General features: G+C 45.3%; 2 protein-coding genes, 1 long non-coding RNA gene and 2 pseudogenes across 3 annotated transcripts; 4 read left to right on the top strand and 1 right to left on the bottom strand.

Moving 5' to 3' along the window:
* Positions 1 to 400: 400 nt before the first annotated feature.
* LOC136449602 (transcription factor DIVARICATA-like) lies at positions 401 to 1,859 on the bottom strand (annotated as a pseudogene).
* A 2,639-nt stretch (positions 1,860 to 4,498) lies between these two features.
* On the top strand, positions 4,499 to 5,379 carry LOC136449603 (uncharacterized). Its single transcript, XR_010758060.1, has 3 exons — positions 4,499 to 4,784; positions 4,924 to 5,122; positions 5,204 to 5,379. It is a non-coding gene; the product is annotated as an uncharacterized lncRNA (long non-coding RNA).
* Positions 5,380 to 14,931: 9,552 nt separating this feature from the next.
* On the top strand, positions 14,932 to 15,680 carry LOC136455629 (uncharacterized). The gene is made up of 2 exons (XM_066455564.1): positions 14,932 to 15,291; positions 15,372 to 15,680. Exons 1-2 carry the CDS (start codon positions 14,932 to 14,934, stop codon positions 15,678 to 15,680), a joined length of 669 nt encoding a protein of 222 aa, XP_066311661.1.
* Positions 15,681 to 36,846: 21,166 nt separating this feature from the next.
* On the top strand, positions 36,847 to 37,595 carry LOC136455630 (uncharacterized). Its single transcript, XM_066455565.1, has 2 exons — positions 36,847 to 37,206; positions 37,287 to 37,595. The coding sequence occupies exons 1-2, from the start codon at positions 36,847 to 36,849 to the stop codon at positions 37,593 to 37,595; spliced, it is 669 nt and encodes a 222-aa protein (XP_066311662.1).
* Positions 37,596 to 46,255: 8,660 nt separating this feature from the next.
* On the top strand, positions 46,256 to 46,834 carry LOC136455627 (uncharacterized; annotated as a pseudogene).
* Positions 46,835 to 72,089: the final 25,255 nt, after the last annotated feature.

Below are 72,089 nucleotides of genomic sequence, written 5' to 3'. Positions count from 1 at the left end.
TTGAGACGCGAGACAGAGAACGAACGAGCGGCCGTTGGGCACTGGGCACCGGCGCCGTTTGCCAAATGCTAGAACAATGGAGATCGGAAGATGAAACGACGACTACTCAGTCCAGGGCTCCAGGCTGTAGCGGAGGCTGGAGGCAAACTGTTTGTCCTTCTGGGCTGCTGCCTGTACAGTATCTGGTTGCAATTTACATTTACGTAATGTAATCACATTCCAGGTCTAGAAAGCAGAAGATGGACCGAACTGCTGGACTAGGGTCCTAACATATTTTCTACTAGGGTCTAACGTGGTGAAAAATCACTGGCTATAACAGGCCACGGCAAAGTCGTCGGTGTCAGGCGACCCCGATACCTTCACGTAGCTTCGCCCCTGGTTTTCAGCCATACCACTCAAGTAACAGTCTGAAAATACCAAGGCATCGAATTCTTGGCGTTCTTTTTGTTACATTCTCGGTATCACCAACAAATTATGGACCACCATGGAAGGAAGATCCCCTTTCTGTTATGCTCCCAAATTGGCTAATTACTTCAATACAGGCGCTGAAGCTACAGCAAGACCATACGTATTATACACTAGACACCTGATCCATGGTGCAGAGTGGATTTCGCCTAGAACAGAACGCTCTGGTTGGAGACCAATTGATCATGTAGAGGGCCACACTGCAGACCTTGATCTTGCAAATCCATCCGGTAAGTCGCCATCACAGAGGTCCGGGTTGGTGAATTGAAGGGCAGATTTCCAACACCGTGTTGCTTGGCATCGGCTGCCAATGAGAACTGGCCTATCCCCGCAGTCGGAACTGATGCGTTCGACTGGTTGGTGATCAGAGAGGACTGGGATGGCGAGGGAGGCTGCTCGTCCGTCAGGTTAACCGTGGTAATGTCATGAATGCTGGATCTCCTCTTGTCCTTGCCGCCGGAGTTGAGCCTGATGAAGTACTTCTGCGCATGACTGGCCACCTGAGTAGGCGTCCTCGTCTGAACGAAGTTGCGCGATATGTTCCTCCAATCCCCCTTGCCATATTTCTTCAGGCCTAAGAGAAACAACCTGACCGAAGAAGAAAAACATGATCTTGCTCAGTAACCTTTGATCAATTCTTGCTTCAATGGTTGAATTATAGTACTAGCTACGGGCAGGGCCTAAGGCCATCATATGTACATCAAGCTACATGACTGTCCTAGAGAGTCAGATCCTACTCGATAAGGAAAATTCCCCGGATTAAATGCAATTAATTGTTGATAATTGATTAATTGCAAGTTGCAAATCTACTCAGATGATGTAAACCCTATGGGATGATGGTGAAATTCAACTATCCAAGATGGAAACTCTCGCCAGTCTTGTGCATGACGCAGAGCAATCGCTCTCAGAACAGAGCAGAACCCAGAAGTCGTATGCAGTAATATACTCACCTGTGCTCCTCCTCCGTCCATGGCACGCCCTTCTTCCTCTCCTGCTCCGGCGTGCGGCCGTGGTGCCGCTTCCCGCAGCCTACGCCGAAGCGGTACCCGTGCCTGAAGTCCCCGGGGCCGTAGCCGCCATTGCCGTCCCACTGCAGAGTGAACGAGCTGGCCCTGCCGCCGTAGACCGGCAAGGGCACCTGGCCGCTCTCGATCTGCTGGACGTCGAGCTGGAGGTTCTTGAAGTGGCTGACGACCTCGCGGACCGTCCGGCCGGGGATTGCCTGCGCCACCTTCTCCCAGTCCGGGCGGCCAAGGTCGAGCCCGGCGAGCGCAGACTCGAACCGCTTGTTCTCCTCCGCCGTCCAGAGACGCGCCGCGGAAGGGAACCAGTTGCTCCGTGCGGCTATGTGGTCCACCGGCCGGCAGCACGTCCATATACATCTCCCGCATCATCTCTCCCCCCGGCGTTCCTCCTCTTCTCCTCCCCCTGTAGGAATCACAGGACTGAAAGAAAGGTTAGATTTCTTTTTGCCTTTTTCGGCATCTCAGTCGGAACATGATAAAGATTCCTAGAGCACTGTAATAATTATTAAAGGATTTCTCTCTCTGAACAGGAAGAATTCCTGTCGTCGCTGCAAATCAAACAAGATGAACATGGGATTGGAGGAGATATCTCATGGGGGGCGAAAGGTGGAATCTTTGTGAGTGAAAACTGGAATCAATTGCAAACAGGTTGATTCTCGACCTGAAAAGGGATCGACTTTATGAACGAGTTAGATTGGAGTGAAGAACAGCCTCTGAACTGAACCCCGAACACAACCGGAATCGTGAACCATGTGACCCCAAAATCAGTTATCCCTAACCAATTTGACCGCCGCAGCCACAAATTAACGAAACCACCGCACCTAAACTAGCAGAGGACCTAACCACCTTCGAAATCCCACTCAAAATTACATCACCAAACACCACAGAGAACTCGAGACCCCACCCAAAGCAAAGCGAAATTTCACCTGAACAGCACCTCCTCTTGATCTCTCGCGGCGCCGGCAGGTTAGTCCTCGGCAGGAGGGACAAAAGGCGATCCCCCTCGGTTCTTGCTCAACCTCTCTGGGGTTTTTTTTTTCTCGTCGCTCTCCTAGTCTCCTTGCTTTCTTCTCTCAGCTCTGAGCTAGCTTTCCCTGAGCACTAGAAAAGAGAGAGCGATCCAGAGGGAGGCAGGTTCTTGTGAGTGTCAGCCGGCGATTGGGCCGTGGCTTGGTGCTTGCGGCCGACTTTTGCAGTATTTATATACTACCGCTACTCCACTAGGATACCCGTGTTGCTAGGCCGCATGTATGTGCGTGCGCACATCACATACACGCATGCACGCTTGGAGTTGTTCTTGGCTTCCCTTCCCTCCCTCGCTTTTTGCCTCCACTACTGCCTACTTGTTCCCAAATCTCTTCTCTCTAATTGGACATCTTTTTATTTCATACTAGCAGTATTCATTACACTTTAGCTCGGGATAGAAAGCATACTCTATATATAAATATCACTGCACATTGGTGGTTAGCGTCTCTACGCTAACAGCCTGTTCGCTTGTTGGTTTCAGCCAGGGCTTATCAGCCAGCCAATAATGTTTTTCTCTCGTAGCAAACCAGCACCAGCCGAGCTTATCAGCCCAGAAACCAACCAGCGAACAGCCCGTAAAATGATAAATGACAATCTGTCAGTGGCCGCTTCCAAAATGAAATAATAAATGTATCAGTGACTTCTTAAAGCCATTTTATAATCTGAGACTCTGAGTGTAGCCGTGTGCCCAACTAAAAAACAAAGATAATGATATTTTTTCTTCTTCTTTCTGTACCCTTATTAAGTTGCTTGTGAAATTTTGATTAGTTGGGTGTGTGTGGAAGTGGTCGAGTAGTGGCACTAATATATTTGTTTATATGTGCGGAGGAGGGTGATGGGGATGATTGGTCGCCGTTGACAAGTAGCCATGGCTTTCAGTTCAGGGTTTCGTTTCATTCACCTGTTGCCATCGGCCGTTTGGTGCCGCCCACGCATGATTTGCTGGGAAGGGATTGGGCGGTCATTGTCTTATTGCAAAGGGAAAGGGAAACAAAAACTGCAGTAGGTGTCGTCCGTGCCGCTGGCAGCTGGTGTGAGCCTTCTGTTCAGTTCTGCTTGGTTGGTTGGTTCATCTGAATTCTGCCAGGCTCCGCTCGACACATCACACATTACAGAATGATTGGTGCCGCACGCTACACCACAGCCGTCTCACCTGACCGAGCCTCGCCTCGCGCATGACATCTGCTCCATGATGAGACCATATTGCACTGTTCAATGTTTTTTTCATAAATAAAAATACGTACATCAAAAGGCGTTGGACGGTCCTGAATCTGAAATGCACAAAATTAATATAGTTCATTCAACTCAACCGGTGCAGTGCAGGGTTTAGGAAAATTGTGCAGAAAGTTTGAGGCTATGCGGTAGGCGCTGGAGGCTCTGGAGCAGCGTGTTCTGATAGCGCATTAGGCGCTCGATGTGCTTTAGGAATTAGGAATTGTGCTTTTAGATTTTTGGGAGAGAACTTGGGCATCTCCTTTTGCTAAATAACATCAACCTACGTCACCAGATGGGTTAAAATCGGCCCTTTTGCTTTCATGCACGCTTCAACACATGAGGAATGAAATTCCTTTAGCTCTCTTATGGGATCCCTTTAATTTCTTGGAGAGCTAATCTATACCCTTCTTATGTCGGTTTTAGAGGAGTGGTTCTATTATTCTACCCATCCTTTCAAATCCAACATGTTATCAAATAAAGTGCCTTCCTTTGTTCTCTTTATACGGTGTATTACGATTTGAAAAATTCTTTGAAGCTGCTCTTGACCATTAAATTCTCTTAAACCATATTATCAATTGCTACAAAAATAACTATTGTGCTACAGTTATAAACGGTTTTTGAAATACTAATTTGATTATATAATTTTTTTTATAAGCGTACCATGCATACACAGTTTGATCATTACTTTATTTTAAAAAGGTACAAAGTTTGATGTTCAGATCCCAAAACTGAAAACTCCTTGTCAAAAGAAAAGAAGCAAGTGCTGCTTTAAAAACTTTGTATGTACTGGGCGTCTTTCGATGATGATGTTTTCCTTGCTTTCACAAAGTGATTTTCGTAGATGACAAAATGCTGAAAATTACAGCACCCTTCGTGCTGTAGACTTGACTGGAGAATCTCTTCAAGTGGCATCTTTCTTGAAAGAAATAGGTGACCGACAATGAAGTGGAGAAAAGCTGTCCTCTACGCCTCTACCGTTTTGACAAGCTACTATTTCCATTGGATTCTCCAAGAGGGGGCCCAAAAAAAAAAAATCTTGCTTCCATTGACTAGGTACAATTTCCCCTGTAACCTGTTCATATTTGCAGTTCAGTTTGCATCAGAAGAGAAGTTAGCATATACTACTACTATATTTATATGTCCTTGAATTGTTAATCTGTGGCACATGGTTGTTGCTTGACTGCAAAACCAGATGAGATCGCCACAAAAGACTGCCAAAGTACAACTGAAGCAGGGGGAGCTTTCTGCATCTGATGAACAAACCCTCATCAGGCATGTCCAGTCCAGGTCTGCACCCCACGTAGCAAAAGGAGGAGGAACCTGCACATCTTAGCTAAACAAACACACACAGCCTCGCTTGGAATTCAAGCAAGGCTGTCAGGAAGCTACCAGTCAGTAATACGAACCACAAAGTTTACTTTAATTAATACTGGTCACCTGAGACAGCTCTGACCAATCATTCATTCACGCAGCATGGCCAGGAGAGAAATGCCGGGGAAACAGGTTGGAAAGGGACACAAATTTAAATGCCGATTGGAGGATGGCGTATTTTCCCCGTGCTATGTGTCGCCTCCAGTTTTATCGGATGTCAGATAGAGACTAAATGCTCTGTATTGCCGGTTTATAACTACGCCTTGCAATGATTTTAAATGTTTTTTTCCTTTCCAAATATGCGCATCTTTTAGTAAACTATTCTGTGATTTTTTTTTAAAAAAGAAACCATTGCAAGTTGCTACATGAATAATGAGTAGTGGTCTTAGGAATTGTACGGACTAAACTGTTCTATGGTATATATATTAGCGTTGGACTTGTTTAATGAAAAGTTTACTTTTGTTTGACTCATAAATTTATTTAAACGTGAGTCATCAGCTGTACTGGCATATACTATCATCATTTTTCAACTAAAGTACAGGTCACAATTATTATTAGGTCGGAGGACAAGTACAGGTAGTTATGTTGCAATGACTTGAGGTCTGAAGTCTGAACACATGGTTTAAGGGGTCAGAGAAACAATAGGGACGTTTTCTAAAGGAGCTACTAGCTAGCATTGGTGTTGGAGGTACCATCAACAAGGGATATATTGGCCCTTCCATGCACAAGGAGCCACTGTATGTTAGCTATACTTGGCCATATGGCCCAGGCACGGCCCGGCCCGGCTCCCATCATGCCTGTGCCTGGCACGGCCCGGTCGTAGGGCCGTGCCTAGGCCGCCATGTTGGGTCGTAGTGCCGACCCAGACACGGCACGGATAATGGGCCGGCACGACACGGCCCGATCAATTCTAGCCATCGGATGGTTTCAAAGGATTCCATAGCTGTTGGATAAGAGTATATAACACCAAACCCTAACTCCCCCAAGGATTCCTCCAATAGCCGTCATCTCTCGATCTCTCTCGTCCTCCACACGTAGTCGCACCCTCCTCCCCGTGTCCGACTCCTCCCGTCCCTACACCCCTGCCCAGCTCCTCCTCCGGTCCTCCCGAGCTCCCCACTGCGGCTCCCCATGGCGGCTCCTTCGTCCTGTGCTCCCGTCCTTCCCGTCGCTCAACGGCGCGGCGACCTCTGTGCGGTGGCGCGGCTAGGGGTGTGTCTTTGCGACGCCGACGCTCGGGCAGGGCGCAGCGGCACGGTGGCGACGTGCGGCAGGGGCGAGCTCGCGCTGTGGAGACACGTCTGCGATGGTGGCGCATCCGACGCGAGTGCGGCTCGATGGCGGCCAAGGCAACGGGCCGGCACGGCACGGCACGGCTGAGTCGCCATAGGGCTATGCCTGGGCTGGGATGCCGGCGCGGCGGCACTACGCGGCACGGCACGGCACCGCCGTGCCCCATCGTTCCGTGCCGTACCAGTGCCGTGCCGTGCCTAGGCGGCCCGTTTGGCCATGTATAATGTTGTTGTTGAACGCTAGAATTGCCTAGCTGGGTTTCCTCTCATGTTTGTTTCGCACAACTGCACATGTCTACCGCTCGTTCTGGGTCAACCGGCACACCATTTGTTTATTGTTCTGCACTTTGCATCTCCCTTGAGCTCCAAGAATGCGGCAAGGTCTTATTTCTTTAATCTTTTAGCACATTGGTTTCTTAATTACGTACCGTTTGTTGCTTCTTTGCGTTCGTTTCCGATGTGGTCCAGTTACGTGCTCTAGTTTAGTGTGTTGTTGTTGTGTGCTTTGAACAAACCGAAGGTTTCTTCTGAAAGTGCTATTGCTTCTTGATCACCTTTGATTAACACATTTAGGGCGTCCGCAACGGTTCCTGTTGACGACTTCCGTGAGAATTCATTGGTCACAGAGCAGAGAGAACGTAGCGGTAGCGCGTCCCAACTCGCTAGTCTCGTACAAATCCCAGCAGGTTCCCTCTCTTAGTTCTGCTGCTCTATGTAGAAACACTCCATGCTTTTCCATTTTTTATTGTTTCCAACATTCAGGTCAGGTGGTGATTTAACGCGTTGGCACTCCTGTTATCGTTGTCGTTACTACTAAACTGTTAAACTCTGTAATTTCGTTACTCTGGTAATGAAATTCGGTTTTCACCGGTGTGGAAAAAAAAGGTCAAGTGGTGAGGGCAAGCTAAAAATATGAAGTTATGGCTTTGTGTCTTCGAGAAATGGTCAAGTCTCAAAATTAACTTTCATAAAACAAACTCCTTTGGTTTGGTCAAGCTAAGAATTTTCAACATGATTACTCGCAAATTGTTTGGTTGCTAATTGGGCAGATTTCCCTTTAGATACCTTTGCATACCAATGCACTTCAAAAAAAAGATGGGAAATGATCAACGAGAGCTTTAAGAAGAGACTAAGTAGGTGGAAGAAAATCTTTTATCGATGGGGTCATTTAGTTCTCACTAATTAAGTGCTATCTAGGTTTCTCATGGTTATGCTGTCTTTTCGAGATACCAAGAGGTATTCTCCAAAAAATATAGCATTTTAGATCAAGATTTTTTTTAGCAAAATGTTCAACATAAGAAAAGGTACAGGTTGGTAAATTGGAGTACCTTATACCAACCAAATACTGCCTCCGTTTCAAATTGGGAATTGCTGATGCCCGGATGTCCGATGGGATAGGATTCCATCGGACGGTACCAAACGGCCCAACAGAAACACGCCGCACTCCCACCGTATCGCTGCCGTCCTTCCCTGTCCGCCTCGTCCTGCCACGCATGCGTACCCCCGCCCCTGGTCCGTCTCGCCCCGCCTAGCGCCCGCCACTCCTTCCCCCTAACCCCCTTCTCTCTCTCTCTCTCTCCGCGTTGGCGGGACCTAGGAGTCGGGATGAGGAGGAGCATGCCCCGTCCACAGAACCCCATGCGTGTCGCGCCCCCCATCCGCCAGCCCCCGGCTCGCCGCGCCGCTTCCTCCGGTGCCTGGGTTGTGCCCCATGACTCTCTGAACATACCTCTGAAACACAAAAACACTTGAATGCAACATAAGTATGAAGTAGATTAAATATTTTGAACATACACTTACAACATGTATGTGAAACATATGCAACATCTAGATAAAACACTTGCAGCTTGCTACATTAAACACTTATTGCAACATAAGGCTGAAACACCTAAAACATTTTGAACATACTCTTGCAACATATGTGTGACACATATACAACATCAAAATAAGCACACTTGCAACATTCGTCTGAAAAAGCAGATGAAACATTTAGAGCGGACGTTTGCAACATACGTGTACAACCATTGCAACATGTGCAACATCACTATCTATTTTTGCAATATCCATATGAAACACTTACAACATACCTCCGAAACAATTGAAATATACTCTTGCAACATGCGCTTTCAATGTAACATCTCCTTGCTGCTCGACAGAATGGAGGCTTGTTAGTGTGTGGTGTTCACCGGAGGCAGCGGCTCGACGGCGCTTGTAGGCGGTGGACCGGCGACAGTGGCTGCACATTGTGGAAGGGAGACATCGGTCGTACGAGTGGCAGAGAGGTCGCGCCCGCGTGACTTGGAGAAGGCAGCAGCGCGCCATGCCTGGCAGGGACGGCAGCCGAGTGTCTCGACAAGGAGGCAGCCACGCGCCGTGCCTAGCAAGGCTAGCGACCGAGAGCTCGCAGACGACAGGCGAGCGATAGGAAGAGGAACCAGTACATAGGAATAAGTGAATGAATAGTTTTTTAAATGAAGGAGCACTAGCGTTGTGGCCCAGCAACGAAGCGTCTGGGTGGATGGACGCCCGGTTCAGAGTATTACCATTTCAAATTATAAGTTGTTCTGATTTTTTTATATATTTATTTTACTATGTATCTAGGTATAATAGCAAAGGGGTATATTCTTTTGATCTCCAAAAGGCTATTTTCTAGGTGTACGCAGTAAGTACGATTCCCTGGAGGCTGGACGCAGGACCGCTGGAGGTGGATGTCAGGAAGAGCAGGCCACGCCCACGGTCCACCACGCCCAGCGCCTGCGGCTAGGCCAGGTCTCATGTGAGATCGTCGCGCAGGGACCACTAACCAGGAGGCTGGACCGCTGGAGGCGTCGGCTCACGCGCTCACGGTCACGACGCTCGCGAGGTCACGCGGCAACCGCAGGTCGTCCGGTGACCGCGGCCCCGCCGCCCAGGGGAGAGACGACACGACATGACAGGTCACGGGAGAGAGCACAGGACATGGACACGTGACGCATGTAGGCCTGAGCCCTGGCAGGCAGCTCAGCGGCTTGACCCTGAGCGTCTCCGTGACGGACCACCGACTAGAAGAGAGGGTGGCGAGACGTGTCTGCTCGTGCCGTGGGCGGACCAACGCGCTGGCATGGCCAGGGCCAGGGCCCAGGAGCACGCTGCACACGCCTGGCCCGTGTCCGGAGTCCGGGTCCAGGACCAGGGGTCCTCGTGTGCGGCGTGCCTAAAAGGGAAAGAAAAGAGAATCTACAGTCTCTTCTCTTAATTATAAGTGGAGAAAAGTAAATTTATCTCCCTATATTTTCCCGAACATTCCTTAACAGAAGTTGTTATGGAATACGTACAGGTCAAACTTTCTCAATTTAACTAAGTTTATAGAAAATATGTGCAACATTTATATCTTTAAATAAGTTTATTATGAAAGTATATTCAACGATCTATGTAATGATACTAATTATGTATTATAAATATTGACATTATTTTATATATAATTAATCAAAGTTAAAAAAAAAGCTAACCTCCCGAGAAACGAGAACGACTTCTATTTTGGGACAGAGAGTATATTAGAAAATTGGTTTCCACCTCTTTTTGTTCAAATTTGTCCTCATATAGTTTTAAAAGTGATTTTGAATGACGTATCACTATATCAGCCATTTTACATGATGTCCCGTCAGCTATGAGAAAGATAAATCCGACAATGTTAAAAACAAATTTAAAAAAATATATAATGTTTTTGATAAATATGCAATTAAAATTCTAAATCAAACTCTATATTTAAGGAAGCAAGATAATTTGTTTAGCTCCGACCAGTTTTATATTTTTATAAAATCATGCTCCTATTTTATGGTGCCTAGCTTGAAACTATTTGCATTTCATGTGGTCTCTTTTGTTGTTTATTTGTTAGTAGATGCTCTTGTTTTCTATTATAATCAGTCTGCATTGACGACTAAGATCATGTTAAGCTGTTCGGTTGATGGTTTTTGTGGCTGATAAGCCGGCTGATGCTGTTTTGTTGTGAGAGAAAAACATTGTACCATGACTGATAAGTTCAAGCAAACAAGGGGTGGAAACACAAATGTGTCATGTAACAACCTCATGCTTACATGAACACAAAGCAAACACAGATCTTGAGATTGATAAGTTCACCATAACCATCTTATTGTTGACAGTTTGCCATATTTTGTGAACTTATTCAACATCATTCTCTTTATGTGATTGGATCAATTTTGTGCTAATAATTCAAAAGTCATCAAACAAAATTCGGGACCAAATTCTAGAATTTTAATTGCATTACGTCCAAATATTGTTATTTTTATAAAAGTATTTTCTATATTTTTTAATAAATCTAATTGATTTTCCTCTACTATCATCGTAGTTTGATTTATCTTTATTTATAGCTAGCGTGGCACTATGTACGACGATGCCTAAATTAGCGTGGCACTATATCAACCAAAATTGTTTTCATAAGAGTTAAATGCATCATTGGTCCATTAGCTTTTGTCCATGTTTCACTTGGGACTATCATCTGTGAAAGTGGTTTTTCGGGTCCATAAACTTTTTAAGTGATGCATCTCTAGTCCGTACCCCTTCGTTTCTGTTTTTTAATGCGACGTGGCTGTCCATAGTGGCGCTGACATGTCCTTGGATGCAGTTGTGGCTCACGTGAGCAGTAGATGAGGGCTGGTTGATGACCTCGTGGCACTGGTGGTGCTCGCCTGCACCGTCCACGACAGGCTGCCACGCCGGGCGCCGGCGGTGTCGTGCGGCAAGGCGCTGCCACTGCCGCTGCCACCGGAGTCGATGGAGTTGGCGTACCGAAGCAGCTGCGGTGAGCAGTCGTAGCCTGGAGGAGATGCAGAGAAGGGCACGGGAGGTGTGGCCGCGGGACCAACGACCGTGAGGCGGACGGAGGGCGGCGTGGAGCCCCACGGCACACGGGTGAGCGCTACGAGCAGCGTCGTCCATCGGACACCATGCGAGACACCGATGTCCACGTCGTGAACCTGTCGGGGCTCGGTCACCGCACCTTTCGTCAACGCGTCCTGCGTAATCGCGGAGTTGGCGAGCGCGTTCGGAACGGCGAACGATGGGCTGACCTAGATGAACTTTATGGGCGAGGCTCGGAACAGCCGCCGGTCGGGGTAGGAGAACACCAGCGTCGGGCACTCGCAAGCTAGCCGCTTGGCGCACGGCGTGGGAGGCGCGTGAGGGCGCGTAGCCCATGCGCGGCCTGTCGGTGGTTCGGTTCGACGGAGGAGGCCAGCTCGACGAGCACATACAGCAGGTGCTGCGTGCGCGGCATGTTCCCCACTTCGATGGCGGCCACCCACACGTTCAATAGCTGCTCCGCCCACCGCACCTCCCAGTCCGGACTTGCTGCGGTGCCCCTGCCACTCCCCTTCTCACTCGCCTTCGATCTGACGTAGCTCGCTCCCCGCCTCCCCCTTTTGTTGATGTCTACTCTGTCCAGGAGCCGTATTCTATGGAGACTTGTGTTTCATGGGCTTCCCAAACTCCGACTGCGAGGTGCGAGGTCATTGGTGACGACACAATGCTAGTACTAAGGCTCAAGCTTGGCTGGTGCAAGGTTGTGGCATTAGGTGGTAGCGTCTCCACGGCCATGCTGCTCACGTCGTGCTGCTCCTGCGCTTCCGATGTCGACAGCAGCGCCTTGCCGCACGCCCGCACGACCACCCATCGACCCCGGCGGCAGTGGCAGCGGCAGCACCTTGCCGCACGCCCGCACGTCGGTACCAGCTCGGCGGCCCGCCGCTTCCTACCGCAGACGGCGCAGGCGAGCACGACCGGTGCCAGGAGGTCCATCAACCAGCCCCATGGCTATAAAGACATGTCAGCGCCACCGTGGACAGCCACGTCATGTTAAAAACAGAAACAAAGGGTTACAGGACTAGAGATGCATCGCTTAAAAAGTTTAAGGACTTGAAAAAACACTTTTACAGTTGATGGGCCTAAGTCTTAGTGAAACATGGGTAAAAGTTAATGGACCAATGATGCATTTAACTCTTTTCAAAACCACATAGAGAGCAAATTCAGATGGTTTAAAAAGTTGAAGGAGGTCAGAAAACTATCTTTTTCTGTTGGAGGAAGTAAATCATACTTTGAGGAAAGTTGAGAGGTGAAAAGGTATTTTTATTTTTGTTAGTGGGAGGAAGATGATCATGGCCAATTGCCATTTCCTTCACGCGTGTGGTAAACAATTCTGGCTGGGCCGGCATTGCGCAGCTTGGGCTGTTACGTACGGCCGTCTTGGGCTGAAAGATGGACGCTGGGCTGGCGCCACGCGTGGTCGCGTGCATCAGAAGGCATGCCAAAAAGTGTATGTAACATGACGCCAGGGAGATATGTTTGGCTCCTTGAGCGGCCAACCAAAAATATTGCATGTACCTCAGAACATTATGTCTATTAATAAATAGTATGCTGCCTTCCTCTCAAAAAAGAAAGAAAGAAGACGTGCCACGAGGTCAACAATTGACCACACCGTATGTACTTGTGTTTGCAGTTGTACGCGCTCGGCGGCCCATCCATCATGTACGTGTGCATGAGGACTGCCACGAGGCTTAACGCGTCACGCGTTTAGCATTCTCATGATGCATTTGTCTGACTCCATATATACTCCTTCCGTCCTCTGTTAATTCGCGTTGAACACATAGACGGCGCGTTAAAATATCCATATCTGTTAAAATTTTTCACAAAACAAAAAAGACAAAAAAACAAGTGAGATAAGTGTCCAATGGCTCATCTCTGTTAATACTATTTATAGAGAAGGACATGTTAAAATATTCATCTTTATTCATGGTTTCTCGAAGACCAACCCCCCCCCCCCCCCCCCCCCCCCCCAAAAAAAAAGTGCTTTTCAAGATTTAAACCCATGAGCTCAGCTCACACAATACCTACACACTAATTTATGTGTAAATATAGGTTGCTATCATTTGTATTAACATTTGGTACAAAATCTAGTATTGAATATTTTGTCCATTAAATGGTCTCAAATAATAGAAAAAATATTTCAACTACAAAGTTTAAATCTTGTGAAACACAAAAACTTTGGTATAGGGTGTGTCTCCGGCTAAGAATGTTGGTAAATTTAATCTCAAAATATGAGCACCTAAAATAATTATTTAAGACTAAACAACTTCAAACAAAAACTTATCAACTGTAGACTTGTAGACCAGGTCGACCACTACACCTTTGGTATTGATCATGTGACCATTCAAGGTCGTTTGGAAATTCTAAATTTTGAATTTTAAAATTTTAAAAAATAAAACACATACTTAGACCTCTAAACAACTCCAATTAAAAACTTGTCAACTAGCCATCACGAGCTTTACAAAGCAAACTCAATTGAAGCACAGCTTCTAGATCAAGGAAAGCAAGATTTACAAATGGTTCAACAACTACAGTCCTTCTTCCTCAAATTTGATGCCATCCACTGAAGCTCTGCTTCTAGCTCGAGGTCGGCAAACCCCTCCACATGCAGGGACGAAGCCAGCAGGTGGGGCTAGGGGGGCTTCAGCCCCCCCTACCCATCCTGAGCACGTGGAGTTCCCCTAAGTCCTTCCTTTAAAAATTTATGCATACATGTATTAGGTAGGAGGGGCTAAGGTTAAGAGAATATAAAAAAGCCTCTATTCTTTTGTTCAGCCCCTCCTAAATTTTTTTCTGGCTTCGTCACTGTCCACATGCGAACTGACGAAGGTAGATCCAAGCATGTATCATTCTACACAAATGAAGATCATGGTAGAGCTAAGAGATTTGTTTTAGCATCATATTGACTATCAACACAGATAAGGGACACTTTAACAGAGTGACATGTTTATGGGATTATTATTATAAAAAATACACTACTTGCATATGGGATATTGCATTTAAAAAAAATACATGGTATTTAAAGCCACACTTAAATTTTTTATAGACATCTAATTCTATATTTAATTAATTACGTTATCTAGCAGCATCTTTCTTGTAATATATTAATGAAAAAAAAACACGCACTATGATATCGTTCAGCCGCATCCAATTCTACAATGGATTAATGATAGTGCTAGATAGTCATATCACTATGGTAATGAATTAATGAAAAATATATCTGTGACGCATCACATGACGCATCAAATAATATACGAGTTTATAAATAGTATCCGATTTTGTAATAAATTAATGACTATAGCACACATCTGCTTCAAATAATACACGACTTTATAAACCGTATCCGATTTTGTAACAAATTAATGACTATAGCACACACCCGCATCCTTTCTTAATCAATTAATATAAGACATATTGAAAAAACAATCATGAAGGACATCTAGTTCTATAGCGAATTAATGATAGAAACCCATAGCCATATCTCTTCTACAAAGTGATACTAAAAAATGCACATGATAGACAATGTTCTCTGTCTACCTATCCCTATAAATAAGTCTCAATGTCCTCTTCGAATACCATCCACCATGGAACATAATAGTTACCCCACCAAGGATGAGAAATTTAGGCAGAGCGACAATGAAATTTCCCCTTTGCGCGAAGCGCTAACGGGTAAAACAAGCATGCCAGCTCTTTCTAGCAGTGCACCTAATGACCATGCTCACTCCTTCCAGGGCTACTACAATAATAGTAAAGCAATACCACACCAACTCCACTTAGTTTCTACTCCCATACCACCAACTAGCATCATTGCATCGACAAGGCTGGAGCAAAGCCTGAAGAATGAACAAGAGCTTATGCACATGTTTCTGACAACTAACATAAGTGAGGATGCACGGAAGAAGGCTTTGTCCTTGGAGCCCCAGTCAATAGAATCTTTGCTCCAAGGAGACCCTATGGCTATTCTCCAAGCCCACCTTGACATTGCTGGAGTTTCTGATCCTGGTCCGATCTTCCACGACCCTACCTTGCATGTTCCCAAGGTTTGGTCTCTTTTTCTTACCTTTTATCATTGTACTTAAATTATGGAACTCTACAATCTCTCACATCACTCTATCTACAGGATAGGATGCACAAAACTCTTGGATCTTCATCCTCATCCCATGATGACCTTTATGGGAAAACACCATATGTCAAACCAACTTTGTTTAATCAACCCCCCATGCCCTCACTTGTCCAAAGAGAGCAACATGTGCCAAGTGGTTTTCCAAGCGGCAATTCTTATAACGCCATCAAAGAGGTTATGGATTCTACAATTAATTTTCGAAGAGTCAAGAAGCAGAAGTACACATGCAAGCTCTGTAATGCTGTGTTTAGCTCACAACAAATGTATCATGGTCACATGAGCTTGTTGCACACAACAAAGGAATAGGGAACAATTAAAGTGGGCCATCATCCATAATAAATGCTTGTCCATGCTGTAAACCACCACTTATGTTAGGACAAATCTGTCTAAGTGGTTTCTTCTCATCAAGTGGAAGTAATTGAAATTTAATAATAGTATGAGTAAAATAATTGGATATCTTGATTGAACAATTGCATTTATGATGTGATTGTGGCTTGTGAAATGACATGTGATAATTTACCCAAAGCAGTTTGTTATAAAAATTACAAAAACTATTGCATACTTGCAAAAAAAAGTGATTTAGAACACTGAATCTCTGAATTAAATATATGAGAAAAATATAACCGCAAGACAACATCTGTGGCAGAATCACCTGAAATAACATACTTATGGAGGTGCTCGTCTTCCACCAGACACTAAGCACCCCGAAAGCAAGCTACAGCGGGCGGTATCCGTCGGGCACACCCCTAGGGAGAATTCGAAAGATCCACATTTTCCCCCAAGGATCTAATAATAAGAACGAGTTACAATACTTAATACATTTCATACATCCAGAGTTCTTAAAAATTACATTATTACATTTCTAAAGTCAGAGCACGGAATATTAAACAGCGTAATAAAAATAAACATCTAGCGATAAAGAACAAGGATCCGTCTGTGCCCACTAGAAGAATCCTTCACATAATGGTACTCCTCAAGCATTACCTGCAATAGGGGTAAATAAACCCTGAGTACACAATGTACGAGCAAGACTTACCCGACTAGTGGGAATAATTTTCTGACTCCAATGGATATGCAAAGCTTTAAGGTTTGCTGGTTTCCTTTTTGCAGAGAGCAATACTAATAGTGAGTCCTTATTTATGTTATTATTAGCCGCCATGATTAATTCATTATCTAACCATTCTATATAAGCACCTGTTCTACTTTCAAGCAAGAGTTGAGCAATCAGTTTCATTTCATCACCTTCCATCTTTCAGTTCTTACTACGGTGCTAGAGTTTAAACAAGTCATACCGGATTTCCCAGTGATTCACGAATCAATACCCCCAGTTGGGTACCCCAAAAACACATGCCCCACTTGTACCCTAGGCACAAGCAGGACCAACCCATCATCCTTCCTATCATGGGGTCTAGGTCCCCGCCCAAATTTGGACTCTAAGTCCCCTGCTCCTAAGTTCTAGACTTAGTGCAGGTGCAAGGACCTCTACCATCCCCGCCTCCAATCAGTCGGTCTAGAAAGAGCCGAAACCAACGACAAGAGAGCAACAAGCCTTCCCTACGCCTATACCCAAGTATATGCTCGGGATAATAAGTTTGTGACTTGCCTAGCATCCAATGCAACGGCTGGTCCTTAACCGACACAGACAGGGAAAAAGTGTAACCAAGCTATGCCCTGTTGGCCGCAAAACACAACCTCTTACATCCACCAGTACCCAAACCATATCCCTGTCTGGTCACCACTTTTTCTTTCTACCATTTTATCATGAGTGATCATAATTATCACCTATTGTGAGTAACGGCAGGTTACTCACGCTACTGAAATCCTGAGCATAGCAGCTACTCGACCTATACTAGTAGGACTCATAGGTAGATATATTTATGCATGTAGTTTGCATAAAATGCCTGTAATGTAAATGCACATCATATATATATTCAGTGACCATTAAAAATATAGGTTCTGCACCGGGGCTTGCCTTGGGCTGGCGGTGGGTCAACAAAGTCAGCACCAAAAGGCTCCGGGGCTCCCTCCTGCATAAGAATCTCCTCCTCATATTCCTCAATGACCTCCTCAGTAGTCCTGCTCGTCCACGGGCACGAACTCTACCAACTCATGATCCACATGCATGAAATGATGATGCAACACTTACTAATACGGCAATAACAACTCTTAAAATAAAAATACATCTATCAAGCTACGAAGCGAGTTTTACCGACTAAGGCGCTAAGTTACCTACTGTTACCACTAACAAGTATGAAGCATGGCATGTACTATCTTAGCAACTAAAGGTATTCCTACCCTTAATTCCGATTTACTCTATATAAGATAAAACGATGAGTACTAACTACTCTATTTATCAACCTACTCTAATGCTACAAAATTACAGTGAGTACATAATATTCTAATGATCCTACTGTAAAAATTTCAAGACTAAAGCCATCATCAATTTGCCACAAAAATTCCTACAAATATTAATCTACATAATACTAAGCTCTCTAATTTAAATTTATGAACCTATCATTATCATAGATAACTGTAAACTAACCACACTAACAGATAGATGGCATTTTTGTGAACCTGACAAATTTTGTTTCACTATTTTTAGACACCTATAAGATTTACTACAATTTATCAAAGTTTAGCTCACAACTAAATTGAATAAGCATTTGTTAATTCACTGAAAAAGAAGAAACTAAACTTCACCGCGTGGCCCACTTCGCAGCTCAGCCCACTCCCACAACGCCCGCGCGCGCACACGCGCACCGCATTGGCGCGGCCGAGCGTGGCACGGCCCACGTGCGACAGCGGCCCATGGAGGGAAGACCCCCGTGCGTGCTACGTTATGCAAAAGAGTCCTCGGCTTCCAATCAAATGGAACCAGTAGTCCATTCCACTATTCCCCTCTCTCATTGACTCTCGCACTTAACCCCTCAGTTCACTTCAAATTCACGTTACAAAGTCCCAGGCCAAAACTCAACCGAGGCCGCAGCATCTCTGGCCAAAGGCCAGCGAGCATGGGCCTCCTCGGCCTCAACCAACACCTCCCTAGCACTCTACGAGCGAAGCGCCATTGATAGAGGTATCATACACTAAAAACAGGTGCAGCACATAGGTGTGGCCATGCACCGTGGTGGGGTCTAGCAGTGGCAGCACCGACGCTGATGAAATCACCTAACACCACCCTACCATCACTACCTAGACTCCATGCCTAGCATACTGGTAACATCCCAAAGGTCCTAGACATACCCGTTCTACTCTCAAACGAACCGGCCACGTACACCGCATCTACACTATGTTTGCCGGAGGCGACCACGTGCTCCGATGAGCCTTGGCCATAACCATCTCAATCACCTACCCTAGGAGCAAGAGGACCTCACTAGATACATGTAGGACAGACTAGAAGACTGTTGCGGGGCTCGGCAAGATGGTTGGCCACGAGCGCAAGGTGGCTCCATTTCACGGCCGACTGTGTCGAAGGCGTTCTCGGCGACCAACTACACCGCCGGTGAAATTGTTGCATGGGCAAATCAACTGAGTCAAGGAGACGTAATTTCACCGCTCAATTGAGACAAAGGATCAAGGAGCGATGCCCTGGCCGAGCACCCGCCTCAATGGCCGTGGTGGACCACCATGAGGAGAATGCCCTGCATTACCTCACTGTAGGATGGAAGCTCACCAGGACAACTCCAATCACTGGCTCACTCACAGGGCTAGTTGGGTGCACTGGTTAATTAGAAGGAGGTGGACTACTGCAAGGCTAATTGGATGGACGACGGTGTTCGGACTTAAGGGGTCGACGGCGGGGGGGGGGACTCCAATTGAAGCCCCAACACCATACGGCCGCAACAGCAGCAAGCTTGGTGTGAAGCTAGACTCCAACTCGACCTCCAGATGTGCACAATTACGAAGATGGGCCGTAGAGATAGACACTGATTCGGGGAGTCAGTAGCATGGCGACGCATCGCACATGGAAGTGATGGCGAGGCAGGCAGGCAGGCCACGCGCGTGCTGTCGCGAAGGTCAATGGCAGTAGTGACCGCGCGACAGCGACGGTCGGAGCATAGTGCAACCAGGTGTGCAGCTCGATGCGATGGCGAGCAGCGTGGCTCAGGCAGACGCAACGGCAGGCAGAGCAGCCAGGCGGATGCGACAATGGGCAAAGCAGCCAGGCTCGCTGGCATGGTGCATGTGCGTGTGTGAGTGTGTTCCAGGGCGCAGCAATGGTGGTGCGGACCCATGTGGCAGCGCACACGTGCACGCTAGGATCAGGCCAGTGCAGCGCCTAAGCCGAACCAAACCCGGTGACAGTGGCTAGACGCTGGCACCGATCAACAACGTGTCATGCATGCTTTTTAAAGTGTCCCAAAAACCCACCTCAATGCTTCAATTGCTCAACCAACTATTTTATGCTCGAGATGGTATATTAAGCTACTAAAGCAAACCCTAAGACCGTGCCACTACTTAGTCTGATTCTTCTACGAAAATTGCCAAACTTAGCTTCGTCGACCCATTCTCCGACTTAAGAAAATGGCTAAGTTTGTTGTTCGGATTCGCGTCAACTTTGATTTCCAAGCTATTAAGCAAGCTATCTAGCGAATCCCATTCTCAACCACAAGTATTTCATCCCCACCTACAAAGTTTGTACTACAAACTTTATTAAAGTGCCAGGTATGCATTCTATAGCATTTTCGTTCAATAAAAATTTGTTTAGAACTCTAATCGATATAACGCGACATAAAATATAACATTTGTTTCACGTTTTTGATAAATGTTTCAAGTCACAGGAATTTATTTACACATTATATTTCATACATTTACATGTAAGTATGATGCTCATGCAGTGTTTTAGAAAAAGATTGTACAATAACACCGAGGGTGTTACAAATCTAGCCCCCTAAAACAAAATCTCGACCCGAAATTTTATGTGCCTAGTGTGGGAAAGGAGATAGGAAATACATTTCAACGTAGCAACTACCTATTAGAACCAGAGAGAAGGTGGGGGTAATGCTTTAAGATATAGCTCTCTTGTTCTCACGTGGCCTCATCCTCAGAGTGGTTTTGCCACTGCACCTTATAGAACCTCACCACATTGTTCCTTGTCGCTCTTTCTTTTCATCCAGGATTTTGGTAGGATGCTCAATATAAGTCAAATCAGGCTGGAGTGGAAGTCCTTCAATTTCTACAACTTCATTCGAGACCTGCAGACATTTCTTCAATTGTGAGATGTGAAACATGTCATGTACCACTGATAAAATGTCGAGAAGCTAGAGACGGTAAGCAACTGGGCCACACTGCTTCAAAACTTTGTAAGGACCCATGTATCAGGGAGCTAGCTTGCCATGGATACTAGACCGATGCACCCCTCTCATAGGAGACACCTTGAGGTACACATAATCCCCAACTACAAACTGCAAGGGCCTTCTTCGCTTGTCCGTATAGGCTTTCTATTAGCTCTAAACTGCCGTCAAATGACTCTAAATAATGATGACTTGTTCATGAGCCTCTTTGATGAAATTAGGCCCAAAATATCCATGATCTCCCACTGCAACCCTATTAAGTGGCGTCCTGCATTTCTTTCATATAGAGCTTCAAATGGTGCCATGCGAATGCTCTATTGGTAGCTATTATTGTAAGAGAATTCAGCTAACTTCAGGCATCCATCCCACTTCTCAGGAAAAGAAATGGCACAAGCTCTCAACATATCCTCAAGCACCTGGTTCACCCTTTCAGTTTGACCATCAGTTTGTGGATGATATGCTGAGCTTCTGAGGAGGCGAGTACCAAGATAGTGCTGCAGTTGTTCCTAGAAACGAGATAAAAACTAACCCTCGATCAGAGATGATAGTAAGGGGAACTCCGTGTAGGGTCACAATTTGATCAAAATATATCTCAGCATACTTCTTGGTTGTATATTTAGTGTCCACCGGGATAAAATGAGCAGACTTAGTGAGACGGTCCACAATAACCCAAATAGAATCATAGCCCTTGGATGTGCGGGGCAAACCTAGCACAAAGTCCATGGAGATATCTTCCTATTTCTAAACAGGAATGGGCAAGGGCTACAAATATCCTAGAGTACGCATATGATCTGCTTTAAGTCTCCCACAGATGTCACACTCCACGACTGTACTAGGTGATGTCCTACTTCATATTGGACCACCAATACAAGTGGCGCAAATCATGATACATATTGTTGTTGCCAGGATGGATAGAGAGCTTTGAATGATGGGCTTCATTCAAAATCTTCCTTCTCAGATCCTCACTTGATGTTACCACCAATCTATCTTTGTATCTCACTGCTCCTTGCTCATTAATACTAAAGTGAGGACCACGCCCTTCGGCAATCAGTTTCTTGATGGGAGGAATTTCTTCAGTGTCTTGCCTTTGCTCTAGAATAATCTGCTCAAGCAACTCTGAGGTCAAGGCAATGTGAGCCAGCACCTCTGCATGGTTGAGAGACAAAGGTGTTTCCTCAACCTGATGTGACTTTTGGCTTAAAGCATCAACCACTACATTGGCCTTTCCTAGGTGGTAGTGTACCTCCAAGTTATAATCCTTAATCAATTCCAACCATCTTCTTTGCCTCATATTCAACTCAAACTGAGTAAAAATATATTTGAGGCTCTTATGATCTATAAAAATGTGTACTTTATTGCCCAACAAGTAATGCCTCCAAATTTTTAGAGCATGGACCATAGTAGCCAGCTCTAAATCATGAGTGGGGTAATTTACTTCGTGCTTTTTTAGTTGGCGCGAAGCATAAGCTATCACACACCCATCCTGCATAAGCACACATCCCAACCTCAGTCTTCGAGGCATCACAATATACATCAAAAGGCCTGTTAATATCTGGTTAGGCCAACATAGGAGCAGTGGTCAGAAATGTCTTCAAACCTTGGAAGGCTTCTTCACAGGCTGGGCTCCAATCAAACTTGTCTTCCTTTTGGAGCAGCTTGGTTATTGGCTGAGCTATCTTGGAGAAATCTAGAATGAAATGCCAATAGTACCCAGCTAGACCAAGGAACTGATGAATCTAGTGCACTAACTTGGGAGACTTCTAGTTTAGCACATCTCGCACTTTGCTGGGGTCTACAGAAATGTCAGTCAGGTGTCAGCACATGCCCCAAAAACTACACTCGATCTAACCAGAATTCACACTTGCTGAATTTAGCATACAACTTGTGTTCCCTCAATCGTGTCAGCACAATTCAAAGGTGTTGGGCATGCTCTTCATCATTTTTGGAATATATCAGGATATCATCAATGAATACCACCACAAACTTGTCCAACTCTAGTATGAAGACTGAGTTCATTAGGTACATGAAGAATGTAGGAGCGTTGGTGAGACCAAAAGACATTACTAGGTGTTCATACAACTCATACCTAGTAGAAAAAGTTGTCTTTGGTATATCATATGGTCTAATCTTGATATGATGATAGCCTAAACAAAGGTCAATCTTGGAGAACACCTTGGCACCAACTAGTTGATCAAACAAAGTATCTATGCGGTGCAAGGGATACTTGTTCTTAATGGTTACCGCATTAAGAGGGCGGTAATCCACACACATCCATAGAGTGCTAGACTTCTTTTTCACAAAAATGGCTGGACAACCCCATGGTGAAGAGCTAGGACGGATGAAGCCTTTTTCCAACAATTCTTCCAACTACTTCTTCATTTTTGCCAATTCCTTTGGAGCCATGTGGTACGGGCATCGGGAGATAGGAGCAGTACCAGGCTCTAGCTCAATGGAGAACACCACCTCTCTGTCTTGTGGCAACCTAGGTAGATCTTCAGGAAAAACATTTAGGAACTCACATACTACTAGAATAGAGGCAAGATCAGGAGAAGCTTTAGCATGAGCAGCAACAGGTAAGACTATATCTAAGGGTAAAAGAAGAGACATCCTGATCCTTAGAGGAAGGAAGCCGTAACTCCACAATTATTTGCTTCAAATCCAAGACTACCCCATATACCCGCAACCAGTTCATCCCAAGAATTGCATCAATGCCTTGCCCAGGCAGCACCATGAACTAGAGACGGTTGGTGTGAGTGGCTAATACCATGCTCACTGTGTCCATTCGAGTATTGATGCACATCTACACACCCTGGAGTATGGATTCTATAGGCATACAATATATCCATAAGAGGTATATTGTGCCGGTCCTATAAATCCTATGCTCATGAATGAATGTGATGCACCAAAATCAAACAACACATAAGCTAGATGGGAATCAATGGTAAACATACCAGCCATCACTAGGTTCCTGCTACAATATCTGCTCATCATCCGTGAAATTCACATGTCCAGATCGATTGACTGGCACTTTCTTCTTGATCACTGTCCGCTTGACTAGCCTAGAGTTAGTTGATGGTTGAGCAGACTAGGCTGGCTGGTTTTGGGGACACTCTCAGGCATAGTGGCCATCCTTGCCACATTTGAAACAAGCACCCGACTTATTTCTCTATCGCAGATGAGGTGGGGCCTGCTGCCCTTAGGGCTGCTGATGTGGCACCTACTGAGTAGGTGCATGGTACTATGTGTAAGAAGCCTAGGAAGTATGCTGTGACTATCGAAACAAATGCCTGCCTGATGATTGATAGGGCACCCATCGGACAACCTGTACTTTTTGAGTATGGGGGTGGCTAGAAGACCCCATAGCCATCCGCTTACGCTTGCATTCTGCCTGGGAATCCCGCTGCAAGCCCTCCATGGGGATGGCAGTATTCATCATTGCCCCAAAGGTCTAATAGTTCCTAGTATACAATTTCTCCTAAAGGCTGCAAGAGAGGCCGCAATAGAAGCGGTCCCTCTTCTTCTTGTCTGTATCCACATGAGTTCCAGCATACTGGGATAAGTGATTGAACTTATTGACATAGTCCATCACTGACAAACTACCTTGCTGCAGTTCTAGGAACTCAGTCAGCTTCCTGTTGAGGACACTAGCAGGAATATAGAACTCTCTGAATGCTGTGGTGAACTCCTGCCAGGTCACCCGGTGATCTGGCTACTGCATGGCATTGAAGGTATCCTACCATGCACTCACAGACCCCAACAACTATTTGCGCTACAAAATGCACCTTCTGCTCATCAGTCACGTTGAGCAACAGGAATTTCTACTCCAGAATGCGAAGCTAATGCTCCACATCTAGGGGCTCAACTGACGGTGTGAACATGGGTGGGTTCATCTTGAGGAAATCCTAGTAAGAGCAGGGTCCCTTAGGACCATGAGCACTGCCCTCGTTCCCACCATTGCCCCGTGGCCTCCACGAGCGAAGCCAGCGACAACCTCTACCAATAGTTCCATGGCACGGGCTAACACACGGTGAGCTACCATCATTTCCACCATCATCTCCACATGAGTCATCGGTGGTGACGGTGGCGGTGGTGGAGGAGGTGGAGCCAATAGTGGAGCCTCATGGCTCTCCCCATTACCATGCTCATTGGCTCGACCACTTTCACCTTGGCCCTCACCAAGACCGTGGCCCGCTCTGGCACTGGTGCTCTCACGTCCAGACCTTAGATTCATCTATAAGAGATAGGAACCAACCACTTAGGACAACCTTCTAGATCATAACAAGAGATTAAAGGAACGACGAGACATTTATTAAAGCATTCTTTTAGTTGTCCTATCAATTTACTAATCCAATTATATGTGTAGGGGGCTTTAGATGAAACAAGATTCTATTACATGATGCATGTATCGGCCTATACTCTCACTCAAGCCAGAATATAGCGGCATTCGCAAAATTTTGGCACATCACACACTCACTTTCCGTATGCTAAGTGATTTCTTATGCAACATAAGTCAGTATACTTATAGAAAACTAATTAGATAAAACCAATGTCACTATCCTAGATAGACCATATTGCTAGGGCTTATACGTATTTACATAACTTTAGCGCATCCTATTTTTCATAAAACTTTTGTTGGTCAAATTTTTAAGTTTTTGAAAAGAGTGATGGAACTCGTAACCCATTATTGGCTATGGTACCAACTGTGGCAGAACCATCCAAAACAACATACTTACGGAGGCGCTCATCTTCCTCCAGCCACTAAGCACCTCGAAAGTAAGCTACAGCGGGCGGTATCTGTCGGGCACACCCTAAGGGAGAACCCAAAAGATCCACATTTTCCCCCAAGGATCCAATAATGAGAATGAGTTACAATACTTAATATATTTCATACATCCAAAGTTCTTAAAAATTACATTATTACATTTCCAAAGTCAGAGTGCAGAATATTAAACAGTGGAATAAAAATAAACATCTAGCGATAAAGAACAAGGATCCGTCTATGCCCACCAGAAGAATCCTTCACATAATGGTACTCCTCAAGCATTACCTACAAGAGGGGTAAATAAACCCTGAGTACACAATGTACTCGCAAGACTTACCCGACTAGTGGGAATAATTTCCCAACTCTAAGGGATATGCAAAGCTTTATGGTATGCTGGTTTCCTTTTTGCAGAGAGTGTGGGGGGTACGACCATAGATACCCATGGCAGACCACATGGGCTATGCCCCTAGGGTTGGCCTAGCCCATAAGATGAAGCCTTGAGAGGCACGATTCTGCTCGCGCCTCCCGCAAGACACCGAGAAGATATCCTAAAGATACTACGAGATCTATTAGGATATATATGATCCCAAGATTCCTATAATCAGTTATTACTTTTCGGTTATCTCTCAGATCTAACTGACTTGTAACCTTGCTGCCCGGACTATATAAGGTGGGTAGGGATCCCCTCCAAACTCACTGCTATCATACAATAGCTAATACAAACCAACAAACCACAAGAGTAGGGTATTACGTCATACTGACGGCCTGAACCTGTCTAACTCATGTGTCTCTGTTGCCTTCTTGTTCTTGATCTCACGCTCCTCTGCCGATCAATCTATCTTCGTGGGTTACCCCTCGGAGGACTGCTAATGATATTCTATCGATAGTTGGCGCGCTAGGTAGGGACGATGCGTGCTGTTTTCCTTGTCGAACAAGATGGTTTTTTCCATAGGCTCTTTGTCCCTTCCGTAGCCCGGCCAGATCTTCATGGTCGGATCGATCTCGTGGATCATCAATGCTGATGGAGTCAGGAGAGCTCCTCGAGCCGGTGCAGATCGGTTCTACGCTAATCGCCCCCGCACCTATGACTACAGATCCGATCCCTAGAACCACTTCCGAGGTCGCCTTCGTCAACAACCCGCTGCCTGCTTCCTCGCTACCAGAGGAGGCAGATCAACAGCAATGATTTGATCGCATCCATCGATTAGGTTGGTTACAAGCTCACCGATTGCCTCTCCATCACCGAATCAGCTCTGGATACCCTTGTTCAGCGCCAACCACCCACCAATCTAGACCTCTCGGAGCCTGCTCATCCTTTTGCCGACCAGGTGGGAGACGCTCATCCTTTCGCCGACCTAGTTTGCCGACCAACCGCCACCGGCCGTCAACATGCTCCATGTCAGCCGTCACCCTTGGGCGTCCCTCCACACCATCCTAGAGGAGAGCCACGTGCACTCTACCGGGCACCGAGCATGACCTAAACCGCATCGACCAAAAGCCATCTGAGCTCCTCCGCAGTTACATCTGATGCTTTTCCAAGATGAGGAACTCTATCCCCAACATCATGGAAGCTTAGGTCATCACCGCCTTCATCCGAGGACTCCGCCACCATGAGCTCCGCTCCAAGTTCAACCGCAAGCTGCCTACTAGGATTAGCGAGATGATCACAACCGCTAACCTAGTACGCTGATGTCGAGGAGGCCAAGGTGCGCTTCAATGAGGATGCGGGCACCCAACAACTAACACGCCGGTATGACTGACCGCCCCACCGACTGACGCCACAGCGAACCGCCGTTTCAATGACCGTAGTTACCCTTATAAGAGCGGTCGGGATCAACAAGAAGGGCCCAAGTCTGGCCAAAATTGCCACCGCTAGCCAGACCACATCATTGCTACCATCAACGAACCTTGCACCAAGCGCAACTATGATGAGCAGTACAGGAAGATTCTCGACGGGCCATGCTCGCTCCATAAGAACACCAAGCACAAAATGAAGGACTGCCTCGGGTTGGCTAAGGAATTCTAGAACAGAAAGCTGGACGATGATGCCAATGATGGAGTCGGAGGTCACCGACCACCTGGGGGTAATGGCAATGCCTTCCAAGACCATGACAAGGTGGTCGCCACCATGTTCGGGGGCCTTGCCTCCACCAAAAGTAGAAGGGAATGGAAGCTCGCCACACGGCGGGTGCTCAACATCACTGCGGAGGATGCTATCGCTAACCCCTAGCTATCGCCCATGGTCTGAGGTCCCCATCACCTTTAGTAGGGATGACCAGTGGGTGGACATTCCCTACATAGGGCGCTTCCCCCTTGTCCTCGATGTAACCGTCCAAAAGGTGTTGTTTAGAAAAGTGCTCGTCGACGGTGGGAGCGCTCTGAATCTCCTCTTCGCCGGAGCCCTAAAAGAGCTGGGCCTCGGTTTGTCAGATCTCACACCTTCTAACTCCTGCTTTTAGGGTGTGGTACCTGGCAGGGCCTCCAAACCACTTAGAGAGATTACCCTACCAGTATAGTTTGGCATGGCAAGCAATTACCATGTCGAACACATCAACTTCTACGTCACCAACTTCGACACCGCCTACCACACCATACTTGGTCAGCTAGCTCTAGCCAACTTCATGGCCATGCCGCACTATGCCTATCTGGTGCTGAAGATGCCTTCACCTACTGGAGTTTTGGCCCTACGGGCCAACCTCACCATCACCTAAGCCTGCGAGACAGAGAGTCTCACCCTCGCTGAAGCTACTGACCTCTCCATCCAGATGGCTAGCGTGGTCACTAAAGCCAAGACGATGCCTGCCAAAGATATGGAGATCCCAAAGCTAGAGCCTCCCTGCGCCTCCACCAAGTCAAAAAAAGTCAAGGAGGTCGGCCTCGGCCTTGACGACCCCTCCAAGACCATGAAGATTGGGGCTCATCTTAACCCCAAATAGGAAAGCGCACTTGTCTCCTTCCTACATGCCAATGCTGATGTGTTTGCTTGGAAACCTATAGACATGCCTGGGGGTACCATGGGAGAAGATCAAGCACTCCTTGAATGTCTTACTGATAGCCAAACCGATCAAGCAGAAACTTCGCCGATTCGCGCCTAGACAAGAAGGAGGCTATTAGGGTAGAAATAAAATGGCTCTTAGCTGCCGGATTTATAAAAGAAGTGTATCATCCTAATTGGTTAGCAAACCCTATTCTCATTCGAAAAAAGAATAAAGAATAGGAGAATATATGTTGATTATACTGATCTTAACAAATACTGCCCTAAAGACCCCTTTAGTTTGCCTCAGATAGACAAGGTTGTTGACTCCACCGCTGGCTGCGAATTACTCTCTTTCCTTCACTATTACTCTAGCTATCATCAGATCTCTCTCAAGAAAGAAGATCAGATCAAGACATCATTCATCACACCTTTTGGCGCATATTGCTACACCACCATGTCCTTTGGACTCAAGAACGCCGGGACAACTTATCAACGGGCTATCCAGATGTGCCTCGATCAACAGATCGGCCGCAACATCGAAGCTTACATCGATGATGTGGTCGTCAAGTCCAAGACCGCCAATAATCTTATCGCCAACCTCGAAGAAACATTCACCAACCTAAAAAGATACTGATGGAAGCTGAACCCTTCAAAGTGCATCTTTGGAGTTCCATTCGGTATACTCCTGGGCTACATTGTCAGCGCACGAGGCATAGAACCCAATCCTAACAAGGTCTCCACCATCACCAAAATGAAACGACCAACATGCATCAAGGATATACAGAAGCTTACTGGCTACATGGCTGCATTAAGTCACTTCATATCGCGCCTCAGCAAAAAAGGTTTACCTTTCTTCAAACTCCTCAAGGCCTCTAAGCGCTTTTCCTGGTCGAAAGAGGCAGACATAGCTTTCGAGTAGCTTAAGTTGTTCCTTACAAAGCCTCTGATCATGACTGCACCATGGTCTGATGAGACTCTCCTGATCTACATCGCCTGCTACCTCTCGCGTCATCAGCACATCAATTGTGGTCAAACGCGAGGAGGCCAGACATGCCTATAAGGTGTAGCGTTCAGTATACTTCATTAGTGAGGTTCTTAACAAGCCCAAGACCCATTATCCTCAGGTCTAGAAGCTGTTATACGCCATCCTGATTACAGTCGCGCAAACTCTGCCACTAGTTTTGAGTATTATAAGATCACCATGGTCACCGAGTTCCCTCTGGGAGACATCCTTCGCAACAAAGAGGCCAACAGCCAGTATCATTAAATGGGTGGTCGAGCTCGGCACTTACTCCATTGAATTCAGAAGCAGGCCTATGATCAAGTCTCCGGCGCTCGCTGATTTTGTCGCTGAGTGGATCGAGATCTAAGAGCCCATCGCCACTACCTGCCCTAAGCACTAGATGATGTACTTCGATGGTGCCCTTAACATCAACGGTGCTGGTGATGGCATTTTGTTCATCATGTCGACCAAGGATAAGCTCTGGTACGTCCTCCGGATACACTTTGCGGCCTCCAACAACGCCGCTAAATATGAAGCATGTCTCCATGGACTCCGTATAGCTATTGAGCTATGGAGACTCCACACTGGTTATCAACCAGCTTAACAAAGATTGGTCTTGCTCCAATGATAAGATAGATGCTTATTGCGCCAAAATCAGGAAGCTTGAAGGGAAAATTTATGGTATTGAGTACCACCACGTGGTACATGACCAAAATCAGATCACCGATTACTTGTCCAAGTTGGGCTCCTCTCGTGCTGTGGTTCTGCCCGAGGTCTTCGTCCAAGATCTTATGACACCATCCATTAAAGAAGAAAAAGAAATTCAGGAAGTTCCACCCGCTGAGCAGCTGGTACTTACAGGACCTTTGCCGGCCACCGATTAGAGGGAACAATTCATCAAGTACCTCTCTAGCGCCGAGGTACTAGCTGATAAAACTAAGACCGAACACCTAACTCGTCAGAGCAAACATTACGTGCTAGTAAATGGCAACTTGATGAGGAAAAGTATCAAGGAAGGGATTTTGCAAAAATGCATCACCCAAGAAGACGGAGTGAAGTTGCTCCTCGAAATTCACTCTAGTTCCTGCGGCAATCACGCGGCCTCAAGAACACTAGTCGACAAGGCTTTCCGAGCTGGTTTCTATTGGTCCACAGCCATCTCTGATGCAGAAGACCTCATCTGACGTTGTGAAGGATGCCAATTTTTTGCTAAGCAAATACACATGCTGGCGCAGGAACTGCAAACCATCCTAGCTTCCTGGCCCTTCGCATGCTGGGGACTAGATATGATTGGCCCTTTCAAACCAGCACCAGGTGGTTTCTGGTATGTGTATGTCGCCATTGACAAGTTCTCCAAGTGGATTGAATATAAACTGCTTGTCTCGGCTACTGCAAAGAAGGAGTTGAGCTCTTCGAAGATATCGTCCACAGATTTGGTCTCCCGAATAGCATCATCACCAACCTTGGAACTACATTCACTGGTCATCACTTTTGGGATTTCTACGAAGACCTTTGTATCTCTATCAATTATGTCTCTGTTGCCCATCCTAGAGCCAATGGTCAGGTCGAATGGGCGAACGGTATGATACTGGATGCCCTCAAGAAGAGATTATTTTAGAAAGACGATAAACATCTGGGTAGATGGCTCAAAGAGCTACCAGCTATAGTCTAGGGATTGCGTACTCAAGCTAGTTGCAGCACCGGCGTGTCTCCATACTTCTTGGTTTACGGCTCAGAAGCCATACTTCCAACGGATATCGCATTCCTAGCACCTAGGGTGGAAAATTTTGATGAAGAACAAGCCACAGCTGTTCGGATAGAGGACATCGATAGGGCCGAGGAGGAACACCTAACCACTTGTGTCCGCATAGCTAAGTATCTAGAAGGCTTGTGAAGGTACTACAACTGCAACATCAAAGGTCGTTCATTTGCTGTCAGCGACCTGGTCCTTCGCAGAAAGCAGAAAACTAAAGGGATGCACAAGCTCTCCTCCCCCTGGGAAGGACCTTATGTCGTCAAAGACGTTACCCGACTAGGGTCTTATCGCCTATGTGACTTAGGTGGAATCGATGTTCCTAACTCCGGGCATATAGAGCACCTCAAATGTTTCTATCCTTGAAACGCCTCAGATATGTACTCTCTACTTTATGATGAATAAAGTTTTGATTTTTGTAATTTTTCTCCATTTTTTTCTACGCTATGGTTTAAATCTCCATTTACAATCAACGGGTTTTTATGCCACTTCATGACGAGCTCCACCAATGTTGTCGCTGACTACGTTTCTCCAAATCTCCAATTCGCCAAACATAATCTCCAATTCGCCGAATGTAATCTCTAATTCACCGAACGTAATCTCCAATTCATCGAGCGTATTCTCCAATTTGTCGAACATAATCTCCCTTTTGCTGAACATATTCTCCAATTTGCCAAACACGTTTTCTCCAAATCGCCGAACACTTTTCTTCAAATCTCCAAGTTATTTCGCCGATCAGCGAACAACATGCATTCTTTTCTGTTTTCTTCAGAGCAGACCCTAGTCTCTGATCTCTCCCTACATGTGCTATGGGCTCCATGCTCTATGTTATGGGTGGTCGGCTGCGGTTCCTTGGTCACGCCTATCCACCCTACACGTCTATGGGCTCCACGCTTGACGTTATGGATTATGTGCTAGCCAAGGCTGAGAGTTTCAGCATAGAATTAATTGCTCGGACACTGATCATTTTACCTATATCTCCAAGTTATTTTGATAACCGCCGTGCAGCACATGTTCTGTTCTTTTCTCTATGGAGAAAACCCAGTCTCTGATCTCTCCCTACACATGCTACGGGCTCCGTGCTCTGTGTTATAGGTGGTCGGCTGTGGTTCCTTGGTCATGCCTATTCCTCCTACACGTACACGGGCTCCGCGCTCGACGTTATGGACTATGGGCTAGCCAAGGCCATAAGGGTTAATAGCGAACTAACTGCTCGGACTCTGCTTACACTACGTGGTTAAAACTACGAAGATTTGTTTTTTCGCTGAAATACACGCAAACTGCATACACATGCACCTAAAAACATTTGTCATATTTGTAAGTGTTTTTACGCTTTCATGCATTCTAACTACACTGTATAGAAATTATAGATGATGTCTGCCGAGCAGACCATTATGCTCCGTCATTGCCGTCCATTTTGCCGAACAAATCTATATCGCTTGCCAATTTCTTCGCTGCGTCCTCCACCTCATCCTCTAGCTACTAGGGTCTCTGCTTCGCTTAGTCCTTCGGTGAACCCACCCCCTATCGCCTAAGGGTCAGTGGCTGGATAGTGGGACCGAACCACAGCAAGGGCGTGAGTTGTGGCGGTAACAACGGCGTCGCGGTTGAAGCCCTTGAAGTTGTCCCACACCATCTTGCATCTTTTGATGATGATGTCCGGGCATGGTGACCTACCATCGGGTTGAGGAGCCACTTCTGGTTCGATGCAGTCGAGCAACAGTTTGATTCCGGTGACTACTACGTCAAACTTATCGCTTTGAGTCCAGGTGTCCTACTCCAGCACATCGAATTGTGCCTTGACCCTTCGATGATAGTCTGCAAGCATCGCAAAGTTCCATCAAGCGCGAAAGATACTTCAGAGATAACCCTGACCAGGGAACACTCATCGTTTAGCTCCTCGGCTAGCTTGCTCGCTTGCCCTATTTCCTTCGCCTTCTCCTCACAGAGTTGCTCGAGGGCCTAGCGTAGCTGGCCGAGCTCTACATCTTGTTCTACAAGTACAACAGTTGGCACCAAAAAGAAGCGAATCCAACTATGCAAAGCACTTTCGTCGATCACACGTACCTTTCTTCTGCTCAGAGCATTTCTACAGTTGGAACGAAAGATTCCTTCAGTTGTGTGGAGGTAGTGGCTAGCTGCTTGGACTTGGTCCACAGCTATTCTTTCATAGTCACCAGCTGTTCAGATAGGACTCCCTTCTGGTGTTCCAGGTCCCACGCATTGGATTCAGCGAGGTCTCACTCGCGTTGGGCCCTCTAGGTGTGTCTCTCTGAGAGGTTTATCGCCTCCTAATCCACCCACAGTGGTGGTTGACTTTTCCACTGGCTACCGAGCACCCAGGGACTCTGACATGGGAGCTAATGGTGTTACCTCCGCTCTAGGATCGGCCCGAGGCTGCTCGTTAGTCTAGGCGGACGGGTCCGGACCCTCCATATGACTTGCACTACATCATAACATTTGGTCAATTGGCAAAAAAAAAAAACAAAACAAGCTAAGGCAAGACAACAAAATAACTCCAATACAGGAAGTACTTACCGTTTGGTTTGTCAGTGCAATTTTTTAAATCGACGATGCCTGCTCGAGCACCCAGGCGCGGCTGTTGGGTCGACTCCCTTATTCTGGGGTGCAGGTCTTGCCTCCTCCATAGTTGGTCTCTGCTCCGCCTGTTGCTCTAGGGTTTTCTCCATCCATCGCTCTGGATTTACCTCTACCTATTGCTCGGGGACTCCCGTCGCCTGCCCAGCGGGAACCTCTATCGCTGGATGCTCGGGGACTTCTTCGTTTCCCCTTGGTTGCTCCTCCATGCGCGTGCTGCTTGGAGGTGCTTGGGTGTTTGGAGGAGGAGCAACTGGATCTTCGTCGTCATCAGACCACTCGAGCACCTTGGTCCTTCGCGGTCAAGTGGTCTGGTCATCACCAAGCGAGATGTCGCCCTATTTAAGGGGCGTGGCAGCCACTATTTTTCTCTTCTTCTAGGCCAGCTCATCCGCTGCAGCCCTCTTTCCCTAGACTTTCTCCATCACCAGGGGCGAAGTCTCCATCCGACCAGGGTCGGTGCCTCCTGACTTCTGATGAGGTGCTGGTCGTATCTTCTTCAGGCCAAGCTGATCGCCGGGCATCTACTCCCCTCGACCAATCAACCCTTAGGACACCAGAGAAGTACACCGCTCTTCCCTATGAATGGATCTTTGCTTAAGTAAATCAGTTCTCGACTCGTCGATGTTTCAGGATTAAAAGTCTTGGAAAAAAATCGAGATGATTACCTCCAGGTGCGGATATGAGCAATTGAAGGCCCTCGTTTGCTTTGGCCAGACGAACAAAATGTTGGGAGCGAATAGCTCTGTGGCCCATTCCATGACATCCTTCTTCGTCAGTCGTTCCGTCCTCTCCTGGGTCCTGTCGTCATCACCTCTATAGTCAAAATCCGGGTGGGCCCTCTTCTTGCAGGGCTAGACGTGGCGCACTATGAAGCTTGCTGCCACTAGTTCGCCTCTAATTTCCATGCCTCTAATCAGGCCAAGGAGCTCCGTCACTTGTTCCATGTCAACATTGTTTAGTTTCTCTGACCAGCTCCTCTGGTTCCCCGGGATATGGTGGACATCGCAGCAGATTATAAGGTGGCTCTGTTTCATGTAGAACCACTTAGAATTCCACCCTTTCAGAGAAGTGTTCAGCGGTATGTTAATATACTCGCTGGCCATTCTGTCCCAAAGCTGCAAATAGACGCCGCCGACCACCCTGGAGCCACCACCCCCTTTCTTCTTCAACCAGAAGAGATGTATGATGAGGTTGTAGTGCGACAAAATCCCAAGGAACGCCTCACAATAATGGATGAAGATTGAGATATGAAGAATGGTGTTGGGATGGAGGTTGCACAGACTAACCGCCCAGAGCTCCAATAGATCCCTCAGGAATGGATGAACAGGGAACACCAACCCACCCCAGAAATAATTTTCAAAGACTACAACTTCATCGGTGTTAGGCATTGGGAAGGGCTCACCACTGGCTGGCCGCCATCCGGTGGTGACACAGTCAGCAAGCACGCCCGCCGCCACCAATCTCTCGAGCTCCACTTCTCCCATGCGCGACAGCGTCCACTCTTCGTCACGTCTGGCTCCAGTACTTGCTCTCTTTGGGCTTGTTCTCTTCAAGTTTGTAGCTCTCCTCTTTGGCGCCATTTTTTGGATCTGGCTGGGCGCTGGCACTGGCAGCGTGCGTGGGTGCGAATCTGAAAGTGGGAGGACTGCGTGTAAATATAGGTTGCTATCATTTGTATTAACATTTCATACAAAATCTAGTATTGAATATTTTGTCCATTAAATGGTCTCAAATAATAGAAAAAATATTTCAACTACAAAGTTTAAATCTTGTGAAACACTACAACTTTGGTATAGGGTGTGTCTCCGGCTAAGAATGTTGGTAAATTTAATCTCAAAATATGAGCACCTAAAATAAATATTTAAGACTAAACAACTTCAAACAAAAACTTATCAACTGTAGACTTGTAGACCAGGTCGACCACTACACCTTTTGTATTGATCATGTGACCATTCAAGGTCGTTTGGAAATTCTAAATTTTGAATTTTAAAATTTTAAAAAATAAATCACATACTTAGACCTCTAAACAACTCCAATTAAAAACTTGTCAACTAGCCATCACGTGCTTTACAAAGCAAACTCAATTGAAGCACAACTTCTAGATCAAGGAAAACAAGATTTACAAATGGTTCAACAACTACAGTCCTTCTTCTTCCTCAAATTTGATGCCATCCACTGAAGCTCTGCTTCTAGCTCGAGGTCAGCAAACCCCTCCACATGCGAACTGACGAAGGTAGATGCAAGCATGTATCATTCTACACAAATGAAGATCATGGTAGAGCTAAGAGATTTGTTTTAGCATCATATTGACTATCAACACAGATAAGGGACACTTTAACAGAGTGACATGTTTATGGGATTATTATTATAAAAAAATACACTACTTGCATATGGGATATTGCATTTAAAAAAATACATGGTATTTAAAACCACACTTAAATTTTTTATAGACATCTAATTCTATATTTAATTAATTACACTATCTAGCAACATCTTTCTTGTAATATATTAATGAAAAAAACACGCACTATGATATCGTTCAGCCGCATCCAATTCTACAATGGATTAATGATAGTGCTAGATAGTCATATCACTATGGTAATGAATTAATGAAAAATATATCTGTGACGCATCACATGACGCATCAAATAATATACGAGTTTATAAACAGTATCCGATTTTGTAACAAATTAATGACTATAGAACACATCTGCTTCAAATAATACACGACTTTATAAACCATATCTGATTTTGTAACAAATTAATGACTATAGCACACATCCGCATCCTTTCTTAATCAATTAATATAAAACATATTGAAAAAACAATCATGAAGGACATCTAGTTCTATAGCGAATTAATGATAGAAACCCATAGCCATATCTCTTCTACAAAGTGATACTAAAAAATGCACATGATAGACAATGTTCTCTGTCTACCGATCCCCATAAATAAGTCTCAATGTCCTCTTCGAATACCATCCACCATGGAACATAATAGTTACCCCACCAAGGATGAGAAATTTAGGCAGAGCGACAATGAAATTTCCCCTTTGCGTGAAGCGCTAAGGGGTAAAACAAGCATGCTAGCTCCTTCTAGCAGTGCACCTAATGACCATGCTCACTCCTTCCAGGGCTACTACAATAATAGTAAAGCAATACCACACCAAGTCCACTCAGTTTCTACTCCCATACCACCAACTAGCATCATTGCATCGACAAGGCTAGAGCAAAGCCCGAAGAATGAACAAGAGCTTATGCACATGTTTCTGACAACTAACATAAGTGAGGATGCACGGAAGAAGGCTTTGTCCTTGGAGCCCCAGTCAATAGAATCTTTGCTCCAAGGAGACCGTATGGCTATTCTCCAAGCCCACCTTGACATTGCTGGAGTTTCTGATCCTAGTCCGATCTTCCACGACCCTGCCTTGCATGTTCCCAAGGTTTGGTCTCTTTTTCTTACCTTTTATCATTGTACTTAAATTATGGAACTCTACAATCTCTCACATCACTCTATCTGCAGGATAGGATGCACAAAACTCTTGGATCTTCATCCTCATCCCATGATGACCTTTATGGGAAAACACCATATGTCAAACCAACTTTGTTTAATCAACCCCCCATGCCCTCACTTGTCCAAAGAGAGCAACATGTGCCAAGTGGTTTTCCAAGCGACAATTCTTATAACGCCATCAAAGAGGTTATGGATTCTACAATTAATTTTCGAAGAGTCAAGAAGCAGAAGTACACATGCAAGATCTGTAATGCTGTGTTTAGCTCAGAACAAATGTATCATGGTCACATGAGCTTGTTGCACACAACAAAGGAATAGGGAACAATTAAAGTGGGCCATCATCCATAATAAATGCTTGTCCATGCTGTAAACCACCACTTATGTTAGGACAAATCTGTCTGAGTGGTTTCTTCTCATCAAGTGGAAGTAAATGAAATTTAATAATAGTATGAGTAAAATAATTGCATATCTTGATTGAACAATTGCATTTATGATGTGATTGTGGCTTGTGAAATGACATGTGATAATTTACCCAAAGCAGTTTGTTATAAAAATTACAAAAACTATTGCATACTTGCAAAAAAACGTGATTTAGAACACTGAATCTCTAAATTAAATGTATGAGAAAAATAGAACCGCAAGAAAACATCTGTGGTAGAACCGCCCGAAATAACATACTTACGGAGGTGCTCGTCTTCCACCAGACACTAAGCACCCCGAAAGCAAGCTACAGCGGGCGGTATCCGTCGGGCACACCCCATGAGAGAACCCAAAATTTCCACATTTTTCCCCAAGGATCCAATAAGAAGAACGAGTTACAATACTTAATACATTTCATACATCCAGAGTTCTTAAAAATTACATTATTACATTTCTAAAGTCAGAGCACGGAATGTTAAACAGCGTAATAAAAATAAACATCTAGTGATAAAGAACAAGGATCCGTCTGTGCCCAACAGAAGAATCCTTCACACAATGGTGCTCCTCAAGCATTACCTGCAAACACCAGTACCCAAACCATATCCTTGTCTAGTCACCACTTTTTCTTTCCACCATTTTATCATGAGTGATCATGATTATCACCTATTGTGAGTAACGGCAGGTTACTCACGCTACTGAAATCCTGAGCATAGCAACTACTCGACCTATACTAGTAGGACTCATAGGTAGATATATTTATGCATGTAGTTTGCACAAAATGCCTGTAACGTAAATGCACATCATATATATATATATTCAGTGATCATTAAAAATATGGGTTATGCACCAGGGCTTGCCTTGGGCTGGTGGTGGGTCAACAAAGTCAACACCAAAAGGCTTCGAGGCTCCCTCCTGCACAAGGATCTCCTCCTCATATTCCTCAATGACCTCCTCATAGTCCTGCTCATCCACGGGGACAAACTCTACCAACTCATAATCTACATGCATGAAATGATGATGCAACACTTACTAATACGGCAACAACAACTCTTAAAATAAAAATACATCTATCAAGCTATGAAGCGAGTTTTACTGACTAAGGCGCTAAGTTACCTACTGTTACCACTAACAAGTATGAAGCATGGCATGTACTATCTTAGCAACTAAAGGTATTCCTACCCTTAATTCTCATTTACTCTGTATAAGATAAAACGTTGAGTACTAACTACTCTATTTATCAACCTACTCTAATGCTACAAAATTTACAGTGAGTACATAATATTCTAATGATCCTACTGTAAAAATTTCATGACTAAAGGCATCATCAATTTGCCACAAAAATTTCTACAAATATTAATCTACATAATACTAAGCTCTCTAATTTAAATTTATGAACTTATCATTATCTTAGATAACTGTAAATTAACTACACTAACAGATAGATGGCATTTTTGTAAACCTAACAAATTTTGTTTCACTATTTTTGGACACCTATAAGATTTACTACAATTTATCAAAGTTTAGCTCACAACTAAATTGAATAAGCATTTGTTAATTCACTGGAAAAGAAGAAACTAAACTTCACCACGCGGCCCACTTCATGGCTCGGCCCACTCCCGTGACACCCGCGCACGCACACGCGCAGCGCATCGGTATGGCCTAGCGGGGCACGGCCCACGCGCGATAGTGGCCCATGGAGGGAAGACACCCACGTGCGCCGCGTTATGCAAAAGAGCCCTCAGCTTCCAATCAAATGGAACCGCAGTCCATTCCACTATTCCCCTCTCTCACTGACTCTCACACTTAACCCCTTGGTTCACTTCAAATTCGCGTAACAAAGTCCCCGCCAGAACTCAACCGAGGCCGCTGCATCTTTGGCCAAACACCGGCAAGCACAGGCCTCCTCGGCCTCAACCAACACCGCCCTAGCACTCTATGAGCGAAGTGCCATCGATAGAGGTATCATACACTAAAAATGATGTAGCACATAGGTGTAGCCATGCAGCACGAAGGGGTCTGGCCGCGGCAACACCAACTCCGGTGAAATCACCTAACACCACGCTACCATCACTACCTAGACTCCATGCCTAGCATACTGGTAACATCCCAGAGGTCCTAGACATACCCGTTTTACTCCCAAATGAACCGGCCATGTACACCGCATCTACACTATGTTCACCGGAGGCGACCACGCGCTCCAACGAGCCTTGGCCCTAACCGTCTCAATCACGTACCCAGGAGCAAGAGGACCTCACCAGATATATGTAGGACAGATTGGAAGACATCGTGGGGCTTAGCAAAATGGTTGTCCACGAGCGCAGGGTGGCTCCAGTTCACACAGACTATGGCAAAGGCATTCTCGGTGACCAACTGCACCATCGGTGAAACCGCTGCATGGGCAAATCAACCGAGTCAAGGAGACATAATTGCACCGCTCAATTGAGACAAAGGATCAAGGAGCGATGCCCTGGCCGAGCACCCACCTCAATAGCCATGATGGTCCGCCACGAGGAGAATGCCCCGTATTACCTCACTGTAGCACGGAAGCTTATCGGGACAACCCCAATCACTGGTTGATTCATAGGGCTAGTTGGGTGCATGGTTAATTGGAAGGAGGTGGACTACGCAAGGCTAATTGGATGGATGATGGTGTTTGGACTTAAGGGGTCGACGACGGGGGGGGACTCCAATTGAAGCCCTGACACCACATGGCTGTAATAGTGGCAAGCTTGGCATGAAGCTAGACTCCAACTCGACCTCTAGATGTGCACAATTACGGAGATAGGCCAGCGTTGTGGGTTTGCCTTGGCGTGGCTCGGCCGGTGTCATTCAAGGCGATGGGACGAGAAGCTTGGCGTGACGCATTTTCTAACTGAGAGAGGACGGCAGCGCGACATTGATGGCTCCACAAGCACATACGAGTTCGGCACAATGACATGCAGCCATATCTCCATGACTCACAAGATGACGGTGGCTCGGCATAGCGTGCCGCTGAGGCAGACACTGATTCGGGGAGTTAGTAGCGTGGCGACGCATCAAGCGTGGATGTGATGGCGAGGCAGACAGGCAGGCCATGCACATGCAGCCACGAAGGGTCAACGATAGCAGTGACCGCGCTACAGTGATGGTCGGAGTGCAGCGCAACCGGTTGCGCAGCTCGACACGACGGCGAGCAGCGTGGCTTAGGCGGACGCGACGGCGGGTAGAGCAGCCAGGCAGATGCGATGGTGGGTAGAGTAGCCAGGCTCACTGGTGTGGTGCGGACCTATGCGGCGGCGTGCGTGTGTGCGCTAGGGGTAGGCCAGTGCAGCGCCCAAGCCGAACTGAACCCGATGACCATGGCCAGACACTAGCACCGATCAATGTGTCATGCATGCTTTTTAAAGCGTCCCAAAAACCCACCTCAATGCTTCAATTGCTCAACCAACTATTTTATGCTCGAGATGGTATATCAAGCTACTAAAACAAACCCTAAGACCATGCCACTACTTAGTCTGATTCTTCTACGAAAATTGCCAAAATTAGCTTCATCGACCCATTCTCCGACTTAAGAAAATGGCTAAGTTTGTTGTTCGGATTCGCGTCAACTTCAATTTCCAAGCTATTAAGCAAGCTATCTAGCGAATCCCATTCTTGACCACAAGTATTTCATCATCACCTATGAAGTTTGTACTACAAACTTTATTAAAGTGCTGGGTATGCGTTCTATAGCATTTTCGTTCAATAAAAATTTGTTTAGAACTCTAATCGATATAACGCGACATAAAATATAACATTTGTTTCGCATTTCCGATAAACGTTTCAAGTCACATGAATTTATTTACACATTATATTTCACACATTTACACATAAGTATGATGCTCATGTAGTGTTTTAGCAAAAGACTATACAATGTAACACCGAGGGTGTTACAACATCAAAAAGTTGTGCATAGATCATTAGGATTCTCAAACATGCGTAGGATGCCATGAACATAATATTAGGCTAGAAAACTACTATGTTTAGTAATTTCAACAAATCTATAGTCGATCATATGCCATATGACTTAGTGATGGGAGAGGTGACAGCGGTGGCGATAGAGGAGGAGAAGACATATCTCTTCTTGGGGTGATGAGGGTAGTGACAGCAGATCCCTAGGCGATGTTAATGATTTATCGCCTTCATCACCCTCATCATCCAAAGATGACTCTAGATCACCAAACTTTATGTTGAGTTTGCGCCATTGCACAAAGCTACCACTATTCTCCCCCAAGTGTCAACATGTCTTCCTCAAGGGGATAATCAAGTTTTGTCTTCCTATACTTGTTCTTCAACATGGACTCAATGTTGACCTTAGTGTACCTTGCTAGTATTGGGCGACTGTGCAATATCATCCCTTCTACAGTAAGCTAGATCTGGCTGATGATCACCACTTTAAGAAGGAATGATTGCTAGGGCATGTATAGCTTGGAGGGAGTAGGCTCGGTGATCTCGTCCACCAAATGCATGTATTTACTTCATTTTCTTCAAATGGGGTTGACCCATAGCTATTGCCCTTGAAAACTAGATTAGTGTGTGTCAAAGGTGTTCCATCTTCTGATGTTGCATTACTAGCTATTGTTGATATTTCTTATGACTATTGGATGCTTCCACAAGCGCATAGAAATATTGATGTAGCACTTCGCTTGAGAGTATTCCGAGGTTCTATCTATGTTTTACCATAGGGAACCCCTATGGCTAAGATAGTGAAGAATAGGATTTCTTGTGAACTAAATTCTCAAGCAATTGCACGACCTTAGTTGGGGGTTAACGACTATGGCGCACATTGCTATTAAGAATGATAAAATAAAATAATTGATCACTATAGAAGGTAGCTAGATAGTAAATAGTGTAGTTAGTGGGAGAAGCCATGGAGAGTGAGTAAAAAGAGTCATATGTAACTTCTATTGGTCAACCACAACTTAGACATAAACTTAGCAACTCAGCTAAATCAAGAATTAGAGGGGATTCTCAAGCACTTCAGGCATAACCCGCTTAGCCAACCCCAAAGGAATGACTAGACGTAATTGCCACGAGCCCTATGCTTTAAGAACTAGACCTACCATGGTGGAATACATAGGATGGATAGGGCTGTCACAACATGCCACCTACCACTAACTATCCGGAGGCCTAGCCATATTCCATTGGCAAGTTATAGTCTAAGCACCATGCTCCTATGAACTCGCTACTTCGATCTGAGCTCCAATGAAATGAGAGCATAGCACCCTAAATAGATGGTGGAACCCATGTAGGAAAAGACCACACTAAGCAAGATATAACTTATGCTACTAAGCTATAGCAAGCTCCAAAGCACTTTGCTAGATAAGCAAGCTTGGCATAAGTAACTGAGCAAAGTAGAAGTATATTCCAAATAAGATAAGTGTACAAATATGGAAAGGTACAAAAGAGGAAAAGTACAAAGGAGATATACCAGACCCAGAAGACTCTTCCAGACTCTAAGCAGAGCTCCTACTCTAACTCTATCTCCCACTACTAGCCAACATAAAGTATACCAAATATGATATAAAGAGTTGGATCTAGTGCTAATAACACACAAAATGACTATGGCACATTTGCATAACAAATATTGTACAATACTGAAATAGACTAGGTAAGCTGTTAAGTATCAAAGAACAAAGAATGAAACTGTGCTAGGTTATCTAAAGGTATGTCCAGATATTGTACATTAATTGTGGCACTATATAGCCTGATCTTTCTTCTATTAATGTACAAGTGAAATAAAAATCCATGATATGCAAAATAATATATGATTTCATTCATGAATAAAGATTTTTTGATAATACTACATTGCCACAACATTATTGTAGCAAATTAATGAAAAAGCCATACATATGATATGTGAAACCGTATCCAATTCTACAAATATTTAATGATAGTACCGCATAGTCACATCTTTCTCCAAATTGTATTACATAGCTAAATCTTTCTTGTAATGATTAAGGAAAATAACGTTCTTAAACTTTGACCAGGATTATAGAAAAAATACTACATCTATAGGGTATGTTTGGCTTTACTCCAGCTTTAATATCTAGAGAGGATATGTGGTTTGTAGACTAAATTAAGGTGGTTTTAATATTTATATTCAATATAAACTATAAATAAACTATAAGTTTCAAAAAATTACAAATAAACTATCCATGTAAATGCTCTTGAGTGTCTCTAGCTCTAGATCCATGATTTGTAGGAGCTAAGAATACCCAGCTCCAAAAAATAAACAAATTTCCTAACCAATGGGGTCACAATACCAAACAATTTGATGTGTATATGTTGGTGAAATTTTTCTATAAACTTGGACATATTTAATGAATTTTGACTTAGGGTAAAACTAAAACATACTACAATTTAGAACAGATGACAGAGTATAAGATATGTAAATACCACATGTTTCTAAAATGCTTCTAGTTTTATAATGAATTAATTATAGTCTTGCATAGACACTATAAGGGATCGTGATGCCTAAGAGGGGGGATGAATTAGACAACTTAAAATTCTACTTCGAACTATGGCCTTTAATTCCACCTAGTCAAAACCTATGCAAGAAAGTAATCTATCTAAATGTGGAACTACGGTTTTGCTAGGTGTGTTGCTATCTCTACCGTAAAAGAGTTATGTAACCTAGGTTCCAGTCCTATCAACTAGCCTATCAACTAAGCTAGGAAAGTAAAGCACACAACCAAGGTTGTAATATAAAGGTGGACGATAAAGATGAGGTAGAGATGCAAACTCCCGTCGATGACTCCAGTATTTTTACCGAGGTATCAAGAAGCGCCCAAGCTTCCCCCTAGTCCTCTTTGGAGCCCCTCGCAAGGGCCAAGCTCCCAATCAGGTAACTCAATGGATAGCTTTGGGTATTTCCCATGCGCAAATGGGTCTCTAGTGTGCCTTCTGACAAGCCTCTCTCCCAATTGTCGACATGTCTACCTCAAGGGTATAATCAAGTTATGTCTTCCTATACTTGTTCTTCAGCATGGACTCGATGTTGACCTTAGTGTACCCTATAGGTATTGGGCTACTATGCAATTTCGTCCCTTCTATGGTAAGCCAGATCTGGCTGATGATCACCACTTTAAGAAGGAACAATTTCTAGGACATGTATAGCTTGGACGGAGTAGGCTCGGTGATCTCATCCACCAAATGCAAGTATTTGCTTCATTTTCTTCAACTTGGGTTGACCCATAGCTACCCCCTTAAAAACTAGGTTTCTGTGTGTGTGTCGTAGGTGTTCCATCTTTTGATGTTGCATCACAAGCTATTGTTGATATTTCTTATGACTATTGGATGTTTCTGCAAGCGCATCGAAAATATTGATGTAGCACTTAGCTCGAGAGTATTCTGAGGTCATATATATATTTTTTCATAGGGAAATCCTAGGGCTAAGATAGTGAAGAATAGGATTTCTTGTGAACTAAATTATCAAGCAATTGCATGACCTTAGTTGGGGGTAAATGACTATGGCGCACATTGCTATTAAGAATGATAAAATAAAAGTAATTGATCACTATAGAAGGTAGCTAGATAGTAAACTGCGTAGCTAGTGGGGGAGGGCATGGAGAGAGTAAAAAGTGTCATATGTAACTTCTACTTGTCAAGCACAACTTATAGATAAACTTAGCAACTCAGTTAAATCAAGAATTAGAGGGATTCTGATGCACTTTGGGGCACAACGGCCTAACCAACCTCCAAAGGATTGACTAGACGTAATTGTCATGAGCCCTACACTTTAAGAACTAGACCTATCATGGTGGAATATAGAGGATGGATAGGACTATCACCACTTGCCACCTACCACTAACTATATGAAGGCCTAGTCATATCCATAAGCAAGTTATAGCCTAAGCACCATGCTTAATCTATGAACTTGCTACTTTGATCTGAGCTCCGATGAAATGAGATCAAAGCACCCTATCCCAACGGTGGAACCCGTGCATGAAAAGGACCACACTAAGTAAGATATAACTTGTGCTACTAAGCCTATAGAAGGCTCCAAAGCACATTTAGCTAGATAAGCAAGCCTAGACTAAGTAATTGAGCAAAGCAAAAGTATATTCCAAATAAGGTAAGTGTACAAAAATGACTATGGCGCACATTGCTATTAAGAATGATAAAATAAAATAATTGATCACTATAGAAGGTAGCTAGATAGTAAATAGTGTAGTTAGTGGGAGAAGCCATGGAGAGTGAGTAAAAAGAGTCATATGTAACTTCTATTGGTCAACCACAACTTAGACATAAACTTAGCAACTCAGCTAAATCAAGAATTAGAGGGGATTCTCAAGCACTTCGGGCATAACCCGCTTAGCCAACCCCAAAGGAATGACTAGACGTAATTGCCATGAGCCCTACACTTTAAGAACTAGACCTACCATGGTGGAATACATAGGATGGATAGGGCTATCACAACATGCCACCTACCACTAACTATCCGGAGGCCTAGCCATATCCATTGGCAAGTTATAGTCTAAGCACCATGCTCCTATGAACTCGCTACTTCGATCTGAGCTCCAATGAAATGAGAGAACATGTTTCTGACAACTAACATAAGTGAGGATGCACGGAAGAAGGCTTTGTCCATGGAGCCCCAGTTAATAGAATCTTTGCTCCAAGGAGACCCTATGGCTATTCTCCAAGCCCACCTTGACATTGCTGGAGTTTTTGATCCTGGTCCGATCTTCCATGACCCTGCCTTGCATGTTCCCAAGGTTTGGTCTCTTTTTCTTACCTTTTATCATTGTACTTAAATTATGGAACTCTACAATCTCTCACATCACTCTATCTGCATGATAGGATGCACAAAACTCTTGGATCTTCATCCTCATCCCATGATGACCTTTATGGGAAAACACCATATGTCAAACCAACTTTGTTTAATCAACCCCCATGCCCTCACTTGTCCAAAGAGAGCAACATGTGCCAAGTGGATTTCCATGCGGCAATTCTTATAACGCCATCAAAGAGGTTATGGATTCTACAATTAATTTTTGAAGAGTCAAGAAGCAGAAGTACACATGCAAGCTCTGTAATGTTGTGTTTAGCTCACAACAAATGTATCATGGTCACATGAGCTTGTTGCACACAACAAAGGAATAGGGAACAATTAAAGTGGGCCATCATCCATAATTAATGCTTGTCCGTGCTGTAAACCACCACTTATGTTAGGACAAATCTGTCTGAGTGGTTTCTTCTTATCAAGTGGAAGTAAATGAAATTTAATAATAGTATGAGTAAAATAATTATATATCTTGATTGAACAATTGCATTTATGATGTGATTGTGGCTTGTGAAATGACATGTGATAATTTACCCAAAGCAGTTTGTTATAAAAATTACAAAAACTATTGCATACTTGCAAAAAAAAGTGATTTAGAACACTGAATCTCTGAATTAAATGTATGAGAAAAATATAACTACAAGACAACATCTGTGGCAGAACCGCCTGAAATAACATACTTACGGAGGTGCTCATCTTCCACCAGACACTAAGCACCCCGAAAGCAAGCTACAACGGGCGGTATCCGTCAGGCACACCCCAAGGGAGAACTCGAAAGATCCACATTTCCCCCCAAGGATCTAATAATAAGAACGAGTTACAATACTTAATACATTTCATACATCCAGAGTTCTTAAAAATTACATTATTACATTTCTAAAGTTAGAGCGCAGGAATATTAAACAGCGTAATAAAAATAAACATCTAGCGATAAAGAACAAGGATCTGTCTGTGCCCACTAGAAGAATCCTTCACACAATGGTACTCCTCAAGCATTACCTGCAAGAGGGGTAAATAAACCCTGAGTACATAATGTACTCGCAAGACTTACCCGACTAGTGGGAATAATTTTCCGACTCCAATAAATATGCAAAGCTTTAAGGTTTGCTGGTTTCCTTTTTGCAGAGAGCAATACTAATAGTGAGTCCTTATTTATGTTATTATTAGCCACCATGATTAATTCATTATCTAACCATTCTATATAAGCACCTGTTCTACTTTCAAGCAAGAGTTGAGCAATCAGTTTCATTTCATCACCTTCCATCTTTCAGTTCTTACTACGGTGCTAGAGTTTAGACAAGTCATACTGAATTTCCTGGTGATTCGCGAATCAATACCCCCAGCTAGGTACCCCAAAAACACATGCCCCACTTGTACCCCAGGCACAAGCAGGACCAACCCATCATCCTCCTATCATGGGGTCTAGGTCCCCGTCCAAATTTGGACTCCAAGTCCCCGCTCCTAAGTTCTAGACTTAGCGTGGTGCAAGGACCTCTACCATCCCCGCCTCCAATCAGTCGGTCTAGAAAGAGCCGGAACCCATAACAAGAGCAACAAGCCTTCCCTACGCCTATACCCAAGTATGTGCTCAGGATAATAAGTCTGTGACTTGCCTAGCATCCAATGCAACGGTCGGTCCTTAACCAACATAGACAGGGAAAAAGTGTAACCAAGCTATGCCCTGTTGGCCGCAGGACACAACCTCTTACACCCACCAGTACCCAAACCATATCCCTGTCTGGTCACCACTTTTCCTTTCCACCATTTTATCGTGAGTGATCATAATTATCACCTATTGTGAGTAACGGCAGGTTACTCATGCTACTGAAATACTGAGCATAGCAGCTACTCGACCGATACTAGTAGGACTCATAGGTAGATATATTTATGCATGTAGTTTGCATAAAATGCCTGTAACGTAAATGCACATCATATATATATTCAGTGACCATTAAAAATATGGGTTCTACACCAGGGGCTTGCCTTGGGCTGGTGGTGGGTCAACAAAGTCAGCACCAAAAGGCTCCGGGGCTCCCTCCTGCATAAGGATCTCCTCCTCATATTCCTCAATGACCTCCTCGTAGTCCTGCTCATCCACGGGCATGAAGTCTACCAACTCATGATCCACATGCATGAAATGATGATGCAACACTTACTAATATGTCAACAACAACTCTTAAAATAAAAATACATCCATCAAGCTACAAAGCGAGTTTTACCGACTAAGGCGCTAAGTTTCCTACTAGTTACCACTAACAAGTATGAAGCATGGCATGTACTATCTTAGCAACTAAAGGTATTCCTACCCTTAATTCTGATTTACTCTATATAAGATAAAACGATGAGTACTAACTACTCTATTTATCAACCTACTCTAATGCTACAAAATTACAGTGAGTACATAATATTCTAATGATCATGCTGTAAAAATTTCAAGACTAAAGCCATCATCAATTTGCCACAAAAATTCCTACAAATATTAATCTACATAATACTAAGCTCTCTAATTTAAATTTATGAACCTATCATTATCAAAGATAACTATAAACTAACCACACTAACAGATAGATGGCATTTTTGTGAACCTGACAAATTTTGTTTCACTATTTTTAGACACCTATAAGATTTACTACAATTTATCAAAGTTTAGCTCACAACTAAATTGAATAAGCATTTGTTAATTCACTGAAAAAGAAGAAACTAAACTTCACCGCGTGGCCCACTTCATAGCTCAGCCCACTCCCACAACGCCTGCGTGCGCACACGCGCACCGCATTAGCGCGGCCTAGCGTGGCATGGCCCACGCGCGACAGCGGCCCATGGAGGGAAGACCCCCGTGCGTGCCGCGTTATGCAAAAGAGTCCTCGGCTTCCAATCAAATGGAACCATAGTCCATTCCACTATTCCCCTCTCTCATTGACACTCGCACTTAACCCCCCGGTTCACTTCAAATTCACGTTACAAAGTCCCTGGCCAAAACTCAACCGAGGCCGCAGCATCTCTGGCCAAACGCCAGTGAGCATGGGCCTCCTCGGCCTCAACCAACACCTTCCCTAGCACTCTATGAGTGAAGCGCCATTGATAGAGGTATCATACACTAAAAACGGTGCAGCGCATAGTTGTGGCCATGCACCGTGGTGGGGTCTGGCAGTGGCAGCACCGACGCCGACTGAAATCACCTAACACCACCCTACCATCACTACCTAGACTCCATGCCTAGCATACTGGTAACATCCCAAAGGTCCTAGACATACCCATTCTACTCCCAAACTGAACCGGCCACGTACACCGCATCTACACTATGTTTGCCGGAGGCGACCACGCGCTCCGATGAGCCTTGGCCATAATCGTCTCAATCACCTACCCTAGGAGCAAGAGGACCTCACTAGATACATGTAGGACAGACTAGAAGACGTTGCAAGGCTCGGCAAGATGGTTGTCCACGAGTGCAGGGTGGCTCCGTTTCACGCCGACTGCAGTCGAAGGCGTTCTCGGCGACCAACTACACTGCCGGTGAAATTGCTGCATGGGCAAATCAACTGAGTCAAGGAGACATAATTTCACCGCTCAATTGAGACAAAGGATCAAGGAGTGATGCCCTAGCCAAGCACCCGCCTCAATGGCCATGGTGGACCACCATGAGGAGAATGCCCCGCATTACCTCACTGTAGGATGGAAGCTCACCGAGACAACTCCAATCACTGGCTCACTCACAGGGCTAGTTGGGTGCACGGTTAATTAGAAGGAGGTGGACTATGCAAGGCTAATTGGATGGACGACGGTGTTCAGACTTAAGGGGTCGACGGCGGGGGGGGGGGGACTCCAATTGAAGCCCCAACACCGTACGGCCGCAACAGCAGCAAGCTTGGTGTGAAGCTGGACTCCAACTCGACCTCCAGACGTGCACAATTACGAAGATGGGCCGTAGAGATAGACACCAATTTGGGGAGTCAGTAGCATGGCGACGCATCGCAAGTGGAAGTGATGGCGAGGCAGGCGGGCAGGCCACACGCGTGCAGTCATGAAGGTCAATGGTAGTAGTGACCGCACGACAGCGACGGTCGGAGCGTAGTGAAACCAGATGTGTAGCTCGATGCAATGGCGAGCAGCGTGGCTCAAGGCGGACGCAACGGCAGGCAGAGCAGCCAGGCGGATGCGACAATGGGCAAACCAGCCAGGCTCGCTGGCACGGTGTGTGTGCAGCGTGTGAGCGTGTTCCAGGGCAGTGGCAACGGTGGTGTGGACCCATGCGGTGGCACACGCGTGCGCGCTAGGATCAGGCCAGTGCAGCGCCTAAGCTGAACCAAACCCGGTGACAGTGGCTAGACGCTGGCACCGATCAACAACGTGTCATGCATGCTTTTTAAAGTGTCCCAAAAACCCACCTCAATGCTTCAATTGCTCAAACAACTATTTTATGCTCGAGATGGTATATTAAGCTACTAAAGCAAACCCTAAGACTGTGCCACTACTTAGTCTGATTCTTCTACGAAAATTGCCAAACTTAGCTTCGTCGACCCATTCTCCGACTTAAGAAAATGGCTAAGTTTGTTGTTCGGATTCGCGTCAACTTCGATTTCCAAGCTATTAAGCAAGCTATCTAGCGAATCCCATTCTCAACCGCAAGTATTTCATCCCCACCTACAAAGTTTGTACTACAAACTTTATTAAAGTGCCAGGTATGCATTCTATAGCATTTTCGTTCAATAAAAATTTGTTTAGAACTCTAATCGATATAACGCGACATAAAATATAACATTTGTTTCACGTTTCTGATAAATGTTTCAAGTCACAGGAATTTATTTACACATTATATTTCATACATTTACATGTAAGTATGATGCTCATGCAGTGTTTTAGAAAAATGCTGTACAATAACACCGAGGGTGTTACAAATCTCGCCCCCTAAAACAAAATCTCAACCCAAGATTTTATGTGCCTAGTGTGGGAAAGGAGATAGGAAATACATTTCAACGTAGCAACTACCTATCAGAACCAGAGAGAAGGTGGGGGTAATGCTTTAAGATATAGCTCTCTTGTTCTCACGTGGCCTCATCCTCAGAGTGGTTTTGCCACTGCACCTTGTAGAACCTCACCACATTGTTCCTTGTCGCTCTTTCTTTTTCATCCAAGATTTTGGCAGGATGCTCAATATAAGTCAAATCAGGCTGGAGTGGAAGTCCTTCAATTTCTACAACTTCATCCGAGACCTGCAAACATTTCTTCAATTGTGAGATATGAAACATGTCATGTACCCCTGATAAAATGTCGGGAAGCTAGAGACGGTAAGCAACTAGGCCACACTGCTTCAAAACTTTGTAAGGACCCATGTATCAGGGAGCTAGCTTGCCATGGATACTAGACCGATGCACCCCTCTCATAGGAGACACCTTGAGGTACACATAATCCCCAACTACAAACTGCAAGGGCCTCCAAGTTATAATCCTTAATCAATTCCAACCATCTCCTTTGCCTCATATTCAACTCAAACTGAGTAAAAATATATTTGAGGCTCTTATGATCTGTAAAAATGTGTACTTTGTTGCCCAACAAGTAATGCCTCCAAATTTTTAGAGCATGGACCATAGTAGCCAGCTCTAAATCATGAGTGGGGTAATTTATTTCGTGCTTTTTTAGTTGGCGCGAAGCATAAGCTATCACACGCCCATCCTGCATAAGCACACATCCCAACCCCGTCTTCGAGGCATCACAATATACATCAAAAGGCCTGTTAATATCTGGTTAGGCCAACATAGGAGCAGTGGTCAGAAATGTCTTCAAACCTTGGAAGGCTTCTTCACAGGCTGGGCTCCAATCAAACTTGGCTTCCTTTTGGAGCAGCTTGGTTATTGGCTGAGCTATCTTGGAGAAATCTAGAATGAAACACCAATAGTACCCAGCTAGACCAAGGAACTGACGAATCTAGTGCACTGACTTGGGAGACTTCTAGTTTAGCACATCTCGCACTTTGCTGGGGTCTACAGAAATGTCATCAGGTGTCAGCACATGCCCCAAAAACTACACTCGATCTAACCAGAATTCACACTTGCTGAATTTAGCATACAGCTTGTGTTCCCTCAATCGAGTTAGTACAATCCAATGGTGTTGGGCATGCTCTTCATCGTTTTTGGAATATATCAGGATATCATCAATGAATACCATCACAAACTTGTCCAACTCCAGCATGAAGACTGAGTTCATCAGGTACATGAAGAATGTAGGAGCGTTGGTGAGACCCAAAGACATTACTAGGTGTTCATACAACTCATACCTAGTAGAAAAAGTTGTCTTTGGTATATCATGTGGTCTAATCTTGATATGATGATAGCCTAAACGAAGGTCAATCTTGGAGAACACCTTGGCACCAACTAGTTGATCAAACAAAGTATCTATGCGGTGCAAGGGATACTTGTTCTTAATGGTTACCGCATTAAGAGGGTGGTAATCCACACACATCCATAGAGTGCCAGACTTCTTTTTCATAAAAATGGCTGGACAACCCCATGGTGAAGAGCTAGGACGGATGAAGCCTTTTTCCAACAATTCTTCCAACTACTTCTTCATTTTTGCCAATTCCTTTGGAGCCATGTGGTACGGGCGTCGAGAGATAGGAGCAGTACCAGGCTCTAGCTCAATGGAGAACTCCACCTCTCTGTCTTGTGGCAACCTAGGTAGATCTTTAGGAAAAACATTTAGGAACTCACATACTACCGGAATAGAGGCAAGATCAGGAGAAGCTTTAGCATGAGCAGCAACTAGGTAAACTGGATCTTTGGGTACAAGAAGAGACATCCGATCCTTAGAGGAAGGAAGTCATAACTCCACAATTATTTGCTTCAAATCCAAGACTACCCCATATACCCACAACCAGTTCATCCCAAGAATTGCATCAATGCCTTGTCCCAGGCAGCACCATAAACTAGAGACGGTTGGTGTGAGTGGCTAATACCAAGCTCACTATGTCCAGTCCGAGTATTGATGCACATCTACACACCCTGGAGTATGGATTCTATAGGCATACAGTATATCCATAAGAGGTATATTGTGCCGGTCTATAAATCCTATGCTCATGAATGAATGTGATGCACCAAAATCAAACAACACATAAGCTAGATGGGAATCAATGGTAAACACACCAGCCATCACTGGTTCCTACTGCAATATCTGCTCATCATCCGTGAAATTCACATGTCCAGATCGATTGACTGGCACTTGCTTCTTGATCACTGTCCGCTTGACTAGCCTAGAGTTAGTTGATGGTTGAGCAGACTAGGCTGGCTGGTTTTGGGGACACTCTCAGGCATAGTGGCCATCCTTGCCACATTTGAAACAAGCACCCGACTTATTTCTCTGTCGTAGATGAGGTGGGGCCTGCTGCCCTTGGGGCTGCTGATGTGGCACCTACTGAGTAGGTGCACGGTACTATGTGTAAGAAGCCTAGGAAGTATGCTGTGACTATTGAAACAAATGCATGCCTGATGATTGATAGGGCACCCATCGGACAACCTGTACTTTTTGAGTATGGGGGTGGCTAGAAGACCCCATAGCCACCCGCTTACGCTTGCATTCTGCCTAGGAATCCCGCTGCAAGCCCTCCATGGCGATGGCAATATTCATCATTGCCCCAAAGGTCTAATAGTTCCTAGTATACAATTTCTCCTAAAGGCTGCAAGAGAGGCCGCAATAGAAGCGGTCCCTCTTCTTCTTATCTGTATCCATATGAGTTTCAGCATACTAGGATAAGTGATTGAACTTATTGACATAGTCCATCACTGACAAACTACCTTGCTACAGTTCTAGGAACTCAGTCAGCTTCCTGTTGAGGACACTAGCAGGAATATAGAACTCTCTGAATGCTGTGGTGAACTCCTGCTAGGTCACCCAGTGATCTGGCTACTGCATGGCATTGAAGGTATCCTACCATGCACTCGCGGACCCCAACAACTATTTGCGCTACAAAACGCACCTTCTGCTCATCAGTCACGTTGAGCAATAGGAATTTCTGCTCCAGAATGCGAAGCTAATGCTCCACATCTAGGGGCTCAACTGACGGTGTGAATGTGGGTGGGTGCGTCTTGAGGAAATCCTAGTAAGAGTAGGGTCCCTTAAGACCACGAGCACTGCCCTCGTTCCCACCATTGCCCCCGTGGCCTCCACGAGCGATGCCAACGACAACCTCTGCCAATAGTTCCATGGCACAGGCTAACACGCAGCGAGCTGCCATCATTTCCACCATCATCTCCACGTGAGTCATCGGTGGTGACGGCGGCGGTGGTGGAGGAGGTGGAGCCAATAGTGGAGCCTCTTGGCTCTCCCCATTACCGTGCTCATTGGCTCGGCCACTTTCACCTTGGCCCTCACCAAGACCGTGGCCCGCTCTGGCACTGGTGCTCTCACGTCCAGACCTTAGATTCATCTATAAGAGATAGGAACCAACCACTTAGGACAACCTTCTAGATCATAACAAGAGATTAAAGGAACGGCGAGACATTTATTAAAGCATTCTTTTAGTTGTCCTATCAATTTACTAATCCTTATATGTGTAGGGGGCTTTAGATGAAACAAGATTCTATTACATGATGCATGTATCGGCCTATATAATGGAGACGGGGATCCCGATCTTCCGTCAGGTGATGGTAACTATCGTTGTGGCAGAGAATGACACACCGATCCGGCTTCAGATCGAAAGATCGAATCCTGCAATCTTAGCACCACAGCTCCTCTGGTTATCAACCGAGTCATGGACTAGATTGACCTCGCCAAGAAGGCTAATCCCTGCCTGCGCAACGAAGAACACAAGCAAGAACAAGAAAGATCGCAACCAAATTGCAGATGTATGATTAATCTCACGAGTTGGGGTCTCACAAACTGAAGAACGGCGAAACTGTTTCTTGACAGAATAATCTAAGCAAAACCCAAACCCTAATAGAGGGGTGGTGGCTGTTTATGAAGACTCTAGGGTCGTGCAAGACCCCTGGACGCGCCCCTAATGGGCCCAAACTCGATACATGGTCCAACGGACCAAAAGACGGTGTCACAGCACCCTGGCAGATTCTGGACGCTGACTTGTTTCGATGATTCCCGTTGATTCCGAACAGCTTTTGATGTGAAACCACTTGGATTGTCTTCCTTATCAAATTAGCTTTTCATCCATATGTGGATCATCGAAAACGGAGTCCAGATGCGTCCTGGGCGACCAGTTTAAGGCAGACTGGTCCTGGAGGCCGAGGCAGACTCGAATTCGTGTTGGACTGGGCCTCCGGCTTGTGTTGGACGTCCTTGCTGGTCACCATCACCTCCTCCATGTCCTCTTAGTCCCTCTTGACCCTCTCCAATGTTCCTAAGCAAGATAACATCATTAGGTAGTAGTCTATTCTCAAAAGTATGAAAAGGATCGCTTAAGAACGAGCTCACCTGTAAATTGAGTTGACGCATTCGAGCCCGGGTCATTGGACCTCGCATGACTGTTGGAGGATCAGCTGTTACATCCAAAGGAGTGATGTCCTCATCATCCTCCCCCTCTTGAATTGGAGTAGTCCTCGACTCAAGCTCATCTTCTTCTCCCAAATAAGGTTTCAAATCTGCAATGTTAAATGTGGGACTAACCCCGAACTCGGGTGGCAACTCAAGTTTGTATGCATTATCATTTATTTTCTCAAGAATCTTATAAGGACCAGCTGCTCTTGGCATTAATTTAGACTTACGTAGCTCAGGAAATCTATCTTTTCTTAAATGTAACCAAACCAAATCACCCGGTTCAAGTTTAATCTCTTTTCTACCTTTACTACCAGCAATTCTATACTTTTCATTTATGCTTTCAATATTTGCTTTAGTTGTTTCATGCAACTTACGAATAAAATCAGCACGCTCTCTAGCATCACTATGTATTCTCTCAGTGGTAGGTAAAGGCAAAAGATCAATAGGAGCACGGGGGTTAAAACCATACACTACCTAAAAAGGACTTACCTTGGTGGTGGAATGTTCCGCCCTGTTATATGCAAACTCCACATGTGGCAGACACTCTTCCCACATCTTCAAATTGCGCTTCAAAATGGCTCTCAACATGGTGGACAATGTTCGATTCACAACCTCAGTTTGCCCATCAGTTTGGGGATGACATGTTGTAGAAAACAGCAGCTTGGTCCCCAATTTATTCCACAATGTGCGCCAAAAATGACACAAGAATTTTGCATCACGATCTGAAACAATAGTAGAAGGCATACCATGCAAGCGAACAATTTCTTAAAAGAAAAGGTCAGCAATATGAACAGCATCATCGCTCTTATGACAAGGAATAAAATGTGCCATCTTAGAAAAACGATCAACCACCACAAAAATACTATCCCTCCCCCTCTTAGTCCTTGGCAATCCCAACACAAAATCCATAGATATATCTGCCCAAGGAGTAGAAGGAACAGGAAGAGGCATATACAAACCATGTGGGTTCAAACGCGACTTAGCTTTTTGACATGTGGCACATCGAGCCACGTACCGCTCCACATCACGCCTCATCCTAGGCCAAAAGAAGTGTGTGGACAGCACCTCCTCCGTCTTCTTGGCACCAAAATGTCCCATCAATCCGCCTCCATGTGCCTCCTGCAACAACAAAAGACGAACGGAACCAACTGGAATGCATAGGCGATTAGCTCTAAACAAAAACCCATCGCTGATCATAAACTTATTCCATGTGCGTCCCTCTCTACAATTAAGCAACACATCCTTAAAATCAGGATCAAGCGCATATTGTTCTTTAATGGATTGAAGACCAAAAATCCGGCAATCAAGTTGAGACAGCAATGTGTATCTTCTAGACAAAGCATCAGCAATCACATTATCCTTCCCTTTCTTATGTTTGATAATATAAGGAAAAGACTCAATAAATTCAACCCATTTAGCATGCCTACGATTCAGATTATTTTGAGAGCGAAGATACTTAAGCGATTCATGATCAGAATGAATAATAAATTCTTTAGGCCACAAATAATGACTGCCACGTCTCTAAAGAACGGACAAGTGCATACAATTCTTTATCATACGTGGAATAATTAAGAACAGGACCATGTAATTTTTCACTAAAGTAAGCAACAGGTTTACCATCTTGCATCAAAACACCACCAATGCCAAGTCCACTAGCATCACATTCTAGCTCAAAAGTCTTACCAAAATTTGGAAGTTGCAGCAATGGTGCATGTGTAAGCTTGTCCTTCAAAGTGTCAAAGGACTCCTCATGTGCCTCTCCCCAATGAAACACCACTCCTTTCTTCGTTAACTCATGCAATGGGACAGCAATGGTGCTGAAATCTTTGACGAAGCGGTGGTAGAATCCTACAAGACCAAGAAAACTCCTCACCTGTGTGACAGTTTGGGGAACTGGCCAGCTCTTTATGGCTTCAATTTTCATCTCGTCCACCTCAATTCCCTGTGGAGTTATAACATAGCTAAGAAAAGAAACTCGATCCGTGCAAAAGATGCACTTCTCAAGGTTACCAAATAAACGTGCATCACGTAAAGCATTAAAAACAGCACGTAAGTGATCCATATGTTCATCAAAAGACTTGCTGTAAATCAATATATCATCAAAGTAAACTACCACAAAATGATCAATAAAAACTCTTAAAACCTCATTCATTAAGCGCATGAAAGTGCTAGGTGCATTTGTCAAACCAAAAGGCATAACTAACCACTCATACAACCCGAATTTGGTTTTAAATGCAGTTTTCCTATTCATCTCCAAGTTTCATTCTAATCTGGTGGTATCCACTTCGTAAGTCAATCTTAGTGAAAATTATAGAACCACACAACTCATCAAGCATGTCGTCTAGCCTAGGAATAGGATGACGATACCGAATAGTAATATTATTGATGGCTCTACAATCAACACACATACGCCTAACTTCCATCTTTCTTAGGAACCAAAAGTACAGGAACTGGCACAAGGACTAAGGCTTTCACGTACATACCCGCGGTCCAAAAGGTCTTAGACTTGCTGCTGAATTTCCTTAGTCTCCTCAGGATTGGTTCAATATGCAGCTCGGTTGGGCAAGGTCGCTCCCGGAATCAAATCGATTTGATGCTCTATCCCTCTCATAGGTGGCAGCCCCGGGGCATCTCAGCTGGAAAAATGTCCTCATACTCCTACAAAAGGTTAGTGATAGCAGGAGGTACCGAGCTAACAATATCATCAAGTGAAAACATAGCTCGTTTGCATACCAAAGCATAGCAAATATCATCAACAGAAATTTAAGCAAAGTCACATTTTGTTGCAAGCATAACACCACCCTTCAATTTAATCCCCTCAGCCTTAGAAATAGATGTAGACTTATCCTTTTTAGGTGGGAAAATAGAATTAGCAACTTGCTGATTTTCAGATTGAACATCATTCAAACTAGCAGCGCGTTCTCTATCAGCTTGTACAATTTGAGCAGGGGTCAAAGGTACCAAAGTAATTTTCTTTCCTTTATGCACCAAAGTGTATTTATTACTTCTACCATGGTGTGTAGCATCATTATCATGTTCCCAAGGACGACCCAATAAAAGTGAACAAGCTTGCATAGGTACCACATCACAATCAACAGAATCAGCATAAGAACCAATGGAAAATGAAACTCTACAAGTTTGTGTTACCTTTGCTTTACCAGAATCATTTAGCCACTGAATATGATATGGACGTGGGTGTGGGCGTGTGGTCAAGCTAAGCTTCTTGACCAAATCAGAACTCACCAAATTGTTGCAGCTACCTCCATCAATAATGACACGTGCTCGTCGGTCGCTGATGACGAAGAAAATCTGGAACAAGTTATGGCGTTGTAGCTTCTCAGGCTGCTGGACTTGTGAGCTGAGCACCCGCTATACAATAATGCTCCTATAGGACGCCGTGGCCTCGTCACCAAGGACTTCGCCATCCTCCTCATCTACATCTTGGTCTTCTTCATCCTCAATGTCAGAGGTGCTGATGTAACCATCTTCTGTAGCAATATATGCCCGCTGACTTGGGCAGTCCTTCTGCACATGGCCAATGCCATGGCAGCGATGGCACTGAATACCCGAAGTATGTCCCGTCGATGCAACGGATGAGGAACTCTTGGTAGGCACCTGCAAAGAATTTTTACCTAAATCTGAAGGTCGTGCGGGAGGTGTCTTAGGTGTAGCGGAAACTCCAGAGGCTGTTGGTCGCTTGCTCGCTGGTGGAGGCGTCCGAAAAGTGGTTGGCTTGGTCAGCCCCGAAGATGGTGCCGAGCGTGGCATGTATGTGCTGGTGCTGACCTTGCTCTTGCCCTGTTGTTCATGCCCCTGCAATTCCTTTTCTGCAAGCATAGCAAACTGAAACAACTAGTTGACAGTGTTAAATTCTTTATAATCAACAATGTCCTGAATGTCACGCCTCAAACCAGAATAAAAACGACAAATGGCATCTTCGTTTCCCTTTACAATACTACAGCGCATCAATTCCTTTTGGAGCTCACCATAGTAATCATGTACAAATTTATCTCCTTGTTCTAAACGCATCAATTTCTTACGCAAGTCTCTATGATAAGAAGGAGGAACAAAATGATCACGCATAGCTACCTTAAGTTCTTCCCATGTACCAGGTAAAGCATCCTATGCAGCTAGCCCATTCCACCAAATAATGGCAAAATCCTTAAACTCACTAGTAGCTTGTCTAACTCTATGCTGCTCAGGTACAAGGTGGGCACTAAACTTTTGTTCTACCATCATCTCCCAATCAAGATATCCCTCAGCATCATAATGACCCAAAAAAGATGGTATTGTGAACTTAATCTTAGCATAAGGATCATCGGGCACACGGTGATTATTACCTTGATGGTGGTGGTGATGGACACCACCCATACCTGTCGTGTTGCGGCGTAGACGTTGTTGTAATCTCTCTTGTCGGATAGTTGCTCGACCTATGTTTCCAGCAGCATCATGCACCATGTCTTGACCATCGGTGTTGCTGCCAGAAACGTCATTGTTGCCCGCCACGAAGGTTTCCAACTCAGTAACCTTGTCGGTTAGCATGGAAATTCTCTTGTCCAATCTCTCCATGCTATTGCCAATGTTGAGTTCAATGAGTGCGTCAGTGACGGCCTTCCTGACAGCTTCATTCATCCTTTTTTGGGCATCCTCTACAACAGCTTGTAGTTGCTCTTGGCTGACACACTCGCTGAAACCCTTAGGATTGTTATCTGTAGTCTGTTCACCTCCTGCCATTGAAAACACAAAAACAGGAACAAACAGGTGAAAGTTATCCCTACCAAATGACTACGTGGTTGTAGTGGTGTCACTTTTCATAGCAAGTGGAAGCATCTTACCAAGCTCTTACCAAGTTCTTACCAACACAAGCAGTGGGCGGTACAACCGGTGGCTGGTTCATGATACCTGTGAGGTAGTGGTACCGAGATTGCAAGGCCCTTTGTCTATACTGATCTGAAGAATTTATGGAGCTTGGAAGGCAAACAGAGAGTAATATATATATTTGGCACACAAGTCAGTAACAGAAAGTAATGCTGAATTATAGTCCAAAGTACTTGTTCTCGTTGCTGGTCTAAAGTGTTGCAAGTACCAGGTTGTGACAAAAGTATGGTGGATAGCAAGGTGATAGGTATGAGAAAAATAAGTATGGTGGATGGAAACAGCAACACAAACAAGGAACCAGACAGCACACGCAAACACAGCTCACTTTGGGTTTCTCTATGTGCTCCTCTAGATATTGTTCCTCTTTTGCCCCTCTCTTTTTTTCTATTTTTTGGGCTGTCGTTGTTTTTTTGGGAAATTTCGACTTTTTTATTTTATTTTTTTGATATTTTTCCTTTACTTAGGAGCACAAAAGCAGTAACCACAGAAAATATGAGCTCAAACAAGTGTAAGACGTGGCCTGTGGAATTTTTAGAAAACTGGATGAAAATTGACAAAAACCTTGTGACCACGAAACGAGGATCTTGTGACCACTTTTTGGCCAATCTAAAAATTCTGAACCATTGACAAAGTCACTTCACCGACTAGCACTGCGATGATAGGCAGCCCCCCAAGGTGGAGCTAGGGGTGATCGCACCAAACATCACCACCAACATGACCAGGAGGTCAACCAGGATGTTCGGGTGCATCTCAACAATCATCGAGATGCACGACGGTGCATCGACGAACGCCGATTCGGTCGCCATGAAGATGAAATCCACCGACGTCAAGAGTACGAACAAGAGTACGTTAACTCAGACTCAGTTGTTGAGCCACTCGCCTATGGCAATACTGCTGATGATGTCATCGACAACTCCGAGGGGCCTCCAGCATTTACAAGGGCACTCTGAACGCATCAATGGCCCCATGGTTTCAAGATCACTAAGGTCGAGCCCTACGAAGGAAGAATGAACCCGACACAGTGCTCAGGCTTATGCCACTGCTGTCCGCACCACCGGTGGAGACTCTAATGTCATGGCAAACTACCTTCCTATCATGCTGACGCCTGCCGCCATGAGCTTGTTTACCAGCCTTGCCCCGGATTCCATTGAATCCTAGGAGGATTTGAAAAAAGTCTTCACCAATAACTAAATAGCCACGTGCACTCTGCCGGGCACCAAGAATGACCTAAACCGCATCAACCAAAAGCCATCTGAGCTCCTCCGCAGTTACATCCAATGCTTTTCTAAGATGAGGAACTCTATCCCCAACGTCACGGAAGCTGAGGTCATCACCGCCTTCATCTGAGGACTCCGCCACCGCGAGCTCTGCTCCAAGTTCAACCGCAAGCCGCCTACTAGGATCAGCGAGATGATCACAACCACTAACCAGTACGCTAATGCCGAGGAGGCCGAGGTGCGCTTCAATGAGGATGCGGGCACCCAACAACAAACACACCGGTATGATGACCGCCCCGTCGATTGATGCCACAGCGACCGTCGTTTCAACGACCATAGTTATCCTTATAAGAGCAGACAGGATCAGCAAAAAGGGCCCAAATCTAGCCAAAATTACCGCCGCTAGCCAGACCACATCATCGCTACCATCAACGAACCTTGCGCCAAGCACAACTATGATGAGCAGTACAGGAAGATTCTCGACAGCCCATGCCCGTTCCACAAGAACGCTAAGCACAAAATGAAGGACTGCCTTGGGTTGGCTAAGGAATTCTAGAACAGAAAGCTGGATGATGACGCCAATGATGGAGTCAGAGGTCGCCGATGACCTGGGGGCAATGGCAATGCCTTCCAGGACCACGACAAGGTGGTCGCCACCATGTTCGGGGGCCTTGCCTCCACTAAAAGCAGAAGGGAATGGAAGCTCGCCACACGGCGGGTGCTCAACATCACTGCGGAGGATGCTATCGCCAGCCCCAGCTATCGCCCATGGTCTGAGGTCCCCATCACCTTTAGCAGGGATGACCAGTGGGCGGACATTCCCTACACAGGGCGCTTCCTCCTTGTCCTCGATGTAACCATCCAAAAGGTGTTGTTTAGAAAAGTGCTCATCGATGGTGGGAGCGCTCTGAATCCCCTCTTCGCCGGAGCCCTAAAAGAGCTGGGCCTTGGTTTGTCAGATCTCACACCTTTCAACTCCTTCTTTTAGGGTGTGGTACCTAGCAGGGCCTCCAAACCACTTAGAGAGATTACCCTACCAGTATAGTTTGGCACGGCAAGCAATTACCACGTCGAACACATCAACTTCTACATCACCAACTTCGACACCGCCTACCACACCATACTTGGTCGGCTAGCTCTAGCCAAGTTCATGGCCGTGCCGCACTATGCCTATCTGGTGCTGAAGATGCCTTCACCTACTAGAGTTTTGGCCCTATGGGCCAACCTCACCATCACCTACGCCTGCGAGACAGAGAGTCTCGCCCTCACTGAAGCTACCGACCTCTCCATCCAGATGGCTAGCGTGGTCACCGAAGCCAAGACGATGCCTGCCAAAGATATGGAGATCCCAAAGCTAGAGCCTCCTTGCGCCTCCGCCAAGTCAAAAAAAGTCAAGGAGGTTGGCCTTGGCCTCGACGACCCCTCCAAGACCGTGAAGATTGGGGCTCATCTTAACCCCAAATAGGAAAGCGCGCTCGTCTCCTTCCTACATGCCAATGCCGATGTGTTTGCTTGGAAACCTACAGACATGCCAGGGGGGTACCATGGGAGAAGATCGAGCACTCCTTGAATGTCTTACCGACAGCCAAACTGATCAAGCAGAAACTTCATCGATTCGCGCCAGACAAGAAGGAGGCTATTAGGGTAGAAATAAAACTGGCTCTTAGCTACCAGATTTATAAAAGAAGTGTATCATCCTGATTGGTTAGCAAACCCTGTTCTCATTCGAAAAAAGAATAAAGAATGGAGAATGTGTGTTGATTATACTGATCTTAACAAACACTGCCCTAAAGACCCCTTCGGTTTGCCTTGGATAGACGAGGTTGTTGACTCCACCGCTGGCTACTGAATTACTCTCTTTCCTTGACTATTACTCTAGCTATCATCAGATCTCTCTCAAGAAAGAAGATCAGATCAAGACATCATTCATCACACCTTTTGGCGCATATTGCTATACCACCATCTCCTTTGGACTCAAGAACGCCGGGACAACTTATCAACGGGCTATCCAGATGTGCCTTGATCAACAGATCGGCCGCAACATTGAAGCTTACATCGACGATGTGGTCGTCAAGTCCAAGACCGCCAATAATCTTATCGCCAACCTCGAAGAAACATTCGCCAACCTAAAAAGATACTAATGGAAGCTGAACCCTTCAAAGTGCATCTTTAGAGTTCCATCCGGTATACTCCTGGGCTACATTGTCAGCGCACAAGGCATAGAACCCAATCTTGACAAGGTCTCCACCATCACCAAAATGAAACAACCAACATGCGTCAAGGATATATAGACGTAGCTTTCTTCAACCAATCTTGACAAGGCTACATGGCTGCATTAAGTCGCTTCATATCATGCCTCAACAAAAAAGGTTTACCTTTCTTCAAACTCCTCAAGGCCTCTAAGCACTTTTCCTGGTCGAAAGAGGCAGACGTAGCTTTTGAGTAGCTTAAGTTGTTCCTTACAAAGCCTCCGATCATGACTGCACCATGGTCTGACGAAACTCTCCTGATCTACATCGCCGCTACCTCTTGTGTCATCAGCACAGCAATTGTGGTCGAATGCGAGGAGGCCGGACATGCCTATAAGGTGTAGCGTTCAGTATACTTCATCAGTGAGGTTCTTAACGAGCCCAAGACCCGTTATCCTCAGGTCTAGAAGTTGTTATACACCATCCTGATTACATCGCGCAAACTCCGCCACTACTTTGAGTATTATAAGATCACCATGGTCACCAAGTTCCCTCTGGGAGACATCCTTTGCAACAAAGAGGCCAATAGCCATATCATTAAATGGGCGGTCGAGCTCGGCACTTACTCCATTGAATTTAGAAGCAGGCCTACGATCAAGTCTCAGGCGCTCACTGATTTCATTGCTGAATGGACCGAGATCTAAGAGCCCATCGCCACTACCTGCCCTAAGCACTAGATGATGTACTTCGATGGCGCCCTTAACATCAATGGTGCTGGTGATGGTATTCTGTTCATCATGCCGACCAAGGATAAGCTCTGGTACGTCTTCCGGATACACTTTACGGCCTCCAACAATGCTGCTAAATATGAAGCATGTCTCCACGGACTCCGTATAGCTATTGAGCTATGGAGACTCCACACTGGTTATCAACCAGCTTAACAAAGATTGGTCTTGCTCCAACGATAAGATGGACGCTTATTGCAGCCAAAATCAGGAAGCTTGAAGGGAAAATTTACGGTATCGAGTACCACCACGTGGTACGTGACCAAAATCAGATCACCAATTACTTGTCCAAGTTGGGCTCCTCTCATGCTGTGGTTCTACCTAGGGTCTTCGTCCAAGATCTTATGACACCATCCATTAAAGAAGAAAAAGAAATTCAGGAAGTTCCACCCGCTGAGCAGCTGGTACTTATAGGACCTTTGCCGGCCGCTGTTTGGAGGGAACAATTCATCAAGTACCTCTCTAGCGCCGAGGTACCAGCCGATAAAACTGAGACCAAACACCTAACTCATCGGAGCAAACATTACGTGCTGGTAAATGGCAACTTGATGAGGAAAAGTGCCAAGGAAGGGATTTTGCAAAAATGCATCACCCAAGAAGACGGAGTGAAGTTGCTCTTCGAAATTCACTCTGGTTCCTGCGGCAACCACGCGGCCTCGAGAACACTGGTTGGCAAGGCTTTCTGAGCTAGTTTCTATTGGCCCATAGCCATCTCTGATGCAGAAGACCTCATTTGACGTTGTGAAGGATGCCAATTTTTTGCTAAGCAAATACATGTCCTGGCGCAGGAACTAGCAAACCATCCTAGCTTCCTGGCCCTTCGCATGCTAGGGACTGGATATGATTGGCCCTTTCAAACCAGCACCAGGTGGTTTCTGGTACATGTATGTCGCCATTGACAAGTTCTCCAAGTGGATTGAATATAAACCGCTTGTCTCAGGCTACTGTAAAGAAAGTAGTTGAGCTCTTTGAAGATATCGTCCACAGATTTGGTCTCCCGAATAGCATCATCACCGACCTCATAACTACATTCACTAGTCATCACTTTTGGGATTTCTGCGAAGACCGTTGTATCTTCATCAATTATGTCTCTGTTGCCCATCCTAGAGCCAATGGTCAGGTCGAATGGGCGAATGGTATGATACTGGATGCCCTCAAGAAGAGATTATTTCAGAAAGACGATAAACATCTGGGCAGATGGCTCAAAGAGCTACTAGCTATAGTCTAGGGATTGCGTACTCAAGCTAGTTGCAGCACCGGCATGTCTCCATACTTCTTGGTTTATGACTCAGAAGCCATACTTCCAGCGGATATCGCATTCCGAGCACCTAGGGTGGAAAATTTTGATGAAGAACAAGCCACAGCTGTTCGGATAGAGGACATCGATAGGGCCGAGGAGGAACACCTAACCACTTGTGTCCGCATAGCTAAGTATCTAGAAGGCTTGCGAAGGTACTACAACCGCAACGTCAAAGGTCGTTCATTTGCTATCGGCGACCTAGGTCCTTCGCAGAAAGCAGAAAACTAAAGGGATGCACAAGCTCTCCTCCCCCTGGGAAGGACCTTATGTCGTCAGAGATGTTACCCGACTAGGGTCTTATCGCCTATGTGACTTAGATGGAATCAATGTTCCTAACTCCTGGCATATAGAGCACCTCATATGTTTCTATCCTTGAAACGCCTTAGATATGTACTCTCTACTTTATGATGAATAAAGTTTTGATTTCTGTAATTTTTCTCCATTTTTTTCTACGCTATGGTTTAAATCTCCATTTACAATCAACGGGTTTTTATGCCACTTCATGATGAGCTCCACCAATGTTGTCGCCGACTACATTTCTCCAAATCTCCAATTCGCCAAACATAATCTCCAATTCGCCGAATGTAATCTCCAATACGCCGAACGTAATCTCCAATTCGTCGAGCGTATTCTCCAATTCGCCGAACGTAATCTCCCTTTTGTCGAACATATTCTCCAATTTGCCGAACACATTTTCTCCAAATCGCCGAACACTTTTCTTCAAATCTCCAAGATATTTCGCCGATCAGCGAACAACATGCATTCTTTTCTATTTTCTTTGGAGCAGACCTAGTCTCTGATCTCTCTCTACACATGCTATGGGCTCCTGTGCTCTATGTTATGGGTGGTCGGCTATGGTTCCTTGGTACACGCCTATCCACCCTACACGTCTACTGGGCTCCACGCTTGATGTTATGGATTATGGGCTAGCCAAGGCCAAGAGTTCAGCGTAGAATTAATTGCTCGGACACCGATCATTTTACCTATATCTCCAAGTTATTTTGATAACCGCCGTGCAGCACATGTTCCGTTCTTTTCTCTATGGAGAAAACCCAGTCTCTGATCTCTCCCTACACGTGCTACGGGCTCCGTGCTCTATGTTATGGGTGGTCGGCTGTGGTTCCTTGGTCATGCCTATTCCTCCTACACGTGCACGGGCTCCGCGCTCGACGTTATGGACTATGGGCTAGCCGAGGCCATAAGGGTTAATAGCAAACTAACTGCTCGGACTCTGCTTACACTATGTGGTTAAAACTACGAAGATTTGTTTTTCGCTAAAATACATGCAAACTGCATACACTTGCACCTAAAAACATTTGTCATATTTGTAAGTGTTTTTACGCTTTCACACATTCTAACTACACTGTACAGAAATTACAGATGATTTCTACCAAGCAGACCATTGTGCTCTGTCATTGCCGTCCATTTCGCCGAACAAATCTATATCGCTTGCCAATTTCTTCGCTGCGTCCTCCACCTCATCCTCCAGCTGCTGGGTCTCTGCTTCACTCAGTCCTTCGGCGAACCCGCCCCCTATCGCTTGAGGGTCAGTGGCTGGATAGTGGGACCGAACCACAGCAAGGGTGTGAGTTGCGGGGGTAACAACGGCGTCGCGGCTGAAGCCCTTGAAGTTGTCCCACACCATCTTGCATCTTTTGATGACGATGTTCGGGCACGGTGACCTGCCATCGGGTTGAGGAGCCACTTCTGGTTCGATGTAGTCGAGCAACAGTTTGATTCCGGTGACTACTATGTCAAACTTATCGCTTTGAGTCCGGGTGTCCTGCTCCAGCACATCGAATTGTGCCTTGACCCTTCGACGGTAGTCTACAAGCATCGCAAAGTTCCATCAAGTGCGAAAGATACTTTAGAGATAACCCCGACCAGGGAACACTCACCGTTCAGCTCCTCGGCTAGCTTGCTCGCTTGCCCTATTTCCTTCGCCTTCTCCTCACGGAGTTGCTCGAGGGCCTAGCGCAGCTGGCTGAGCTCTACATCTTGTTCTACAAGTACAACAGTTGGCACCAAAAAGAAGCGAATCCAACTATGCAAAGCACTTTCGTCGATCACACGTACCTTTCTTCTGCTTGGAGCATTTCCGTAGTTGTTCCAACTACTCGAAAGATTCCTTCAGTTGTGTGGAGGCAGTGGCTAGCTGCTTGGACTTGGTCCACAGCTATTCTTTCATAGTCACCAGCTGTTCAGATAGGACTCCCTTCTAGTGTTCTAGGTCCCACGCGTTGGATTCAGCGAGGTCTCACTCACGTTGGGCCCTCTAGGTGTGTCTCTCCAAGAGGTTTATCGCCTCCTTGAGTTTTTGGTTCTCCTCGGCAAGGGGTTCCATCCTCTTTATCAACTGGTGCCGCTGCTCAGTAGTCTGATTTATTCCCTAAAATTTACAAGGACAACAATGGTATTCGATCTCCCACGTCAAAACTGAATACTCAGGATTGAGTACTAACCTTGATTTGTTTTATTACTCTAGCAAGGGCAGATTTCAGCCTCCTTATCTCCTTGGGGGTGTCCTCTTCCTTGACAACTACCACCTCATCATCGCGCTTGCAGAGGATTCGGATGGATTGGGTTTGAGGTTCGGTATGAACGATCTCCTCCACCTCATCCTCCTCTTCTGTAGCAGCGAGAGGAACCATCGGGGGCCCTGTGGCTAGACAGTGGGTCCGACAATGAACTTTAACGGCTTCGGGGGCGCCATTAGCTCCTCAGGCACCATTGGTCTCTTTGACCCAGCCTCTGGTGCTTCGCTGACACCTCCAGTTTTAGCTTCTGAGGGCCCAGCAGTAACCGCCATTGCTTTAGGTATTGTCGCCGACCCGTCCCCCGCCAGTGCCGACCTCTCACCGTCTCCTAATCCACCAGCAGTGGTGGTTGACTTTTCCACTGGCTATCGAGCACCCAGGGACTCCGACATGGGAGCTAATGGCGTTACCTCCGCTCCAGGATTGGCCCGAGGCTGCTCGTTAGTCTGGGTAGATGGGTCCAGACCCTCTGTATGACTTGCAGTACATCATAACATTTGGTCAATCGACAAAAAAAAACAAAACAAGCTAAGGCAAGACAACAAAATAACTCCAATACGGGAAGTACTTACCATTTGGTTTGTCGGTGCAATTTTTTAAATCGACGATGCCTGCTCGAGCACCCAGGCGCGGCTGTTGGGTCGACTCCCTTATTCTGGGGTGCAGGTCTCGCCTCCTCCACAGTCGGTCTCTGCTCCACCTGTTGCTTCGGGGTTTTCTCCGTCCATCGCTCTGGATTTACCTCTGCCTATTGCTCGGGGACTCTCGTCGCCTGCCCAGCGGGAACCTCTGTCACCAGATGCTCGGGGACTTCATCATTTCCCCTTGGTTGCTCCTCCATGCGCGTGCTGCTCGGAGGTGCTTGGGTGTTTGGAGGAGGAGCAACTAGGATCTTCATCGTCATCAGACCACTCAAGCACCTTGGTCCTTTGCAGTCGAGTGGTCTGGTCGTCACCAAGCGAGATATCGCCCTGTTTAAGGGGCGTGGCAGCTGCTATTTTTCTCTTCTTTTGGGCCAGCTAGTCCGCCGTAGCCCTCTTTCCCCAGACTTTCTCCATCACCAGGGGTGAAGTCTCTGTACGACCAGGGTCGGTGCCTCTGACTTCTGATGAGGTGCTGGCCGCACCTTCTTTAGGCCAAGCTGATCGCCGAGCATCTACTCCCCTCGACCAATCAACCCTTAGGACACCGGAGAAGTACATTGCTCTTCCTTGTGAATGGATCTTTGCTTAAGTAAATCAGTTCTCAGCTCATCGATGTTTCAGGATTAAAAGTCTTAGAAAAAAATTGAGATGATTACCTCCGGGTGCGGATATGAGCAATTGAATGCCCTCGTTTGCTTTGGCTAGACGAATGAAATGTTGGGAGCGAATAGCTCTATGGCCCATTCCATGACATCCTTCTTCGTCAGTCGTTCCGTCCTCTCCCGGGTCCCATCGTCATCACCTCTATAGTCAAAAGCCGGGTGGGCCCTCTTCTTGCAGGGCTAGACGTGGCGCACTATGAAGCTTGCTGCCACTAGTTCACCTCTAATTTCCATGCATCTAATCAGGTCGAGGAGCTCTGTCACTTGTTCCATGTCAACATTGTTCAGTTTCTCTGACTAGCTCCTCTAGTTCCCCGGGATATGGTGGACATCATAGCAGATTATAAGGTGGCTCTGTTTCATGTAGAACCACTTAGAATTCCACCCTTTCAGAGAAGTGTTCAGCGGTATGTTAATATACTCACTGGCCATTCTATCCCGAAGCTACAAATAGACGCCGCCGACCACCCTAGAGCCACCACCGCCTTTCTTCTTCAACCAGAAGAGATGTATGATGAGGTTGTAGTGCGGCAAAATCCCAAGGAACGCCTCACAATAATGGATGAAGATTGAGATATGAAGAATGGTGTTGGGATGAAGGTTGCATAGGCTAACCGCCCAGAGCTCCATTAGATCCCTCAGGAATGGATGAACAGGGAACACCAACCCACCCCAGAAATAATCTTCAAAGACTACAACTTCATCGGTGTTAGGCATTGGGAAGGGCTCACCACTGGCTGGCCGCCATTCGACGGTGACGCAGTCAGGAAGCACGCCCGCCGCCACCAATCTCTCGAGCTCCACTTCTCCTGTGCGCGACGGCGTCCACTCTTCGTCACATCTGGCTTCGGTACTTGCTCTCTTTGGGCTTGTTCTCTTCGAGTTTGTAGCTCTCCTCTTTGGCGCCATTTTTCGGATCTGGCTGGGCGCTGGCACCGGCAGCGTGTGTGGGTGCGAATCTGAAAGTGGGAGGACTGCGTGTAAATATAGGTTGCTATCATTTGTATTAACATTTCGTACAAAATCTAGTATTGAATATTTTGTCCATTAAATGGTCTCAAATAATAGAAAAAATATTTCAACTACAAAGTTTAAATCTTGTGAAACACTACAACTTTGGTATAGGGTGTGTCTCCGGCTAAGAATGTTGGTAAATTTAATCTCAAAATATGAGCACCTAAAATAAATATTTAAGACTAAACAACTTCAAACAAAAACTTATCAACTGTAGACTTGTAGACCAGGTCGACCACTACACCTTTTGTATTGATCATGTGACCATTCAAGGTCGTTTGGAAATTCTAAATTTTAAATTTTAAAATTTTTAAAAATAAAACACATACTTAGACCTCTAAACAACTCCAATTAAAAACTTGTCAACTAGCCATCACGTGCTTTACAAAGCAAACTCAATTGAAGCACAACTTCTAGATCAAGGAAAATAAGATTTACAAATGGTTCAACAACTACAGTCCTTCTTCTTCCTCAAATTTGATGCCATCCACTGAAGCTCTGCTTCTAGCTTGAGGTCGGCAAACCCCTCCACATGCGAACTGGCGAAGGTAGATGCAAGCATGTATCATTCTACACAAATGAAGATCATGGTAGAGCTAAGAGATTTGTTTTAGCATCATATTGACTATCAACACAGATAAGGGACACTTTAACAGAGTGACATGTTTATGGGATTATTATTATAAAAAAATACACTACTTGCATATGGGATATTGCATTTAAAAAAATACATGGTATTTAAAACCACACTTAAATTTTTTATAGACATCTAATTCTATATTTAATTAATTACACTATCTAGCAGCATCTTTCTTGTAATATATTAATGAAAAAAAACACGCACTATGATATCGTTCAGCCGCATCCAATTCTACAATGGATT

The sequence above is a fragment of the Miscanthus floridulus genome, chromosome 5 (genome assembly GCF_019320115.1).
Source record: "Miscanthus floridulus cultivar M001 chromosome 5, ASM1932011v1, whole genome shotgun sequence".
Classification (NCBI taxonomy): Eukaryota; Viridiplantae; Streptophyta; class Magnoliopsida; order Poales; family Poaceae; genus Miscanthus; species Miscanthus floridulus.
This window is presented reverse-complemented; position numbering and strand designations above follow the sequence as displayed.

Coding starts and splice junctions, on each gene's coding strand:
- LOC136455630 (XM_066455565.1), top strand. CDS start 36,847: ATGCTAGCTCCTTCTAGCAGTGCACCTAATGACCATGCTCACTCCTTC. Junction 37,207..37,286: donor CTGCCTTGCATGTTCCCAAG/GTTTGGTCTCTT, acceptor CTCTATCTGCAG/GATAGGATGCACAAAACTCT.
- LOC136455629 (XM_066455564.1), top strand. CDS start 14,932: ATGCCAGCTCTTTCTAGCAGTGCACCTAATGACCATGCTCACTCCTTC. Junction 15,292..15,371: donor CTACCTTGCATGTTCCCAAG/GTTTGGTCTCTT, acceptor CTCTATCTACAG/GATAGGATGCACAAAACTCT.